This window comes from Anastrepha obliqua, chromosome 2, assembly GCF_027943255.1.
Source record: "Anastrepha obliqua isolate idAnaObli1 chromosome 2, idAnaObli1_1.0, whole genome shotgun sequence".
Lineage (NCBI taxonomy): Eukaryota > Metazoa > Arthropoda > Insecta > Diptera > Tephritidae > Anastrepha > Anastrepha obliqua.
In genome coordinates this window covers 31,498,281-31,570,369 of record NC_072893.1, presented here as the reverse complement: position 1 = coordinate 31,570,369, position 72,089 = coordinate 31,498,281, and positions in this window count along the sequence as shown.

The following is a 72,089-nucleotide window of genomic DNA, read 5'->3' as shown; positions in this document are numbered from 1 at the left end:
TTAAATTAATTTCTGTTAATATTACGAAATATTTTTTTAATATTTTTTGTAGCATAAATTAATTCAGAATCGATTTTTCAAGAAATTTTAGTTTAAAAATATTTTTATAATAATTTTTGTAGCATAAATTAATTCAGAATCGAAATTTGAAGAACTTTTAGTTGAAAAATACGCATCCCTGGAGTACGCCTTTTTCGGTTAGGATTCGTTCACTGACCATCCGCTCGTGAATAACTTTGCAGTTGGCGTCTGCATAGAGTGCTTTTACTAACCTTATTAGTTTTGATGGCACGCCTTTGCATCTCATCGCTACACAAATTGCAATCCGTTCTATGCGATCAAATGCTTTTTCGAAATCAATAAAAATACGGTAGAGAGGTAATGTTAAGTAATTTAAATTAATTTACTATAATTATTTTAATTTAATTTAAAATTAATTTAAAGTAAAACGCTGACAAATACCTTCTAAAACAGAGTTTAAATTAAAATAAAGATAAATAAATAATCGGCGCGTACACTTCTGTTAGGCCGAGTTCCTCCTCCTATTTGAGGCATGCGTCTTGATGTTGTTCCATAAATGGAGGGACCAACAGTTTTAAGAGGTCCCGGTGGTCTAGAATTAAAAAAAATCGATTTTAAGAATATACAGTCAAATTTTTGAAAGGATATTCCCAGTATATTCGAGTCTTCAGCTGTTTTAGCAGGTAGAGTCAGATTCGTCACGCGCCGGCATGAATGGTCGCATTATCCACTCTCAAAATTTTCAACTCATTTATCCCAAAACAACTTTTTCGGCCTGGTGTTGTTAGAAAAAAAAAAAAACTATTCAACCGAATCGTCTGATCACAACAATCAATGGCTATCGCCCGTACTCGATTTATATTATTATTTAAATTATTTCGTATTTTTTTATTTATTAAAAAACAGAACAAAAAACCGATTTTTAGAGTGTGAAATTCAAAACCGCGCCATTTTGTGAATTTTTATTTTTTATTCTAGTACGGGGCATAGCTATAGCCATAGTGATTGATATTTATTTTAGTTTTTGTGTTTCTGATAAAGAGAAGAGCCAAACTGGACAGCACCGTCCAGGTCCAATTTTTAGGAGGGTCAACTTCAGCGCCCTCTTTAAAATTATTAAAATTATTTTTTTTTTCATTTTTGTATGTAAAAGAACTTAAATATTTTATTATTATTTACATGAGATCTAAATACAAATAATTAATACACTAAAGATAAGCGCTGGCTACTAGGGTCTTCGGCTCATGCTACTACAAATTTAAAGGTATATACATATATTAAGTGTTATTACAACTATCTTACATCTACATAGTTTATTTTTGTATTTTGCTTAATGTATTTATATGTCTGAGATATTACACAGTGTTAAGAATTAGTTAATAGCACTGATGTTAGCAATGTTCGGTGCCTTCAGTCGGTTGGTCGGATTCATGTTATCAAATGTGATTTCCCTGTTTAGGTGTAGAGCAGGCCATTCGTCCAGTATATGAATTACAGACGGGTTGGCTGAATTACAATGTGAGCAGCTTGGTTTGTCGGAATTTTTCAGGAGGTGGGAGTGTGTTCTTAAGGTGTGGCCTATTCTAAGGCGCACGTACTTTTTAAGGACTTGAATAGAGCAATTTGGATAATTTGGCTTCATACCGGTGGGAACTTGATCTTTGTAGTGATGATGGTAGTTTGTCCACTCTCGAGCAATCGACGAGTTAACTTTTTTTTCACTAAGTTGCGTATGCCTGCTTTAGTGAAGAGCGGGTATAGTGTTTTTGGTTCCTTTCTGCTTCTTTGGTGCGTGCATCTGCAAATTCGTTGCCTTTTATACTAGCATGACCAGGCATCCACATGATTTTGATTGTGTTTCTAGGTTGGTGTAAAATTTCCTTTATACGATTGATCAACTCCGTATTATTGTTTGTGTTCAATAATGCGTCAATTGTCGGCTTACTATCGCTGCATATTATGTATGTACTTCTCTCTTGTTTGTGAGGCAAAAAGCAGTGCTTCATGTAGCGCAGTCGCTTCGAGAAGTTAAATAACAAGCCTAAAAAAATTTAAATATTTTTTTCATATTTTTATTGTAAATAAAAATTCCTGAAAATACCCAAAATTTACAAGCTCTAGACCACCGGGACGCCTTAAGACATATAACTAAGCATACAACCCAGACTAAAATTTAAGTCATATACGAAAATTGCTCTTTTAAAATATAATACAAGGCTTACAATTAGAAAATTAGTAAAATCTCAGAGCAAGAATATTTTTTTTTTGTTTTATTTACAAGAGAACCAACTATAAATAGTTGATACACTGAGATTATAAGCACTGGCTGCTAAGGCCTTCGGCTCATGTTATATAAAAAATTGGTTAACAAACTGATTCTATAATAAATACCTTATGTCTATGGAAATATATCTAAATATCTGTAATATTAAACAGTTTAAGAAATTTGTTAATGGCACTGATGTTTTCATAGGTGGTAGCTTTAAGAAGGTTGGATGGTTGAAGATTCCCTAATAAAATTTTTCTGAATTGGTCCAAGTCAGGACATTCATCTAGGATGTGAATAACAGTTAGGGAGCTTGAGCTTACACTGTGAGCAGTTCGGACTGTCGGAACCATTTAAAAGGTGGAAATGTGTTTTTAAAGTGTGGCCTATGCTAAGGCGAATAAACGTTCTTAAAACTCTGCAGAAACAATTTGGTGGGTAGTTAGGCTTCAAACCAATAGGGTTATGTTCTTTGGAATGGTGTTGGTAGTTTCTCCACTCTATATTATGTTTAGCAGCGAAGTATTTTGCCACATGCTTACGAATATCTCTCGTTTTAATATACGTAAACAGTTCCAGTGGTTTTCTGGCTGCTTCTTTAGCGCGCTCCCCTGCTAGGTGATTGCCTCGGATACCAGCGTGACCCGGAACCCACAACATTTTTATTGTGCTTTTGCAACGATATAAGGTATCGCGAATATTGTCTATGAGGATTGAATTATTTCTCGGGCTTAGGAGAGCCTCTATGGCCGATTTACTATTTGTGCAAATTATACATTTTTTATCTGATCGCGAGACGAAGGGAACCGCTTCATAAAGTGCCGCTGCCTCTGCTGTATGTATATAGAGTAGTACTGTGGCAAAGCGTCAACTTTTATGGTGGTATTCTGGTCGCTTGTGACTGCAAACGTGGTGTGGGTATCTGATTTGGAGTCGTCGGTATATATAAATTCCCACTCTGACTTATAAGGTTCAGCGCATTCGTTAAATATTTATATGTATTTGTTATTGTTAGTATTATTTTTTTGGTATTTCAACATATTGCATATAAATGAAGCCACAGAGAGTGAGACTGATGGTTGATGAGATGAGAGATGTTTGGTGAGCATTAAGCATTGCATGATCACTGACGGCTTTTTGTCAAATTTTGCTTTTGTCTTGCTGAGTTGATTAAGGCAAACATGTGTGTATTCCTGCTTTGGAGAATGGTTGGTATAAGCAACATAGTGTTGTGTAATATTCTGTCTTGAATGCTGGGCACGCCTGCTTCGGTTAGCACCACTTTGAGAGGTGAAGTGGGAAAGGCTCGAATGCTTCTTCTAACTGCTGTGTGATAAGGAGTTTGGATCAGTGCAAGATGTTTCTTAGCGCAGTGTAGTAGATCGCCAGTCCAAAGTCAATCTTTGATAACATCAGTCGGTGCCTTTGTTTTATTTACAAGCGTCGACATATGAATATAACTGTATTTAGATGTAATGTACTTTACAATGTTAAGTCTGGATATTAAACTAATTCTTATGTATTTACAGTGGCCCTTGTAAGTTAATTTTTTATCAAAAATTAGACCAAGTATTCTAAGCGTGTTAGTATGAGGTATTTGGGTGTTAGATATTAAATTATGAAAATTTTACAATTTTAGTCGATCTTAATTGGAACTTAAATTAACTTCACTTTGGAATAAAAGCTACTCATTTAACGCACAAATTTTCATAAAAATGAATAGCATGAAAGTCATCACGTCTTTTAAACAACATACAAGCAAAAAGCTGTCAAAGCAGCTTGTGGCATTGCGCTTTTATGAAGCAAAATTCGATTAAAAAATTGATTTATTTTATTTATAAAATCCTGCTGCAACTTCAGAAAAAAAAATCTTATTTTCCAAGACTTCATCTCTTCACTTCTTCAACCAATCATACGACTATCGCTCCTAAGCGCATAATTCATTTAGGCAATAATTAACGTCCCATTGCAGTGGCAATGGCTAAAAGAAATAATAACAACAAAATATGTTTAAGAGCAGTTATTTTCTAATAATACTAAGCATTCGAAAAATTGTGTAAAGTGTTGGCCATACACACACGCACACACGTAGAAACATGCATACATAACTCCACACAGGCCTAGCACAAAGGTTCCAACCACAAAGCTGGCAGTTGTTCGTTGATGGGCAGTTGAAACGCTTTTGCTAAAAAAATTGTACAATAAAATTGACTGGCAGTAGGGAAATTCATAATTTTTATTTTTATTTTAAAGGCAAACGATGCAATGAAATGTTGAAGCAATAGGAGGCAGTAAGCCGCAAGGAGCCAAACAGACATCAAACAGCCCATTTGCAGTTGGGAAATTTTTGCACAGATTTTGTTAGCTGATTTTTTTCTCATTTTTAACTTTTTGTGGTGCCATAAAATGGCTACTGTTTTTTGTGTTCAACACTTATAGTGACAGTCACAATTTCAGCTGCCAGCTACACTGAGATCTGGACATTTTAACTGCCGCAAAGAGTGGTGGTGGTGATGGTGGTAGTGGGGACTGACTGACTGGTTGGTTGGCTGGCTTGACTTGACTTGATTCACGCCTAAAATGCCAGAAAAGTCATTAGGATGTTAGACATGACTGTGAGTGTGAGTGGTGAAGCGGGCAATGAGCGAAAAGTAAACTGAAAAAGACTACACGTGCAAGAAAAGGGAGGCACGCGGGCGGCCAGTGAGGCAGTGAGTCAAGTTTCTGTTAACTCCAGCTTTTCTGCGGCTCTAAACTATATGTTTCTTTGATTTTTTTCGTTTGTTATTTTGTTACTGCCTGTGAAAAAGTGTATTGTATGTACTTGCAAAGGATTGCGAAATTTCAAATTCAACAAAAAAAATTGCTTAAAAAGACACAAATGGGCTCTGTACCTCGCATATCCTTCAAGCTGTTCACATCCGCGCGGTTCACTTACAAAGTGTTGGCTGTTTCTTTTTTTTTTTTTTCGTTTTTTAGTTGATACTAAAAATTATTGTTATTGTTATCTTGTTGGCATTGTTTTCGTGCCGTGGTTAAACATTTTTTGATTTATGGCCGCCGTTGCAGCCGCAGCCACCACCAACTCTACCTCTGTCAGTCATGCGCGGCACTGATTTGTGTGGTGCGCTGTCACGGCTACCGATAACCCAACTATTGACTACTCACCGCAACTGTCTAGTGGGATGTCGTTCCAACACACAGCCAAGCGTTTGACGTAAATCGCTAAAAATGCTGACTGAAATCATCACCAACGCGCCCACAAAGATTTAAGCAGAGGTATGCCGTCGGGCCGACGCTTTGCCACTACGGCTGCATGTAAGTATTTGCTGCTAACTATTTACGACCGCCCTGCTCCATGCTGCTCTATGATTGCCTGTGTTTGTGTCAGCGTTTCGGAAAATTTATGGAAAGTTGTAAATTTTCGTCCGTCACAATTGCCGCGTGAGTTGGCAATTTCGCGAATACACGTCAACGTCAACGGCAATGGAAACGGCAACGGCAATGGCAATGGTATTTGTTGTGCGCTTCTTTGCCTTTGTTTGCTTACAGGTGTTGCAGAGAATAAAAAATAAAGCAATGCCAAACAAAAAAGGATTACTGCAATGGCCTGCGAGATTGGCTCATTGTAGCTGTAATTTAAAATGGCAATTAAAATGTGCGACCTTTACAATCGTTGCGCCTTTGTGCGGCTGTCGAAGTGTCGACGTGGTAGCGTGGTTGTGGCGGTGGCAACGCGCAAGCATGCCACTGTGTCCAGCGCACTGTCGCTACCGTGAAACAGCGGCATGATTGATTAGTGGCAATAAAAAATAGAAGAGCCACACCGTCGGCAATGCAGTTGGGAGGCAATGCATAGAAGGACATGGAGCTAAACTGTTGTCAGAGAATAGTAGGGGCGTTTGTGTGTTGATGACGCGAGCGGCTTGAGATTTATGATGCTGCTAACTAAGTTTTCTTTGTTAGATTGGAATTTAAGGAAAGCAATAGAAAGTTAAGAGAGGATACTTATTAATTCTACGAGGGTTTATTTGATGATTAAATACGGTAGTGCTATTTTAAAACTGTAAACTATTGAAACATTACACAAGGTGAAGTCCAAAATAAACAAGACTGGCGCACAAAATCAGTGATAACCGAAAACTCCAGTTTCTCCCTGGCGCTGATCATCACAAGTCCTTGGAGATTCATCTAAAATCAATCGGACAAGAGAAATTAGTTTTATTATTAGATAATCTTGTGCCTGATCGAAGCTTTTTTTCAAAATTATCAATATGGCGGTCTTATGAAATATTTTTCAGATTTTCGAGAAAAAACCGACAATTAATTGTTTAAAAAAATCTATACTTCGATCAGGCTCGAGTTTTTTATCTTTTTCAAAAGCAGTCTCCATTTTATTGAAATCTAACAAGCGGTTTTTAATTTAAATTGATCGCCAGTTCAAAAAACATAGTTTTGAGAAAAACGCACTTAAAATTTTGCGAACGCTCCGGAGCGCCCGACCGCCTTTTGTTAATTCGTGAATAATTCGAAAAGGATTTGTCGGATTCACTTCAAATTTTCACACAATATTTCTAAGATATTACACATTAAAAAAATGCTGAAAAAATACAGTTTTTTTTGAAAATTCTGACTAACCCTAACCCCTTAATAAATGCGTAGTTGATCCTGAGTATTCTAAGATTGCGTCAAGGAAGAACCCTTTGGGATTCATTAAGGAGTCTGCAGGCGACTTAACTGAGGAATTTTATTTTATTAATACAAAAAGTATTTAAACTATTTATTTATTTTAGTTGCTACAAAAAAATTAAAGGATTTGCTTGAAAGCTTTAGAATTCTGCAAAACAGCATTCGATTGGGTTTAAGGAAGCGCAAGGCCATATTTTTATCCGGTTCTTCCCACAAACTTTGGTATACAGCCCATATTTCATTATTTATTGTACTTTGTCACTATTAAATATCATTTTTACTGCTAATGTGTGCTGACAACAATAATAAAAATAGCAAACGAAGCAAAATAAGCACCGCACTGGCTATCTACATATATTTTTAGGTTTATAGCCCATTGAGTCGTCAATGTTGGGTGATAATTCTTTTATATACTTTATGTTGTTTTTAATTCACTCTACGCTTTATTATCTTTGACGATGAATAAGTTTCAGATATTTGCAAGTTTTTTTTTAATTTTGAATTTTAATTTGTTTAATTGTGATTGCGCTTCAGAGTCATGGTTGATGAATTGAAATATATATGTACATATATAAATATAAGATATATCGGCCGCCGTAGCCGAATGGGTTGGTGCGAGACTACCATTTGGAATTCAGAGAGAACGTAGATTCGAATCTCGGTGAAACACCAAAATGAAAAAAAAAAAGTGTTTTCTATATAGTAGCGGTCGCCCCCCGGCAGGCAATGGTAAGCCTCCGAGTGTATTTCTGCCATCAAAAAGCTCCTCAAAAATATCTGCCGTTCGGATGCGGCTTGAAACTTTAGGTCTCTCCATTTGTGGCGCAACATCAAGACGCATGCCACATATAGGAGGAGGAGTTCGGCCAAACTACCAAAATGGGTTTACGCGTCAATTATATATATATACAGGTATATATAAATGGCTTGGTAACTTGGATACTTCCGCACCTCTTGAGCGAATGCCCCGCACTTCGATGAACGGAGTTTATTCGATCCAGAACTTAGATCTGCGCAGTTTAGGCACAGACTCATTGATTAGATTGGTTAAAAAGGCAGGATGATCTAAGGTTATGTTGCGATATGACTTAGAAAAGTTTGCTGATCACCGAATTAAATCTTTTTAAAGAGCAGTTCAACTAAGCTGCCCTAATATGAGCTACCGCAATGAGTCATTATATGCGTATATGATATCCTTTAACTCCGGGTGGAGCGTGGGGCCAAAATGGATCATTAGCTTTACCTTAAAACTCGATTAACAGATATATGTACTCGTCTATTGAATAATTTAGCCAACAAAAAATATTGTCAAACCGAACTTCTGTCACAAATTCTGTAGTGAAACATTTTCGACAGGGTGTTGCGCACACGCGTATCTAAAATGGGTGAAGTTACAGCATGTGGCAAGCATGCTCGCCTGCTTATCAGTGCAAAAATAAAAAATATGTATGGACGTGTATGCGAATGTGAGCGAAAATAAGTTATGTGCAACTAAATAAAATAACACTGGATTTTATGTTGCAGCTTTGAGTGTGACTTTGAATTCTCATTAGTCAGTCATTTGAGAAGTTTGTCAAGAAGGTAAAAAGCAAAAGTGCGCAATACCACTGGTTCGAGGTGACTGAAGGAAAAGCGCTAAGTAGGTGAATATTTTTGAATATATTTTTAAATATTTTTAATACGAACCGATAAACTGTCTAAGTATGTGAGCTGAAAGTAACGAAAACAAAAACAAAAACAAAACAACAAAAATTACAAAATTTCAAAGTTTGCTCCTGGTTCACTATCGCCAAGGAAATGGGCGACTCAGCGGCTTCATGATGATGGCAGTCATTCGTATTCACTTTCGGCCACTTGGACCCCTTTGGGTAGCATGCGCTTCTTGAGCTGACCTTCCGTTGGCTTGCATAAGCACCTAAGCACCAACTCAAACCGTTCAGCCAACTAACCACTGACAACCAACCAACCACAACAGAGCGTTCGATCCACAAAGTGGTTCCAGAGCATGCCGGACCGCACCGGACCGGACAGTGTTGACCATATTTTATTTTATATGGCGGTTTTACGAGACTTTTTGTTGTAATGCGTTTTTATGATTGCTGTTTTTGCTGTTGTTTTTGTTTTTGCGGTGTTAGCCACAACATAAAACTTTATTTGGCCTTTTCACTGAGAGCATTTATTTATTTATTCACACACACTCACTCACACACACACGCTCATAAATGTTCTCATACATATGGGGATGTAATGTAAGCAAATACAATAACTGTTGGCTTGCTGCTGATGGCTAAGGGCCAGTTGTTGTTGTTGTCATCGTAACTGCATACGGACGTACACACATCTCGGAGTTGTGTTGAACGATATTTTATTTTTATGACGTGATTCTTTGCTGCTCGAATGTTGTTGTTGTTTTTATTTCTTGCTTTTGCTGCTGTGGATATAAATTTCAATGCTATTTTCGGTGCGAAGTTATGTACGGCAATAAATTTGATACACTTTGCGGTAAAAGGGGCCGCACTAGAGCAAGCGCACACCACCACACTGGACACCCATACTTACATACGTTTGTTTGTATGTATATGCTTATGAAGTTTGGTGTATTGTAGTTGTATTTATTTTTAAGTGCTGGTGTTTGTCGGTTTAGTAATGCGATATTTCAAAAAATGATAAAAATCATCATCACAATAAAGTAAAGAGTTGAAATGTTGCATAAAAGCCTCTGACTCTTTTTCGGCCAAAGGAAATACTGCCATGGCAGCGTGCTTTAGCGGCCATAGGATTTATGTAAGTTAATCTGCGCATGAATTTGTGGGAAAATTGAAATTTTTTTGAGCCAAGGCATGAAACTGAAAATTTACGAGATTTATTCTAGCAAGCCGGTGAAGTCGGAGCGGCGGTAGAGTATTTCGGAATTCCACTTGATTTGAAAAGCTTAAAGCACAGCAAAGAGGCTGACAGATGTATAAAAAGTAAAAATGTTAAGTTAAAATGTACACTTGAAAGTAGACGATGCCACGCCCATTTCCAAAACTTGTATTGTAACCTTTACTTATATACATAATTGGCGCGTACACCCTGTGTGGGTCCTTGACCGAGCTCTTCCTCCTATTTGTGGTGTGCGTCTTGATGTTATTCCACAAATGGAGGGACTTACAGTTTCAAGCCGACTCCGAACGGCATATATTTTTATGAAGAGCTTTTTTATGGCAGAAATGCACCGGAGATTTGCTATTACCTGCGGAAGGGCGACCGCTATTAGAAAAAACTTTTTCTTCATTTTGGTGTTTCACCGAGATTCGAACCTACGTTGTCTCCGTGAATTCCGAATGGTTATCACGCAGCAACCCAGTCGACTACGTATTTCTCAGGCTTCTTGCACAACGTATTTCTTAGGAAAACACAGAAAATATGGAGCTCCATGTGATATTTCTTAAACCCTTTGGTCCCAGTACAATGGACGGAGGACTCAGAAAATCCTACGAACTACACGCCACTCAATTTCAAAACTCGTAGCTGTGTTTCCCAGTCATTGAACGATTGGCACACACGCCATTGGCAAACTTACAATTTATTTTCCACGGCCGAAGTTGTGGGGACCTTTCAGAGAGGGAATCTGTTGAGCACATTCTCTGTAAATGTGTCGCTTTGGCAGCCAAACGATTACGGTCACTGGGAGCTTATTTCTTCGACTGCCTGGGACAGTGCGCCAATCTAAATCCCATCAACCTTCTCTGTTACATCAACAGCTCTGACTGGCTGCACATATCTGCCTGTTGGAGTTCTCAAAACTACGCCTTAATGCTACTTGGGGAGTCCCAAAGTGGTACTTCAACCTACCTACAATAACTTTGAGTTTTTGCCAAATCAAAAAAAAGAATATTATGTCACAGGTTGGCGTGGTTGTTGACAGACTTCGCTCATTTCAATTGCGAATTTATTTTGGCAAAGAGTAAAAAGCGGGCTAAGTTTTACTGAATATAAAAAATGTTACTTCTGTTATGCGTTGGGCTAAAAGTCTGCTGAACAGTAATAACAATTTCAATTTCTCGGGGCGTAGACCTGATTTTTGTAAAATTTCAATAACTCTAAATATTTTTTTCTAATTTTTTAAATTTGTTTATATTTTTATTTAAAACTTTTTTTTTTTTAATTATTGAAATTTTATAAATTAGTTTTATTTTTTAATATTTTTTTATTTATTCATTTTTTAAATTATTAAAATTATATAAATAAATTTTATTTTGTAATATTTTTTTTTCATTTTTTAAATTATTAAAATTTTATAAATTAATTGTATTTTTTAATATTTTATTTTTTATTTTTTTTTAATTTTTAAGCTATTAAAATTTGAAAAATGTATTTTGTTTTTTAATAGTTTTTATTTGTTTTTTTTTCAATTTTAAATTATTAAAATTTTATAAATTAATTTCATTTTTGATTTTTTTTCATTTTTTAAATTATTAAAATTTAATAAATTAATCTTGATTTTTAATAGTTTTTATTTATTTTTTTCATATTTTAAATTATTAAAATTTTATAAATTAATTTAATTTTTTTGATAAATAAATTTTGTTTTTTAATAATTTTTATTTATTTTTTCATTTTTTAAATTATTAAAATTTTGTAAATTAATTTTGTTTTGTAATATTTTTTTATTGTTTTATTTTTTAATTTTTCAGTTTTTAAAATTGTATGAATTAGTTCTAATGTGTAATATTTTTTTTATTTGTTTTAAATTATTAAAATTTTATAAATTAATTATATTTTTTAATATTTTTTTTATTTTTTTGTTTCATGTTTTAAATTATTAAAATTTTATAAATTAATTTTATTATATTATGTAATGTTTTTTTATTTTTTTTTAATTTTTAAAATTTTATTTTTTTATTTTGTAATATTTTTTTTAATTAAAAGTTGAAATCTCATCACAACTCTCTAAAATAGCCGCTGGCACAGTTAAATTGTATACAGAAAATGATCACTTGAAGCATTGCTAAGCAGGCATGAACATACCCAATCGCGAAATAATGCTTTTAGGCTAAGAAGCACCGAGACCTCATTCCCTCATTCATTTCTATTTTGCTATTAGACGAAAAAGATGAAGTAAAAAATTGTTTAGCTCTTTTTTTATTACTTTTCAGCTTCACTATTTCTTTTAGAACTTGCATTAAATGCGGCCTCTAAGATGATTCCCACTATTGTTCGAATTTCGATTCGCATAAAAACCTTGTTTTATACTTAAAATTCTTTTGCGTAAAACTTCCTAATCCATATCACATCGATTTGTATTCGCAATTGACTACCCGTTCTGCTAAGGGCAACAGTTGAAATATGACCAAATTCCAATTTCTGCAAAAACTTCCGCAAAACTTGCTCAAAACTTTAAATTTCAAGCTTAAACAGAAATTTCTGCATATCCAGTACCATTCACTTAATCCCGCATATCGCTCGCCCTCTTTGCAACTCCAACCACCAAACGAGCTAGAAAACGGCTAAAGCGCATTTCCTTCCATTTAGACTGCAAATAACTTCCACAAATCCGACAAAGTTTTGCACGACACCCAACACATGCACAATGGGCGCAACCACTACATACACACTTAACCACAAACGAGTGTGTGTTTGTAAAGCGGAAAAACTTGGCAGTTGGCACGTCGAAGAAAAAATGTCGACCAAACCCAACTACTAAGTCAACCAACAGCAGTCGAGTAGACAGTTACAACAAAATCAAAAAGAAAAAGGCAAAAGAAAAACTGCCACAGGAAATGCAGCACAGAAAAATTGTACAGCAATGGAATACGAATAAAAGAGGAAAAATCCCGTAATCGTGTCATATTTCAAAAACAGCAGAAAAGTTAAAATCCCAAAAGAAGAAGAAGAATAAGTAAAAAGTAGAAAGTTCGCAAAGCGACGGGCGACCATTTTGAAAATTAAATCCCCACAGTCAGGAACAAGCGCTCGCATACCAACACGTGACTTACCGCACAAACGGAAGTAAGTAAAGAGGAGGGATTAAGAGCGGGCGCGAAAGGTAAGAGGGCGCGCGAACAAAATACAATAAAATCCAGTGAGCTGGTGAGGTGATGGAGAAGGGGATTTAGACGTTGACACTGAAGTAGAAAATACCAAAATTCGGAAACAAGGTAGCGAGCGTTGGAGCAAAACGTAGGGGAGCGGCGGGAGAATGGGAATGGAATAAAAGCATCCAACCAAATCAAACCGCTGAAGCAACCCTGCAGAAGTAAACGAGCGGCAAGGGCATGCGGCTGGTTGGGTTGTCAATTTTTCTAGACCCGAACAAAAGTGGCGGCAATGGCAACCACGGCAGCAGCAACACCAATAATAACAACAATAGCGTGAATAATAAAATCAAACAACAACAAATATGTGCCACTACAAATGCACATACCTACATTTATTGAGCTGGCAAGCACAAAAGGACAAAGAACACATTGGGGTCGGTGAAAGGTTGGCGGATGGCGGATGGCGGCGGCGGCCTCTGAGTCGTTTCGAGAGGATATGGGGCGAACCGCTGTGAAACATTAAAATGGATGCTGCGCACACAACACAACGCCAGCCATGAAAATCCAAATCCAACTGTCGAAAACAGTGCAAATACCAATACATTGATAAATGCGCATATATACACGCACACACACATGCGAATTCTATGGAACAATGCCACAAAAACACTTGTAGCAGAAGGACCTTTTTGGGCGCTATTGCCACGAGGGATGCGCGTGTGATGGCGGCAAACATGAAGCTAAGGAGAGTGAGAGTGAGCAGCGGGTAGGTGAGAGAGATCGAGGGCGCAAGCTGTACTGCATACATTCAAACATAGGTGGGGCACACAACACAATGAAAGCACAACGAGTGACTGACGCGCATGGATAAGTTAAACCACTGGGGAGACGAAATATTGGCAGCTGCCACAGCTTGTCTGTGAGTGAGAATGTGCGAGCGTGGGCTCCTGTGTATGGGGGGAATTTCACTTTGTATTTTCTCGTTTTACTTGTATGGCTTTGTATTTCTTGCGATTGTACGCCATGTCGCGAAAAATAAGGTTATATACACAACGCAAGCGAAAAAAAAACATGAAGAAAAACTAGAAGATACAACACATTTTTCATATGTATGGCAGGCAAAAAATGCGAGGGGTCGGAATCAGCTAAAGGCACACAAAGAAAATAAAAAAATATGAAAAAATAATAAAATAAAAATGGCGTATGTTGCTAGTGGCATCAAGTTGCACATACCAGTCGCCTACACATACAAGCTTGCATATTTGCTCCTAAGGCTCGGAGGTGGCTACAGCATTGAAAAGGATGCGGAGTGTTTCAAATTTAATGCATAGAATTGTATGGAAAAATCGAAATCGATATTCATTTGCCACAAATTGAACAAACGAACATAGTCGAGCAGTAATATGTGGTTATATATGTGTGTGTGTATGTGTGGAATGGTCAAAATTGCCAGCAATGTTTGAACAGCAGCTAAATAATGGCGAGAACAAGGAAAAATATAAGAATTTGATTTAAAATATTTTTAAGTATTGTATGATCTCGTTCACAAAAAAGTCTTTAAAATGCCTTATATAGTAAAAGAAAATTTCCATAAATAGATTTTATTTAGAGCGCACTGAAAATTTACTTAAATATAAAAATTTACGAATTCATGAGTATTTGAGCGCCTGATGCTTTTGCCGGAGTTTCTATACCTGCTCCACTTTAAAGCGTATTTAAGAAATTCTTTGATGAAACGGCTAGTGCTAGTTGATTTAGTCAATTTGTACATTACCATTCAGCATTTGAACAACTTCTTCTTAATTTTTATTGCAAAATATAAAGAACCGATCGAGTGACAGTGGCTAAGAGGTTTTCCTCGAGGTATCACTGGAAGGATTTTTTCGGTTTTTGTTTTTTTTGCAGCACTTTGAAGCCAAACCTATTTTAGCTAATAAAGCATCTAATTTGTTGTTGTATGACAAATAAATGAACTTCAAAAATAACCAGATTCAGAAAAGAAATTTTTAAACCGCGCAGGTGTACAAACCCCGTAGCTTTGAAAATTTTCTTTCTGATCGACTTGATATTTGGCACAACGTTCTTGAAATGACTATTATTTATTTAGAAAATAGCATAATGTGATCTAAAAACTTCAATACCTTGCACTCTATTTTCTAATCAAAAAATATTCGTAATACTTTACGCATTAAACCGCCAGCAATGCCAATACGGCGCGTACCGTAGCCAAATCGGTTGGTGCGATTCGATAGTGTGGTGGCTCAAAATTCCAGGCATGAAACATCAAATATTTAAACTTTTTTTTTTCTAAAAGTGGTTGCCCCACGGCATACCTCCGAGTGTATTTTTGCCATGAAAAAGCACCTAATAAAAAACACCTGCCATTTGGAGGCAGCATAAAACTGTAGGTCTGTCCACTTGTGGACATAAGTACAATACCTCTTTTTGAAATGAAACTTTTTAGGCGTCGATGGACGAGCGAGAGTGGAGAGTAAAATTTCAAGGTCATGCAACGTTTTTGTGCCGTTGCTGCGGTCCTGGAATCGCTGCGCTTGTGCGGGTGATAAACGCTCGAAGTAGTGCCCGTTGTTGCTACGGTTTGTATCCGGCGTTTACCTACACCGGTCGACCCTTCTCCGTTGTTTGAAAATTTTATCTATTTTGTATTCTCTGCAAATGTTGTCAATTTATTTAGATATATATTCTTTCTCTCTCTCATTTTCTCTCGGGTCCCTCCCTCTTTCTTTGTCTGCCTTGAAAGTTTCACTTCCGTACTACACTACACGCACTTTTTTCTTTATAAATAATACTCCAAAATCGGTATCATTTGGTAGATAAAAGTATCCAGAATATTAAAATTTATGGTCGATCATTTCAACGTCGTTACTGGGAGGCTGAAAAATTTAAAGCCACATTAAAGGCATATTTAAATTTCTGTTTTGTTCAGTGCACAAATTATGTCGCACAATTTTGATATAAATAGTAGTATGGAGAGGTATCTATGTGAGGAAAGTGGACTTGCACCATTTAAATTAAATGTGTAACTTCATTAACTACGAAAATTTGTAATCATAAAAACAATGAAAATTTTTACAAATTTTTTTTTTGATAAAAAAAATCCTTAAAAACAAGGTTCATAGTAAAATGCATGCATTTTTTCATTAACTAATTTTTTTGTAAAAATGGACTTATACCACTTTCAAAGAAAACGGCTTGTTTCATCTAACACCACTCTCTCCCTCGTATACCGCACGAGGCGGGGTCCATTTTCGCCGAGTACGCGACAGTTTCGGGCAGCAAGTCGTGTTGGTACTTTTATATACAAGGTGAAGTCCAAAATAAACACGACTGGCGTCATAAAAATGTTTTTGGCAGCGTCATTTCTTTCTAAGAGTTTGTACATTGGAAGTCACATCCCTAGCTGACTTCTAGAGAAAGCTTGGTGACATTCGGTTCAGTGGAAACGAAGTTATTGCGTCTAAAGTGTCAGTATGTCTGTGTCATCGGTACAAAAATGAGTTTCGAACAAAGAGCTAATATCAATTTTTTTTTAAATCGGTAAAACGTTTACCGAAATATTTGAATTGATGAAACAAGTTTATGGCGATGATTGTCTATCTCGTGCCAGAATTCATGAGTGGTTTACAAGTTTCAGAGATGGTTGTGAGAACATAACTGGCAATGAAAATACGGGCCGCCCAAAATCAGTAATCAGAGAAAACTCCTTCGAAATTGTTTGTAAATTTATCAAAAATTAACCGAATTCATCGTTCAAATTCACGGAATCGAAGTTGAATATCTCCAAATCATTCATTTATCACATTTTAACTGTTCATTTGGGCTTATGAAAGGTCTGTGCACGTTTCAATCCGCACAAGTTAACTGAGGTCCAAAAGTTGCTCAGAATTCAACATTCGAAAGACTTCAATAAAGAGGTGAGAAAAGACGAGAACTTCCTTTACAATATTGTAACTGGTGAAGAAATGTGGAGTTTCCAACATGTACATGAAACTAAGAGTCAAACTGCCGAGTGGAAGGCCCCAGATGAGCCCCCACCTAAAAAATCGCGTTTGGAAAAGTCAAAAATCAAGTCGATGCTCATTTGTTTTTACTATTCCACGGAAATTGCCCACAAGGAGTTCGTGCCAACGGGCCAAACCGTCAATGCAATTTTCTATCTTAGCGTTTTGAAGCATTTATTGCATCGCATTCGTCAAATTCGCACTGAATACAGCGAAGGAGGAAGCTGCCTCTTATTGCATGATAATCCACCATCTCATCGATCCCCACTTGTCTCTGATTTTTTGACTAGAAATCTCACTTTAACCATCAATGACTCACCGGATTCGCCTGATATAACTCCCTGTGACTTCTACCTATTTGGAAAATTGTATTTGGCCATGGAAGGAAAGCGTTTTGCGTCTGTAGAGGCCATCCAAAAGGCTTGTACCGCCACCCTGAAAGACATTCCAGTCAATGACCTGACACACTCCTTCGAAAAGCTTTTAGATCGCGCAAAACAGTGCATCGAGGTCAGAGAGCACTATTTTAAATAAATAAACTCGAAGTTATCAGAACAAATTTCCTGTTGTTTCAATTTTAGCTAAGTCTTGTTTATTTTAAACTTCACCTTGTAAATCTGTTGATAGCCCGGATATGTTGGAAGAAACTTATTTTTGCCGCATGAAGTGTGGTTTATTTAAATTTTCACTAATTTTATGATAGGAGGATATGCGGTGAATGCTTACTATTTTATATCTTCATAACTTTCTAAGTCACTATGGAAAACTTCTACGAAATGCATAATAACTAGAGACAAAATACTCGGTGTACTGCTTGAAAACAACCCGAAAGCGGATATCGCATCGAAGTGCCTCGAAAGTAAAGACGTGCATTTTAAACTCTTACCTAAATAAAGTGCATTGGGAACATAGGTACATATATTGGAAAATATTTATTATTAAGAAATGTGCGAATATATTCGAAGTTATTGTGTTTGCGAAAATTCGCAAATAATAATTCATTACACCGATGGTATAACTTTACGACCAGCGCACATTGTAAGCCACAATAGGATTTTTGGTTTTTGTATCTGCACATTTCGTCCCTTACATTCTTTTCTTCGCTTTCTTTTGTGTTATCCGCTTTCTGCTCAGTTGTGTTTTTTTTTTCATGCAACACAGTAAAGACGCCATAAATAAAAATATCTGTAATAGAGTTTCTTTACTTTTTCTTCTGCCCTTACCGACTTAGCGCCGTTTGGTGGCCTTTGTGATGTGGATATGATTGGGTAAAACGAATGCATGCATGTATTACGCTTTTATGTACGGTGAAGTATGAAAAAAGGCCACCCACACGCTTTCGCCAAAGCTTTGTGCTCTGTGCCCTGAATTATTATTTATTATCTGCTGCTGAGATGCTCTCAATATTTTTGCTGCTCTATGGATGTGTAGATAAGTGCATGTGTGTTATGTATGTGCATGTAAACGCAATAAACTATGTATATGTGTGTGTGCGCATGGATGTGGGTTTGCTTCGCTTACTCAATATTGGGACACAGCGATTTTTGGACGAGATTATTCTGACACATGATTTTTTTGTTTTTTTTGCTTCTTTCGGTACTTTTGGTGCTATTCCACTGAATATAATTTGGTTTTTTTTTTTTTTGTGAGTACACTTGTTTTTCTATTTATTTCCAAATGCAGAATCTATTTTATTTTTTATTTTTTATTTTTGTATTTTACTTAGTTTCATGTAATATTTATTTTTCTGAATATTGTTCTAGCCACTGCATTTCTTCTGACTACGGTCGTTGCCTACTCTGCCTCATTTCGAGACTTTACTGCGTTCTAAGCAATCCAAAGCAGGAATTGCATGCTCCTATATTTGTGCATTTCACTCCATATTTCCATATTTCCATATTGCCATATTTTATAATTTTATTATTATTGTCATTGTTAGTTTGCTGTTGGTCTTTGCACATTTTTCTACTCCTCCGGTTCTTCGTCCTCTCTCGAGCATTTATGCAGATTTTTGACTCTGTATTTTCGGTGCCTCAGAACTGGCTTGGCTTTTTAGGTCGTTGAATGACTGTCAAATGTGCTGTATGCAGTTCTGTTTTCCTAAGTACATGTAAATATAGGCGTATATATATGTATACAGTGCCTAACAAAAATGATTATGCAACCATTTCAGTTCAAAATATATGAATAAAAAAAAATTTCTTTAAATATTCTACTTTTGCTAGCTTCATATATTATATGTAGGAAGATAATTTCACACACAGAATCTATTTTATTTTTTATTTTTTATTTTTGTATTTTACTTAGTTTCATGTAATATTTATTTTTCTGAATATTGTTCTAGCCACTGCATTTCTTCTGACTACGGTCGTTGCCTACTCTGCCTCATTTCGAGACTTTACTGCGTTCTAAGCAATCCAAAGCAGGAATTGCATGCTCCTATATTTGTGCATTTCACTCCATATTTCCATATTTCCATATTGCCATATTTTATAATTTTATTATTATTGTCATTGTTAGTTTGCTGTTGGTCTTTGCACATTTTTCTACTCCTCCGGTTCTTCGTCCTCTCTCGAGCATTTATGCAGATTTTTGACTCTGTATTTTCGGTGCCTCAGAACTGGCTTGGCTTTTTAGGTCGTTGAATGACTGTCAAATGTGCTGTATGCAGTTCTGTTTTCCTAAGTACATGTAAATATAGGCGTATATATATAGTATGTATACAGTGCCTAACAAAAATGATTATGCCACTATCTCAGTTTAAAATTTATGTTCTTGGGTATGAATAAAAAGAATGCTCTTTAAATATTATATTTTTGCTAGCTTCATGTATTATAGACCCAACAAAAAGAGGAAGTTAATATCACGCAATAATAATTACACAGCACGTAACGAAACAAAAAAGTCCAAATTTATATAAAGGGTGATCAAATTAGTACCTCCAATTTTTCGAAAAGGATTTGTTTGACAGATCAAGCGCGACTACTGGCAAACTAAATACATTCTTATTTATAGTATTCATTGACATTTCACCATGGACATTTCACGCCTCGTACAAATACGAAAAACGACGCTCTGTGAGAAGTGTTCACCGCGCGCTCAGGCCAAATTATGATGATGAGCGATGAAGCCCATTTTTGGCTTAAGTTACTAGTCTGGTCAAATACCCATTTTTTATAGATATTTTTTTGAATTTTTTTTTTAGAAATTAAAATGCGATCGTTTTGATTGTATAGCATGTTATTATTGACATCAAATAGTATCCAAAACCATTTTTTTTTTTTGACTTTTTTTTTCTATGATAGTAGGGTGGCACCAAAGTAAGCGTCCTAAAAAAAGACAGGATTTTGGCTCTTCAGGATATTTGAAACGAAAAAGTTAAACTGATGATTTTTCTATAGGCTTGTCATTCTGAAAGGTGCTACAATGGGAATTTTTTTTTGAAAAATAACAAAATGTGGAACTTTGGAAACATACCATTTTTTGACAAGCCGCAAGCTACACAAAAATAATGAAAATTGCCCAAGCAATTAGAAGTTTCGTGGTTTTAGTTCAATTCAAAGTCTGATACCTCTAATTTAATCTCGCTTTATATATATACAAGGTGAAGTCCAAAACAAACAAGACTCAGCTAACGACAGGAGCTTTGTTCTGAGAACTTCGATTTTATTTATTCAAAATAGTCCCCTCTTGCCTCGATACACTGTTTTGCGCGATCTAAAAGCTTTTCGAAAGAGTGTTTCAGGTCATTGACCGGAACGTCCTTCAGGATGTCAGTACAAGCCTTGTGGATGGCCTCTACGGACTCAAAACGTTTTCCTTTCATGGCCAAATGCAATTTTCCGAATAGGTAGATGTCACGGGGAGCCATATCGGGCGCGAATACGGCGAGTGATTGATGGTTAAATGCAATTTCAAGTAAAAAAAATCAGACAAAAGAGTGAATCGATGAGATGATGCACTGTCATGCAATAATAGGCAGCTTCCTCCTTCATGGTATTCAGGGCGAATTCGACGAATGCGATGCAATAAATGCTTCAAAGCGCCAAGATAGAAAATTGCATTGACGGTTTGGCCCGTTGGCACGAACTCCTTGTGGACAATTCCCTTGGAATAGTAAAAACAAATGAGCATCGACTGGACTTTTAACTTCTCCAAACGCGATTTTTTGGGTTCGTCTGGAGTCTTCCATTGGGCACTTGGACTCTTAGTTTCAGGTTCATGTTGGAAACACCACGTTTCATCACCAGTTACATTGTTGTAAAGGAAGTTCTCGTCTTTTCTTACCTCTTTAATGAGGTCTTTCGAATATTGAGTTCTGAATAATTTTTGGTCCTTCTATGAGGCCAATCTTGTATATTTCGGACTTCACCTTGAATATGATTTGCGCTTATTGGGTATTTGGGCGTATTCTTCCTCCTATATGTGGAGTTTTATGCCACCTCCGAATGGTAAATGATTTTTTTAAGAGATTTCTCATGGCAGAAACACACTCGGAGGTTTGCCATTGTCTGCCGAGGGGCGACCGCTATTAGAAAAAACTTTTCTTCATTTTGGTGTTTCATGAACGGAGATTTGAAACTACGCACTCCCGAATGGTAGCCACTCACCAACCTATTCGGCTGCGGCGGCCAAATGTTGTTCATACAACAGCAAAAACTATACAACGCAAAGTTCCAAACTTTGTAAAAAAAATGTTTAAATTTCATCAAAACTTTTGAATCATTTTGATTTTTGCCTACTTTTTTGTTAGCAGTGCTAAGCTTTTTCTGCCATAAAATATAGTAAAAATCGAGCTTGTACGTAGTCGCAAAATCCTTTATCTGGACCACTCTGTTTAACGTTCAATTAATTAAAAAAAACCAAAATATTTTTTATGTGTTGAGACTGCACTTTCGCACTGTTTATGCTCACATCCAACTCCATTCATAGTCATCTGAGCTCAATCGATTCATTTTAATCTCATCCGGTCATAACACCTTTCCCGAGTCTTCTATGTTTCAGAAAAAGCGGTTGGAGTTTCTTTTTAAAAAGCCTACGTTTCTGTGTGTGCCTGTTTGCTGACACAAACATTAAGAACACAGTCCATAACAAAGCATTTGGTGCATGCTCACTTTTGTGAGTAACTGTAACTGTATGTATTAAATGTATATTGACAGTACTAAACATAGGCGCACATTCCAGTTAAGAGGTGTATATGCAAATTCTCGCATATCCTGCCCTTTCATCTCAGCAAACGTTTGCTGCTCACGTATGTGAATATGCGTGAATGTGTGTGACAGCGCATTTTACTACATAACGTCCAAATCCTTTTTCCCAAAATGTATGCAAAATATTGAATGTTTTTACATAGATTTGTTATTTGCGATAACGTGGAATATTTTTGAAATAAATATTTCAGTTTTGCATTTACGTATAATTTTGCATAAATGCAGTTAGGAAGTGGATATGCGTCTGTGCGAGGATATGTGGGGGAGCATGACTGCGGGGTGCTTTAGTTTTAGGATTTATATATATATCCACATATTTATAGAGCAGTCAACTGTGGCTTTGTTATTTCCAAATGGATTTAAATGTTTCTGTTTTTGATGCTGTTGGTTGGTTGTATTTTTTAGATAAATCATTGCATTCGGGTTTCTGTGAAATTCAACTGTTCGGTGTAGATTAGAATGCCTCTGCTGCATTAAATTTGTGAATGAATTCGACAAAAATTGTTAATTTAAAATAGTTTTCCTTTCCATTACGTGTATACATATGTACCTATGTATGTGTGTGTATATGTTAAGAGTTAGCAAAGCAAATTTTTTGTAGCTACGAAAGCTGAGAAAAAAATTCATGTAAATCACCTCAACGAGTAAGTGTTTAGAAAGTCCTTTGTAGGACTTTTAAGCCAATCCACTCAATATGAAATTTGTATTTACATTGGCTGAACTGACATACATTTAAAACTGCTTGACGTGCCAGCAACATAAAAAGGTTGCAACCTGAAATTTGGAGAAAGCGACAAAAATTCAGCTTCGTTGTGCGCCGAATTAAATTTCTCATGAATATAAAATTTTGCTTGGAGAAGGATGAGGGATTTTTATTTACGTGGAACTACCTGGAACTTAATACTAAGCTTATTTGAAATCGGTTCATTAACATTTGAGGCACCACCGGATAGAAAAATCAATCGGAAAGAAAGTGCCATTGAGCTCGTCGAAACTCGGGCCCAAGTGTTACGCGTCAACCCGTGGTAAACAGATCAGAATAATGTAAACTACTTTGTAACAGCAATTATGAGACTCGTGACTAATTCTGGTGGCGCAGAGATAGAAACTTACATTCAATCAGGACCCAGGCTCGTGATGTTTATGTTTGATCCGACTATCTGTACACGTCCTCGGCTCATGATATTTAGGTTTGGTCTGACAATCTATTCACGAGCCTGGCTCATCATATTCATGTTTAGACCAAAATTTTCATTACGAGTCAGACTAGTTAAAGCAAGGCAGGGGGTCAAGTATGAAGAAAATTAAGTTCCTCGCTAAGCAAGAGAAACACCAAAAATCATTATGAAAGACGGGCGAAAAAAGATCTTTATGTGTCCATAGTATAATAATCTACACGTAAGAGTCCATTCGCCTATTCTATTAAGGTGACATCCTCAAGCATTGTTCAATAAATTGAAAAATTTGTTCTGAATGAACCATATTTGAAAAGAAGAACTGGCATTTGAAAAGAAGAATTTGGCAGAACTGGTTGGAATATCATATGCGGTAAATATGGTTAATTTACAAAGGTGGCGCAAAATTAATCACTCTGTCGGAAAATTTATAATTTTTGCAAAAGGCATCATACGTCAATCATAGCAGACACTTGCAAACCAGGCAGCCGCAGTATACAAAAAAATAAGAAATGGTGCGCGTAAAACGCAAAATAAAGATTACGATTTAGTAAAAAAGCTGTTCAGCAAAGTGATAAGAAAAGTTTTCTCTAATAGCGAGAGGCGCCTCGGCAGGCAATGGCAAATCTTCGAGTGTATTTATGCCATAAAAAAGCTCCTCAAAAAAATCATTTACCTTTCGGAGATGGCATAAAACTGCTGGTCCCTCCATTTGTGGAACAGCATCAAGACGCGCACCACAAAAAGGAAGAGGAGCCTAAAACTGTTTGAGTAGGCTGCATGGCTGCACAATAGATCTCTTCAGGTCGCAGTGCACAAACAGCCAATCAATAATAATAAGACAGCTACAATTTTTTGAGGCATGTCTTTGTTGGTGGGCTATAAAAACAGGTGTCATTATTTCAAGATATACTAACTATTTTATATTAAAAAAAAAAAATAACATTAATTTGAAATTCAAAATACGGGGCCTATTATTAAAATTGGTCAAAAATGTTGATCCTGTAGCCATTTTTGATCAAAATTTGTCAAAAAATCAGCACTGTACATTGGTCTTTTACTTTTTTTGCGCTATCGAGCCATGCTGACTGAATTTTTCTTTTCAATTTCCAAAAATTAAACAGCTAAACATCGATGGCATTTGGTTCCAACATGACGGCACAACTTGCCTTACAACGCGCTTAAGGGGGAACACCACTGTGAACGCGTGAAAATTAAGTGATTTTCATGCATTTTTTTTTTATTTACCATTTATTCACCTATACTGACACAAATTTTTATTAAAAAATATTAATAATTGTTATTAATATAATGCAATGACGTCATAAAAAACGTGCACCCTGGTGGACTGTATCGTGTCATTGCATTAATATTAATAACAATTGTAATTTTTAATATTTTTTAATAAAAAATTGTGTCAGTATAGTTGAATACACTATACCTATGTTGTGAAAAATCATCTGAAAGCAAAAACCAAAAAAATTCTTAATCTACAATATTTAACAATGGCTATCGTCGTACGTGGAGGTTTTTTTTTTTTGAGAAAATGGGTCTGTGTCTTTACCCTTTTTTTTTGTTTTCGAAAAGCTTGAAAAAATATTATTTTGGGAGTTTTTAAAAAGCTATGTACTGTAGCCAATACACGTACAAAAATAAAAAAAAAAAACAGAATCGGTTCAGGAAAGTCGTTTTGAGAAAAACGCGTTTAAAATTTTCATTGGCTGTTGTAACTCACTGACTGCACTTATTGTATTGGGTATAACTTCGTCAATTTTCAAGATTTTAAGTTAAATTTTTTTTATATATTATATACTTTAAGAAAATGTAAAAACAAAAAAATCGATTTTTTTGAAAAATCACAGTGGTGTTCCCCCTTAACAATGGATGGATGGATGAATGGCCATGCAACATGTGGTCGCGATCGACGTATGCCGGACATCAAACAAAAAAAAAAAAAAAATAAATGCCATAAAATTATCTACCAGCTTATAATAAAAATATACATTCCCTCAATGTTTCTTTTCGTGCCCCTAAAAACACCCGATACATAGACATAAGGGACTATTTTAGTGTGCCTCTGCACTGCTGTTATTTATTCCATCGCGTGAAAATTAGCTTAACGGGTACTCTTCTATTAAAAATCAATACAAAGCCTGCATCGGAGTAGCGGCCATAAAGGTTTGCCTGGATAAACTTGGCTGCGAATTACGAATGGCGTAACTTATAGCCTTTTCTAGGTGCTCGGTAAATAGAGCGCATAAATTCATAATAAAAATCGCACAAACTGCAACAACAATAAGCAAAGTAATAAAGAGAAACTACAACTACAACGACACAACTAAAATGGTCACCGACATGGACTTGAGTCATAACTGTGTTGCTGATGTCAATTATTCTTCTACGCAGTAACACTTTTCAGTGATTTTTGTTGAAGCGACAAGTGCAGCATGACGACCATGCGCAATGCCGTTGCTGGATCAGGTTTCAGGCGCATATAAAAATTTTATGGCGGAAAGAAGTTTAGAACGCACTCGACGCGGTTATCAATGTGTCATAGTAAGGCGGAAAAAAAGTATAATATCGAGCAGAAACGAAGAAAATACTAGCGATGAAAACAACAACTAGCGACCGCCAGTGAAAATAGTCACCAAAAAGGCTACAAAATCCAGAAATGACAAAACGGAATGCCAAAAGTTGCCTAGAAAAGTGTAAAAGAAGTAGAGCCAACGTAGCAAGCGGCGATAAAACTCAACGCAACGGTCATTAGAACAGCAACAAAAATAAGTGCACTGGTTGTGTGTGTGTGTGCGCGTCACCTCCGACCAAAATAAGCAGTTGCAAGCGCGCGCATGCGTTGCACATAAACCGCAGTTTTATCGCTTTTTTGCGAGCATTTGTCAGCGATTAGAGTTCGAATATTTGTTGTTGTTGCTATTGTTGATGTAGTTATTGTTAAAGGTGTTTAAAGCTCAGGAGGTGCCTGTGTTGTAAAATCGTCTGCGGTCTCACGAATAATTGGTGACCAAATACTGGCAAACTGACTGACTGCCTGGTTGCCTGACTGAGTGTCTGCCAACTGCTGCATAGGCCTGCACTTAAAAGTTAGTCAAGCGTAGCAAAGTACGTAGAAACAACAGCAATGCTGGCTATAACAATAAAAATTAAACTTCGGAAAACTGGTAGAAACTAGTCGGAAAAACACATAATTTTTCAAGTATAGTATAAAAGTTCACGACAGCAAAAGTCGTATATGTCAAGCGCAACATTTAAAATTAGAAGTTAACTGCACGAAATAAATCATCTTGATGGCTAAGTCAAATACTCTGAATGAATAAATACGATTTCTGATTGTGAATAGGAAGAATTTGTTTCATAAACAACAAGAAAACACATAAAACAAAAAAAAAAAAAACAAATAAATAAAAAAAAACACAAAAGTGTTGTAGATAAGTGCCGTAATAAACATCACATTCGAGACCATGAAAAACTGAAAAAATATCTAATAATCAATCAAAAGTGTCTGTAGCGACAACAAAGCTGCGCCCATGGCCTCTGACAACCCTGCAACCACTTCAAAGCTATTTGAGTCCTGCGAATTATGACTGAACTATGTCCGTAGACATAGTATTTTGATGCTAACATGGGACATGAGACGTCCGACTCTTTAGCAAGGATAGGCTCTGAGTCCAACTTTTTTGGACCGGAGCCCGTTCTACCACTCCCTTCTGCAGCCTGCAAAGCCACGGTTAGCAAACGGGATACTCTAACCCACAACCGAGCTTGACAGGCTGAGAGAGGCTGCAGATGGGCAAAACTGATGTTACCTACCACGTCCGAACGACTGTCGCAGGTCCTCCTGTCAGTAAGCAGAAGGACTCAGAAAGTTCTTTGGACTCCTCGCCATGCAATTTCCAAACTCGTAACTATGTTTACCGGTCACTGGACGATCGGCACACACGCGGAAAAGCTAGGGTTTCGTTTTAACTCCTATTGCAGAAACGGAGGTAACCTTTCAGAGAAGGAGACTGCAAAGCATTTTCTTTGTGAATGTCCGGGTTTGACAGCTAGACGACTTAGGTCACTGAGAGCTCCTTTCTTTGACAGCCTGGAGCAGTGCGCCAACCTAAATTCAATCAATCTCCTCCATTACATCAACAGCTCAGCCTGGCTGTAGATATCTGCCTATTGGAGGTCTCATAATGGTATAAGAACGGCGCTTTAGTGCTACTTGAGAAGTGTCAGACCGGCACTTCAACCATTTCAACTACCTACCTACCTAAGCAGCTAAGAGTACAGTCCCTTAGGCAGCCGGTCAGACTGATGACGAGCCACCTTCTATGGGCGAAGCACATGGAAAAGGTAGGCATCTCAGACAGTGCAGTCTGCCCAGCATGTGGAGAGAAGGATGATACGATGGACCTCTTCCTTACGTCTGCTTGGCCTTCGCTTGAATCAAGCTTGACGTAGATATCGATCACTACAGCCTATGGTGAGAAGAAGGAAGCACACATCTCTAGAGGCGCTCCCTTTAGTTTATTTAGTGATAATTTCATTTCTTTAAAGTAAGACAAATAGATAATAGGTCTTCCTTCCCGCTCCGTCTTCTTCTTGATTGGCGCGACAATCGCTAAAGAGAGTTTGGTCGAATTTAACAAAGCGCGCCAGTCGTTTCTTTCTCGTGCTAATTGGTGTCAATTCGACACACTAATTTCACATTGACGAACACGTATGGACGCTTCTTAAATGCTTTCGAAAGAAAAATTCTTCGCACGACCTATGGTCCAATTTGCGCGAACGATGCACACCAAATAAGATGGGCCACGAGTTGTACGCCGATATTGACGTAGTGAAGCGCATTAAAATTCAGCAGCTAAGCTGGCTAGGTAATGTTGAACGAATGGACAATGTACGATGGAACTCGCATAAAAGGACGTTCCCATCTACATTTGAAGGACCAAGTCGACGACGACTTGACTGTCCCTGGTGTTTTTAACTGGCGCCAACGCGCGCAATGAAGAGCCAATTGGTGCAACATTTTGAGACCAGTAAAGCCAACCGACCATCGGTTGTAGTTACTAGCTAAGTATAGTATGTAGTAGGTATTATTCTTTCTTTGCTACCTACAACAAGTATCGCATCCAATACCTGCAGATCTGGAGCATAAGCAGCGGAGGCATGTGCCGCATTCGCTAATCGACTCTCACTCCTGCTCTCAGAGCGTAATGCCCGCTCTTTACCCCCTTGAAGAAGGCCACCTGTTCTTTAAAAGCATCTCCATTTGTCTTCTTCTCCTTAATTGGTGCGATGACCACTTACGCGATTTTGACCGAGTTTAACAAAGCGCGCCAGTCGCTTCTTTCTCGTGCTAACCGGCGCCAGTACACACTTCGCCTGAAGTAGAAACAGGTTGACCTAAAATGCCAATAAAAACTGAAAGCGGCGATTTGTTGTCCATTAATAGTACATTAAAAATCCGCTTGAATTAAAATCCTAGCTGATCCTTTTTTCGAGATAAGTGGATTTTAGCATTTTCGAAAATTTTTTCATAATTAAGCGATAATGTATCTTGGCGGTGCTATTATTTAAGCGTGCAAGTGTATGTGTTTGTGTGTGTGTCCATATACATACGTGATAAAGCACTAAACTCGCTATTTCGATTAATCAAATAAAATTAGTTTAAAAAATCACGGCTATGCAGCGCATTGTATACCGGGCACTCCGGCAACAGAAAATAGAAGCCTATTCTTTTCATAGCTGCTCATTTTCATTTGTACCTTGTTCATCAGTAACAAGTAATCTCTTCAGAAATTTCGTTATTTATGGTCTGCGAGATCATGGAAAAAAATATTCTTTCAACTCACTTAGATCATAAATGCGATCACGAAGAAAATAGGTTGAAATTATGTGCAACATGGGGTAAAAAAATCGTTTTTGGCAACCGTCAAAGATCAGAATTTTTAATTACTGAAAATCTTGCTGGTTTAATTAAAAAGCATGTCAACGATAATTTTGACGAGTCCGATTCTAAATTTCCTATTAGCATTTGTAGTACTTGTCGAAAAACTGTAATTGAACGAGAGAAGGGTAATGCAAAGAGGCCACTTCCAACAATGCCTAACTACGAGGACATGAAGTTAGCAAAAGAAACCAGTACGCACTTTTCATACTATAATAGATGAAAGTTGTGGTCTTTATGGAGCTGCTTCAATTGCTCAACTTCCCTCTACAAGTGGACACAGTACTGCTGAAAAGAGAACGTCCATGAACATTTGCAGTAAATGTTTTCAAAAAATTAGCAAAGGTGTACGTCATTCTTGTGGCGCAGGTCCTGCTTTATCTCGTGCTCGTGAAAACGCCTTGAGTTTAGTAGAAAAACTACCAGAAAAGCAACAAAACCAAGTAGTAACATCGATTTTACGAAAAAGGTCCGAAGCAAGTACGAACGATGGTGATATTTTATTAAATACAACAGGGTCTAAAATGAGGGTAACTTTGAATAAAAAAATTGAAAACGAATTTGTTTTTAATACTGAAGGGTTAGACACATTCCAATCGACTACTCAAAATCAAATGAATAAAATGACCAATTTCATTAGAAGTTTTGCTGGAAGAAAATCTATTCCAAAAAACTATAAACAACACATGCGTGAAAAATCGAATTTATTGGAAGATATTTATAAAGAAGTTATTTGCACTTTTGAATCCAAAGAAGGTATGGTTAATAGACCTGTTGTATATGCTAAAGCATCAAATCTTATTAACGCAATCTTTGACCATCGGGATATTAAAGAAATCCAAAACGCTAAAATAAAATTGTTGGCAGATGGGGGTCAAGGCTTTTTTAAATTATGTATAACAGTTTTAACAGAAGGAGAAGAATGTGATTCGAATTTCAATGAAAGTAAAAGATCTCGATACTCCACTGGTGGGAGTATATCCAAAAAACAGAATTTAAATAGCGTTTACAGATTAATTATATTATCAATTGTTCCTCAAATTAAGGAAACTTACGAAAATGTTAAGACCTTATTTGAATTGACAAAAGTCAACGAGATACCCTTTAAACTCAGCTCTGACTTAAAACTTATACTAATTATGAATGGACAGCAAACTGCAACAGCAACGTATCCTTGCCCTTACCGTTTCATCACTTTGAGTGAACTGCAAAGTTTTGGAAAATTGCGTGGTGGTGCCGATAAAGAAGAATTGATGGAATTTGACTTAGATAATAAAATTTTGAAAACATTCAAAAATTTAAATGATGATTACAATAAATTTAAATGTTTTGGCAAAGATAAAAAGTATGCTAAGGAGTGCCACAGTACAATAAATATGCCTCTCTTTTTTTATGAAAAAGAATCGGAGAATGAAGATGTCCTTATTGATGAAGAAGAAGAGGACATCAACATGTACGTTCTTCAGAAATGTGTTTTGCCTGAACTTCATCTTTTACAAGGATTTACAAACCACCTATTTTGGAACGGCATAGTCCCTGCTGCGGCCGCCGTAGCCGAATGGGTTGGTGCGTGATTACCATTCGGAATTCACAGAGAGGTCGTTAGTTCGAATCTCGGTGAAAGCAAAATTAATAAAAACATTTTTCTAATAGCGGTCGCCCCTCGGCAGGCAATGGCAAACCTCCGAGTGTATTTCTGCCATGAAAAAGCTCCTCATAAAAATATCTGCCGTTCGGAATCGGCTTGAAACTGTAGGTCCCTCCATTTGTGGAACAACATCAAGACGCACACCACAAATAGGAGGAGGAGCTCGGCCAAACACCTAACAGAAGTGTACGCGCCAATTATTTATTTTTTTTTTTATTTATAGTCCCTGCTGTAGGGCGTGAAAAGGCTCTGCTTTGGCCATCAAAATTGAAGTTAGTAGCAAAAAATTATCAGGGTGAAATTTTCGAGGGTAATGCCTGCCGAAAACTTCTGCAAGAATCGGATAAACTTCTTGATCCTGAAATTTGCGAGCATGTTGGTCGTTTGAAATTACAGCCATACGTCGCTGCTTTTAGGACAATGAATAAAATTGTACATGACTGTTTCTCCACGCATCGTGCAAATATTACCGATTTAGATGAGAACTTAAAACAACTTCGCAAAGATCTAGAAAGTACAGGAACATCTCAGACTCTAAAACTGCATATTATTCTTGATCACTTGAAAGATGGTATGTCATTATTAAACAACGATGGTCTGGGTTTGTGGTCAGAACAGGCTGGTGAATCTGTTCACAGAGAGTTTTTAAAATTTTGGGAAAGATTCAAAATAAATTTAATAAATGATTCTTCATATTCCAGCCGTTTAAAAGCGGTTGTTACTTTTTCTTCACAGCATTTATAGAAACATGCCCAAGTTATTATTAATTTCATTCCTACATTAATTTTATAGTGAGAAGTTAGTAATTTTGAAGTGGATTAGGCCTACAGGGGATACTACATAAAAAAAAAAACGCGCCAGGATATTATCTCGTTAGATGGTGAGGAAAGATATCGCTTAATTATGAAAAAATTTTCGAAAATGCTAAAATCCACTTATCTCGAAAAAAGGATCAGCTAGGATTTTAATTCAAGCGGATTTTTAATGTACTATTAATGGACAACAAATCGCCGCTTTCAGTTTTTATTGGCATTTTAGGTCAACCTGTTTCTACTTCAGGCGAAGTGTGAGTAAGACACACCAAGTGAAGCCAAGTCCTTCTCCACCTGATCTTTCAAACGCAGAGGAGTTCTTCCTCTTCCTCTGCTACCACCAGCTGGTACCACATCGAATACTTTCAAAGCCGGATCATTTGTATCCATTCGGACGACATGACTCAGCCAACGTAGCCACTTTATTCGCTGCGCTATACATATATACGTCGTCCTAAAGCTGATACAGCTCATCGTTCCATCGCCTGCGATAATCGCTGTCGCCAACGTGCAAAGGTCCGAAAATCTTGCGCAGAATCTTTCTCTCAATCACTTCAAGGGACCCCTCATCGGATATTGTCATCGTCCAGGCTTTTGCGCCATCTGATAGGACGGTAAGGATGAGATCCTTGTAGAGGGTTAGTTTTGTTCGGCGAGAGAAGACTTTACTTCTCAGTTGCCTACTTAGTCCAGAGTAGTACTTGTTGGCAAGAGCGGCTCTCCATTGGATTTTAAGGCTGGCCAATATTAGCGGTGTTAATGCTGGCTCTTAGATGAATGAAGTCTCTTACAACTTCGAAATCATAACTGTCAACAGTGAGGTGGGTGCCGATACGCGAGTGCGTTGACTGTTTGTTTGATGACAAGAAGAACTTCGTTTTGTCCTCGTTCACCACCAAACCCATTCGCTTTGCCTCTTCATCCAGTTTGGAGAAGGCAGAACTAACAGTGTGGTTGTTAAGGCCGTCTCCATTTATAATACGCTAAAATTGTCCGGCTGATGGTTTGATTTTCAAATCAGCAAATATACTCCACCCAGCAACTACATATGTATATACATTTTTCGTAACTAGTTTTTAACTACTTTATAACTGGATAGATAGAGGGGAGCTCTCTTTAAAATGAATCATACTAAGTTATGAAGAACCAGAGTAGTGTCTGAACACCTAGGACACCATGGACTTAAAAACTACCAACTCGCTACTTATGAAATCGAGCCAGACTGAACCAATATTGCCGGTAGATCATTGCTTCAACATCTAACTTTAAACCAAATTGTTGATTTCCCTCTTGACACACACATTCAAACAGGCATAAGTAAATGCAGCAAAAAGCTAAAGCAACCACTAAAACAACACCTTAAAAATGTGCCAAAGTGACAATCAAATAAACACAAAGCCGAAAACGAAAAGTGATATCTCGCAAGGCAAGCCATGGTAAGACCACTTGAATGACTCAGAGTGACAAGCAGCGCCTATCTGCAAAACATACACAAGAGCAGCATTTTGTCGATGAGGAGAGTGTTGCAAAATACGCACATATACTCACATAATGCGTAAGTGTATGCATATACATACATACATACATACATACATACATACATACATACTTATGCTTGAAATATACTCAAGTGTGATTCTTGCGAACGTTGCAACCATCGTCATGCCATTGTTGGCTTATCGTTGACGACGCCGCTGCCGCTTGTCACTGCCGCCACACAAACAGCTTATGCATGCACGGTTCAGTGCGCCTTTTCGACGTCGGTTGACGCCATGTTGCATGCGTGTCACTCACTGATAAGCCGATTGTTGCGCGTGCAACAAAACGCATTGCCGTCAGCTGCACCAAAGTGCTGCAACAGTAGACTTTAAGTAGCTCAGTGAAATTTTTTTGTCGTGATTTCGCATTAATATTTTTTTTTTTTTTCGTTTTTTATTTTTGGTCGAAATGCAGTTTCCCATAGCTGCCAACTTTAAAAACGGGCATGTTGAAAGTTTTAAAAGCAAATAACGGTGTAGTTTTGGAGCGTACGAACATCTGTGTGAATTGCCAAATTTTTGTGCACTCTGCAGTTCATTATTTTTGTTAAAAACAAAAATGTTAGAGAAACAATTGTAGAGGAATTAACTTTTTATTTACTTTCCAATATTTCGTAAATATTTTTACAGCCGACGCGCGAAGTTGCTGCAATTTTCTCATCGCTGTATGTTCTATGTATATTTGTTTAAGTATGCATACATATGTACATATGCCCATGCATGTACATGAATGCACACATACATACATACGTACATTTTGCGTTCGAGCTGCCATAGTTTTTATTTGCTAACGCCTTTGGCGCTCAGCAACCGTCCGCAGCAGTGCGAACCCATTTGCAAGGGTTTCATGGAATACTACAAAAAAGGGAGGCCATACACGCGTGTTTTTGTGGCTTTCGCCATTACCTTTGCTATTTATTGTTTCTCATTGTTGTCTTCTTTTTTTTTTTGGTGTTGAATTGTAACGAAAATAAATAGGGTACGCGTCGAAATGAAAGAAAAACACAAACAAGAAAAAGAGTAACAAAAAGAAAAGGAAATTTGTTGCTACAATAAAATTCTGCGCATAAAAGTTTACAATGCCAGGGGTAGATTTTTTTGTATATTTTGATGCAAACAAGTTAAAAAATATAAATAAAATATTGTGTATTTATGTAAAAATAAAAATTTTAAATAAAAATTAAAAGTTTGTTTAAAGATAAACTTTTAAGAGTAAAGCGAATTTATCAGGTGTACAACTAACTATAAAACCAGATTTACAAAAAGAAATTTGTAAATTTTTTAATGCCCAGCCAACGGAGTATTTTTCTCACATTTTCGTTGTAATCAACTATGTGAAAAGATTTTTAGAGGTGTGCTCTTAGCAGACCGTTATTCGGCTTTTAGCGAATTTGACGAAATCAGCTGATGGACTGGCGTCATTTGTGTTGTGTTTACAACAAAACTGAGATTGTGTCGGTGGTCGTTGCCCTACAAGACAGCTGACTATCATATAAGCACTCATATTATCATCATCACTATCCTCATCCAACTACACATTTTTGTTGTAGCCATGGGAAAGTTCTGATAGTTTCCCCTTGTCGGTGTGATATTTTATCTCTCTTTTACCTACAACAATTTCTTATAACTGAAAAATATATCTACTATGCTCTAAACTACTCATTTTCGTCATCAAAAATTAATCAGCACAAACACCTCAATAACTCCTCATTTTCGTTAAAAAGTAATCAGACTGAGGAGTTTCGTCAAATTGTTTTATTTAGAAATTATAAAATTTATATTTTACGGAGATCCAAACTAACGAATTCTCTTTTAACCAGGCATCTACTCATTCGGCTATGGCGACCTTACAACAACAATAGCCAAATTTCACACTAGAACTCTTTTCAGAGCAGCCACATTATAAGCATACAAATGAGTTGCCTTGGCGTTTAAAGTACAGTAGATATATTTTTGCACTTATATGAAATGGCTATTGGTAAAGGGAGATAGTATTCACACAGAACAGGGGAAAAGAATATCAACTGAAATATTTGATTCCCCCATTAAAAAAATGTTGTACATATATGCTATTCTGATAATGCGCATGTATTAGAGACTAATAAAATATTGTAAATGTGTTGGAATTTTTGTCAAAAGTGCTCAGCACTGTCTTGTAGAGTGCCATCTGAACTATGACTGATTGGACGAGTGTGTGAATACATGTGAAATGATAGTGCAGAAATCGGCTGAATCTCCCAAATGACGTGGCAAAGTCATGATCAAAAGATTATTAGAGGTGTACAACCTAGCAGACCGCTATTCGGATATGAGTGAATTTGACAGATATGCCGACGTCATTCGTTTTGTGTTTCACAAAATTTAGCTTTAGTTTAGTGAAACACAAAACGAATAACGTAGCTAAGCTAAAGCTAAATTTTGTGAATCACAAATCGAATGAAGTAAAATCCAAAGTTCCCTTCAACATTTTTTCACCAACGAGCAAACCTGGTATCTATCGTCCTTGGTGGCAGCCTCACAATTTTCTTTTCCATCATAGTTAAAGAGCAAATGGTAAATCGATCATGCTTGTTAATCAGCTGGATACAAGTGGGGTAAATCAGCCGTTTATGGCAGTCTTTATAGTACCAGCTAAGTGATTCCATGAGGGAAAGAGTGAGAAGGAAGGCACGCTTTGCATTTTTTTGATATTCTTAAAGTTTATGGCGCCATTCGATTCACTGCTTTCGATTTTGTTGGCTTGCAACACCTGACTTTGGTGTCGGGTCATAAGAGAACAGACGGAAACCGCATGCAGGCGAGCATCTAAGGAAAGATTCTTCCTAAAAAAAACTAGCACACCTTTCAACACAATAACTGAGCCTTAGCAAATTCGCTAGTTTGTAAGATACTGCCCGAAACTGGACCTGAAGAGTACACGAGACACTTGAGAACACTGTACACTTGAGAAAAATGCTCTCATCGTAGTGTTGCTTAACCTTCGGTAGACACACTGGCGTGTGAGTCACTTTGCCAATTGTTTCAGGAGTTGTGGTTTTGTAGTTTGTTTATTTCTTACATCGCAAAATCACTTATTTCATCGTCCAAATCAGATACAAATTCTTCCATCTCGCTTTCTTTTAGAGGCCGACTTCTAACCCACATTGCCATTATTGCTCTAAATGAAAAAAGTTGGATTAAAAAAGATAAAAATCCACCTTTGACGCAACTCAACTAAATATGTGTACATGGTCCGGCACTCGAAGTTTAACCAATTAAAAACGCCTTAAATTGGAAAATTACTTTTATACAATTGGAAAATTACTTTTATACAATTCAAAGTAAAAAATTTGGGAAAATAATACAAAATTAAGAATCAATTTACTTTTGCTCGATATGACCACATTTTGCCTTCACCATGGCCTTGAGACAGTCCAGAAACGAATCGCAAGCTGCCCGAATGTGACTTGCAGGTATTTTGGTCTACTCTCAGACAATGTCTTTTTTCAACATCTCGAGACTGGTGAATGTTTTAGTTCGGACTTTGCTCTCCGAAATGGCCCAAGGAAAATAATCCATCGAACTCGCGCCTGATGATTTGAGAGTCATTGTGTGGACGTTTTGAAGTTCGGAACGTTGTGTTTAGAGCATTCATGGTTCACTCGCGCTTTGTGAGACGGTGCCGAGTTCTGTTGAAACGTCCATGGTCTGCCACCAAAATGTTTGTCTGCTTGTCTGTCCACGGCTTCAAAGCAACCTCCAGTACACTTTTCCTATAATATTTCGCTTTTACCTTGACGCCAGGCTCGATGAAAACGATTGGAGAGCGCCCATCTGCGGTTACAGCGGCCCAAACACTTACCTGCGGCAGGTGCTGACTCCTGGTGGTCAGTCGATTACTCAAATTCTCGTATGAATAGTTGGTCAAATAAACCCTATAGTTTTGAAGCTTACGAATTGCTTAATTTCAAAAATTTTCTCATCAGAAATCACAATGTTTGGAAATTGATCGCTTTCGGCCAAGCGAAGCAACTCCTTCGCTCTCTCAAGTTTGATTTGTTGGTGCTTTGGTGTGAGATCATGCGCCTTTTAGATGTTGACTGGCTTGCCTTTGAGATCATTGTTCAGTATGCTGCGGATGTTACGGTAAGATGTTTCCAGTTCTTTCGCCATTTGATTGGCACTTCGACGGGGATTTCGCTCAAGTCGCTTCTTCACTTTTTGAACCATTTCACGTGACGTTGCAGTCTTTTGATGACCACCTGTATGACGTTTTGTGATGCTACCAGTATCATAGTAACGAGTAATGGTGTGATAACCAATCACTTTATTTACTTTAAGATGCTCGAGCTCACGAACAATCCCTCGTTGTCATTTTCCAGCCAAATAGAATGCAATCACACATTTACCTTTGAAATCCATTACTGATTTTCTTTTCTCGCGTTTACTCTCGGCAAAATGCTTCCACGCGCTTGCAAACAAGACTCTGGACTGTCGTTTAGTCAACTCACAGACTGCTGATGTTCGTGTATCAGCAGCGAGCTGTGTGTAGTTGGTTATACTTCGAGTGCCGGACTCTGCATTATTATTATTATTATTATTATTATTATTAGGCTACTGCGCACTGAGACAAAAATAGGTATATTGTGCAAAACCTGCTGAGGTACCCCATACTTTGAGGTTTTTTAAAAAAGTTTAGCGCATTCTGCGGTTTTTTGTACCATAATTTATTTAGAGGCACGTCAGTACCACCAATGTGGTGTAGCCGTTTTCAGCCTAGCACAGGACATTTACAAAGCATGTGTTCTGAACTTTCGGCATCCATTTCACAGAATCGGCAGATTATGGTTTCAGAGATACCAATTTTGTTTAAGTGGTATCTCAGGCTACAGTGGCCTGTAAAGTAACAAGTTAGCCGATTACTCTGAGTCTACTCAGAGTCTCAAGTCTACTCTGCCTTTTCTGTAACTGCCTCGCACAACAAACCTTCGCGTATATTTTTACCATGAAAAAGCTCCGCATAAAAAACTGTCTGCTATTCATAGACGGAGAGATGGAGAAGAACTCGACCAAACATCCAACAAAGGTTGTATGCGCCAATTTTATATACATATGTACCTATATACAAACATCAGGTGGCGGACAGTGAATTAAATACACTGCAACAAGGATCCGTTCCCATCTAACCCTTGTGCTTGGCAGCCATACATTCTCACCTATCCGTACTTATTTATGCCTACATACATACATTTGTGTGCTCATATACTTGTACACAAAAGCACAAAAAGGCAAAGCATAGCAAAAACCGTTGGTTGTATTTCTTTTATAAAAATTAAAGAGTGATGAAAAATCTACTAATACATACATATGTAAACATCTAAAATTTTTGCTGATCCTCTTCATGCTTCCATGCGCCTTTTTCAACTTATGTGTCAACAAACAAAAAAACAAAAATTGGCATTATTTTCTTTAGCGCTTAAGCAGCAAATTTTTGGAAAGATATCAATTTCAAAGGCAAAATCTATCTCAGCCCACTGTTACCTACTAAATACATAAATATAATCGGGCAAATACAATAATATTTAGACGAGTGCGCGCTATAGCGGAAAAGAATACACACACACATACACAAGTACAATGTGGTATGACTACTCATGCACACCCGTCAGGAAAAAATCTGCCGGTGAACAGAAATATAAATTTTTTCTAGATCATTTTCTAATCACTGTTTGTAAAGGATAAGGGCATGAGAGCGCTACTACTCACGGTTTCAAAATCATCTTCACGACTGCAATAGATTTTCCTGCAAGGTTCATGCCGGCTGCAAAGTAGGTTTACTGAGCCGTTATCATAACAACAGAAATTGTTTCAAATGCCAATCAAAGTAATCGCCAACACCAAACGCGCGGAAAAGAGCAACAAACTGAGGTGCGCGATTTCCATTGCCTGGCTGTCTGTGGAAGGCGAGTGTTTTGAGATGGACTGGAGCGGTAAGCATCGCTTGGGGTTGCTACACTCGCAATAAGGAAGAAAACTGAATAGCTGCTAGCCTTAATGGTGCACTCACACATAGCTACACATTTTAAAATAGAAATAAAAAATAAAACCTTAAATCCATTGTTGTTGCCCCGCTCTGTGTGGCAGCAACACGTATTGATTTCAGAGCATTTTTTCAAAATGTTTTTGAATACCGCTGCGCCACTAACAGTCAGCCACTCATCAGTCCTTATAACAAACGTTATTGTTCTTATTTGGCGAAATGCGGTTTTTGTTGTTGCTACTACCGCTGCATTCGCCCGCTCCCATTTTGTGGGTATTTTATTATTGTCAGTTTATTACTACTTTGATATCTTTTTGTTATTTAATATTTTGTAATCTCCTGTTCACTTTTTTGATTTTTTGCTGTTGCTGTTGCTGCTGCTTCTGTTTCACTGCAGCTTTGCAACATTGTTTGCACGTTATCTGTCAGTTGGCATTTGGCACGGCCCGCTGCTGTCGTCACAGCATTTTTTGTTTCTTATTTTCGCTCGACTACAAGCCGCAGCCATTTTTGCAACCCATTCGCACATACATACATACACACGATGATTTTCTTTAGATAAATACAAAAAAAGCAAAAACAATAGTAATTGAATACGGAAGCAGTAGCGCGGCTTTTCATACAAGAGTAACCAAGTATTGCACAACTAAAGCAAAACCGGGTTGATTGATAAATTGTTGTGCTTAAAAATTCGCACAGGATTGATTTTATTTAATGTAGTGCTGATAATACAGATTATTTTTTTTAATTTTTTTTAATTTTATTAATTGAGCTTATACACTGTTAATAACTATCTGCATGCCGCTATCTCATGCAGCACTAGCATCAGAGGCTATCAGTTGTCCGGCAAGTATGAATGGTTTTAAAGGTCGGCGTCTTTTAGGAATCCATACATTGTTCTTATGTTTTTTTCAGATGGGTTCATAAGTAGTGCGGTGGGGTCAGTTCCAGCGAAATTCTGTTGTCTTTTGGCATCGAGTCCTGGGCAGAAAGCAATTAGATGAAGAACGCTTGTTGGGGCATTACAGAAGGAACATTGGTTGGACCGGCCCCTTTCGAGGAGATGAGCATGTGTGAGTATGGTGTGTGCGATTCGGAGTCGTATAAAAGGTGTGAGCATGTTTGTTGGTATGGGTGAAGGGTAGTGAGGTTTGGTCCGGGTTGGGTTGATTCTGGACTAATGATGGTTGTAATCTATCCAGTCAAGAGCCAGCTTGGTGCGTCTTTTTTGGTTAACTAGGCGATGAAGAGGCTGGATGTGACTGTCGGGATGAAAGTGGTGTCTTTGGCCATTTTGTCTGCGTAGGTATTACAGTCGATGCCGGTGTGGTTTGGTACCCACATTATCTTTATCTTATTTGTGTAGGAGATGAGATTGCCTCTAATGCAGCTGGTGATATTATTGGTGTTATTGCATTGATTGATGGCGTGAAAGCAGGCTTGGCTATCGGAACAAATTATGTATTTTCCTGTATTTTTAGTAGCGTGTTGGACAGCGTGCAATATTGCAGTAGCTTCCGCTGTAAAGATGAAGCAGTAGGGGAAAAATTGGCCGTATGAAATTGGTTCATCACAGATTAAAAAAATAAGTTTTATGGTTGAATGCTTTGTTTTTAATCGATTTTAAATTTTATGTATTGAGTTTGGAATATTAATTTTTTTAATTTAACTTAATATTTATTTTTTGAAGAACGAATTTGAATTTTTAAACTTTTAATTTTCTACTCTAACGCTCAACGCTGTGCTGGATGTGGTAGATTAAATTAGATTAGATTTGTGGGTGGCTGGACAAGTCCAAGCACTCAGTCAGGAGGCCATTGAACTACATATACCCAGATAGATTTCAGTAGAAAAAATAGAGTGATAGAAAAGATAAAATGTGTGTGGTAAAACGGAAAAAATTGTTGTATTTCACTCTTTCACAAATCACATTGATGAATCTAAGGGGATGAAATCCGGAAGAGGAAGAGTATGAACTAAAGGGTTTTCCAATAACAGGTGTTATTTTCGAATGGATTGCGCTATCGAGAGATGATTAACGATTTTTTACGGCCGGAGTTGGATGGTATTGATCTGGATTTTCAGCAAGACGTGCCACACAAGCAATGAAACCATTGATCTATTACGGGAAAAGTTTCTCGACGAGGTGATCTCAATTGGCCACCAAGATCTTGTGATTGCGAAACTTGTGACTTTTTTCTTTGGGGCCACGTGAAAAAGAAGATCTACGCCAACAGCCCAGCCTCAAAGATGGAATTCGTGAGGCTATCGAGGACATAGGGCAGCCACTTTGCAAATCGGTTATGGAAAATTTCGTGAAAAGGATATTGTCCTGTAAGCGTGGTCGTGGTGGTCATTTGCCTGATGCTATTTTCCACTATTAACGGCGTGACTTCCTCTTTACAATGAGATCAACATCCGATCATTTATATTAAAAAATAGCATTTTTCTTTGAACATCAAAATAACACCTCTTATTGGAAAACCCTTTATATCCATGCTCAATATATAACAATATAACTCAATCTCCTAAGTCTGATTCTGCAAAACGCCGGACAGCTACAGAGAAAATGCTCTGCAGTGTCGTCTTCCTGCTGAATGTGGTATCCCTGAACATCGAATCAGATTGAGGGGTTCGGGCCATAAGTTTAACTTAGGCTACAGACACTCTAGTGTTTTTAAAAACTTTGCTTTCATCCCCATGGTGCTTGATCAACCTGGCTCGGTTCGCGTGGCACCTTTTTCCATACATATTCCCTCAAGGGAGGAGTGGGCATTTTTGCAACAATTGGCGACAGGACATGAAAAACATGTTTACGGATGGCTCGAAGTTGGACGGAAAAGTTGGTGGGGAAGTAGAAGAGCACCCAAAGCTCAAGCCCAAATTTAGGCTTCCGGACTACTAACTTCTGTAATTAATGTAAAGGACGTTTATATCTACTCTGACAGCCAAGCGACAATTAGGGTCTTGGGCTCGTTGTTGGTGTGTTCAAAATTAGCCGGGGAATGCCTGACTTCTCTCTCGATAACACCTGAATACTTCAATATTAAGCTCATTTGGGTTTCCGGTTTCAGCGGAATGTAGGGAAACTGCTGGAATGATGAGCTGAGTAGGCAGGGAACCCTGAGTTGGTAGGTAGGTAGGCAAGCTGTCGCAACGACACACTTAGACCTTTCGCAGGTCCATTGTGATACCACTGGAGCTTATCCTTACCCTATGGGTTCCTTTGCAAACCATCCGGTAGATTTAATAAACGAGCAATGCTTCGCTAGTTTTAGATATGCTATGTCCGCTATATCAGTTAGATACGCTTTCCCACACCTCTTCTTCTGTATTAAGACAGTTTCTACAGAAATCGAGCTACCGGAGTCCTAACCTTCTAGCCTAGCTGACTATTAAATAATGACCAGTTAATACCCTTATCATTTTTCTTATAGCTTCTCTGTTAAATCTTAACAAGCTTTTTGATCGACTGCTGCTCCATTTCGGCCATGTCTGTTTGCTTAGTTTGCATGTTGTGAGGTTAGGCCAAACTGTATTTACCGTATTGATGGTTTCTCTACCTATAAGTAGTTTACAAGTGGCTATAGGCGTAGGTATCAGTGACTTATCCACGTGGAGGTCGAACGTTCTACCGGTTCGAGCAAGTTCATCTGCCTTGCAGTTCCCTACTATATTCCTGTGATCTGGCACCCAAATAAGGTGTACTTTGTAGTATTTAGAAGTTTAAAACTTCTATGACTGTTTTTGGACAGTGTGTTTTAGATTCTAGCCCTTTTTTTGCTGCTTGACTGTCCGAGTATATGAAGACTTCATTTGTGGATAATACTCTCGTTTTATTACCGTAACTCCCTCTTTTATGGCAGTGGCCTCCGCCTGAAATACACTGCAATGATCGAGTAGGCGAAATGATTGGCTAACTCCTAGAGTTTATCGGAGTAAACCCCTCCACCTACTCTGTTGTCTAGTTTTGAGTCATCTGTGTAGATGTTTACATCTTTTTCCTTAACAATAAGTCCATTATCCCATTCCTCTTTGGAAGGAAATACTGTGACGAATTATTTATATAAGTTGATATCCTTGGCCTTACAGAAATCCGTTGTAACTGGAATGCAGGGGAATTTTTGAATTTAAATTTTTTGAATGTTTGAATGTTAAGTTTTACATATCTTGCTTTTAATTTTGAGTTTTGAAATTTATAATGTGAGTTATAAAGCTTGAATTTCTTGGTTTTGAATATGATTCTGAGTTTCAAAATTTCGTTTTTTAACTTTGGTTTTCAACAAAAATTCATTGAAAAGTATTAACGGTATTTTTGACCAGAGACCTGCCGAAGTAAACCCATTAAAAGCTTGAACCTTCCAAGTTTTTACTTTCAATTTAAAATTATTGCAATATTTAAGATGTATTATTTTGGAGTATTTACATTACCGACCGCTCACCGCTGGAAATATTTTTGGATCAACAATGACATTTTACTAAAACGTGCAAATTCTTTACCACAAGTCTATGCGGTATTTTTTACTGTCGGTCGACTCGCCAGCCCACGCCAAAAGTCGCAAGGAGAATGCTCAAAAATAATCCACGCCACCTAGGGTATGCTTAGAATTTTGTCAAAGACTATAAAGCTGAGTTAAAGCATGGAGAAGACACGCGTCACCGCGTTTCCCACGCACACAAGCAGTGCCTGATAATGGTTTGAAATAAAAAAGACAAAAAAGCGAATGTATACTACACACGAGTTGACATATGGACATAATTTTAAATATTTTATGAGCACCAGCGCCATGTAATAAGTAAATAAATTCGTTGGATTTGCGAAGGGGTTGTGACAAGCTGTTTGCTCTGCGCTTCATCAACACACGCGGCTGCTGTGGTTACAGTGCGCGCCAACCTGCGAGTACACGCCTTGAGATACGCGTGGTGCACTGTACAAGTCGACTGAATGTATGATGAGGTAATAACAACGATGCTGTGCGGCAGGTTTGTAAAAGCAATTGCGGTATTTTCAGTTGTCTTTTTTTTTCAACAAACAGTTTGTAGTCTTCAACAAACAGCCTCTCGTTGGAGAAACCTCTTTTGTATTTCTATTTCGTTTTTTTGTTTTTCCTACTTGCAACTTTTATTTCTCACTTTCATTTATCACAGCAATCATTTGCTGCTGTTATTTGTTGCTGCGCCTGCTTCACTGGCATCGCCAAGTCATAAACTTGTGAATAATTAAAATACGCGCGCGCGCGCGCTTTATTTCACAATAAAAAAGAAATCAGCGCCACAAATTATTGTAATGAAAAGGCGAATAAAAAGCCATAAACCAAGGCCCATAAGAAGTGGGATGTGTGATGTAGTGGAGCATCAGTAAAAGTGGCAAGCTGAAGAAGGGCAGCGGCCGGCTAAATGGACTTAAGTCAACTGAGAATTACGGCGCTTACTATTTTGGTGAATTTGCCGTCTGTGCGTGAAGTGAAAGAGGAAGAGGAACGTTTTAAGCTTTTTGACGCACCGCCAAGCAACTTCTTCAGCGGCAATAACTTTTGATAGCGCGCGCACACGCACACACACACACAGTGAACCAATTGCGAATCAAGAATTACGAATTACGGTGGCAATTTGCAACTTTATGACTTTTTCATATGATTTGCATGAGTTTAGAATGGCTTTAGCCACTGCCAAGCCGCCTTGGCCTGGGAGCCTTAAATTATTCATTCACGCAAACGATTTTACATCGCTACGAATTTAGTGCAGATAACTGCACTTGGGCAACTTTACGACCGCCGTGGTTACATACGTACGTATGTGTATGTGTGTACCTACCTACCTATCTATAGGCGCTAGCACTGGATAAGCCGTCTAGCACTTCTACAATAGATTTTTAAGCGCTAATCCACAGTTAAGCGTGCGCGCGCTGTTAAAAGGCCCGCAATTTAAGGCAGAAGTAGAATAAAAAATGAGGTTACAGGATTACAACAATGTGGGAATTGCTGCAAAATACCCGCCGTACAATATTTTGTGGTATAAAGAGGGATGAAGTGGAGCGCGTGTGCACAATTTTGGCAGCTTAATTCATCTCAAAGGCGATCTTCAATTTCTGCGCTTGGATTATTGGCTATTTTATTTGGGTTTTTATATAATATATTACATTTTTCGATAGCATTAATTGGTTTATAACGGCTTCTGTTTACGACTTATCGCTGGGCTGGATGTTTTGCACTGCCAAAATAAGTCTGTAGAAAAACTCATCAAAAATACACTACCTTCAAATTAGCACACAAAAATCTGTTAACGCTTCAACTGCTAATTTTTCACGTATTTCTTTGGGTTTCTGTTTTTGTTTTTGCTGTTGCTGTTGCTACTTTTGTTTTGCTTTGGCTTTTCATTTGTGTTGATCATTGATTTTCGGCGGTACATCTGCGCGGCATTCACAACGAATTCGCTGCTTTTGTTGCATTACACTTTGGCGATTCGTACATTGAAAACTCTGCTGTTGGAATAAAATTTGTATTAAGTTAATTCGTTTTGGCAAAATTATGTTCGCACCGCAACCCAGCTAAGCTGTTAAGTTAATGCGGAAATTATGAGATTATCAGCAAAGTTCGATGAATCGTGGCGCATGTAAATTGTTGTATATCTATGGGAGATAGAAATAGAAGCAGTAAGACGAATGTGAAAAAAAAGGTGAACAAAACAGAGTTGCTGCTTTAAAACCAGATTTCCTATTTTATAAAGTTTTTTTTTCAAAACGCATTTCTTTCTTCGATGGTATTCTTTGTAAATTTGGACCTCATTTGTTGTAATCAATTTGTGTTTTCGACCTTTTTCATTACAGTTACGGGTGTGCGAGTTTATTCTCCGAATGTGCCCATTTTTAATATCAAGTATCGGCGGCCGCCGCCGTAACCGAATGGATAGAAATGGATTTTGTTTTAAAGTGGTCACCCCTCGGCAGGCAATGGGAAACCTTCAAATTCATTTTTGTCATGAAAAATCTCCTCAAATAAACCATCTGCCGTACAGCCAACACAAGGTGTAAGCGCCAGTTATATACACATTCTGTCAAAAAGTACCGGGAATTGTTCAATAAAACGCAAACTAATGATTAGTCATTAAAATTTATTTTGTCGCCTTCAAAGTAGGCTCCATTCGAAGCATAAGCCAACTATTAATCCAGTCACCTTTTAAACGCGTTTGAAGAGATCTTCTTCAGCTCCTTCAGCGAATTCTCCTTCAGCGAATTCTCTCTATCGACTCGAAGCGGCGTCCCCGGAGTGGCAATTTAAGTTTTGGGAAAAAGAAAAGGTCACAAGGGGATAAATCCGGTGAATACGAGGGTTGTTCGTTGATATTTGCCAAGGTTTTGGTCAAAAAAATGTTCACAATATGAGGCCGGTTATAACTTGGAATTCATAGTCACTAAACCAAGCGGAACAGTGGGCAGCGAAACTCAAGCCCCATAAAGCGTGCATTGGCATACGATTTTTACGAAATCAAGAACTGCTGATATTGGAGGAACCCATGCAATACTTAAACTATAGGCTGCCGTTGCATACTTGAAGGTTCGTTGAAAGCATTTCTTACATATTCTGGCGTGCGTCTTGACGTTATCTCTCACTTGAGAGGCTTTCAGTTTTTAGCCGCTTTCATAAGAACATAAGTTCGGCCTTCTACCATCATAGAAATTTGCAGCCATACAATCTTGTGTCGCCATCGCTTTGTGTGAAGGAGCAGAGTCTTGCTGTGTAAGATGTACAGGCTGTCACCACATACAACACTATCTATCCAGGGTTTCACTACTGTCTCTAGAACCTCGATATATGCAGCAGAATTTTCACTGGAAATCCTTGAGCAAAGAATTGCGGTGGTTCTTTGTTGCACACAACACCTAAAACCATAACAGAGGCTAGAAGCTTCGTGTGCATGAGAACAGAAACCTCTGTTTGACTAGAACATAGATGCCGTAATTCTGGTTATTTATGCGGTTGAGCTTGGTCGAAATTTTTGTCGTCAGAAAAAAAAACTACAACATCTTAGGCGCTTCAAGGTGTTTAATTTTGTTTTTTAGACGTTAAGAACGGATAACTCGCTGTTCTCGTGTTTGCTCCGACATAAACTGTCTTCTGCTTATAACGTGGGATTTATACCGGAGATCTTCATGGACAACTCGACGAATAAGACTCTCACAAACATTAGAGGGAGCCCACAAGGGCCCTCATTGATTTTGAAGGGTTCTCGTCCTTGCACTTGTTGAAAACATTCTTCACATCGGACAGTGTCAGAACGTTCCGCTTCCTTTCTGATGTTTCCAATTCACGGCGAACCTTATAGACGAATGAACAGGCGCCCTTAAAAAAATTATAGATTTCTAAATCTGGTAGCGGCAGGCTAATCATCTACCCTGCCAGAAAGCAAAATAGATGAATGAAACCAACGCAAGACTGAGTCTTGTCGAGGCCCTATGCTGCTGAGTGGAGTGAACAAGAAAAAAAAAAAACGAAAAAAAAAACAGATCTTGCAGCGACAACTGCATGCCTCGTAATTTCTTGAGCTAAGTTGTAGTCCTCCATGTTTAACTGCAAAAGAGCCAAAAGAAAAATGATGACTTCGGGATGCCCTCAACTACCGCATGCACCCTGAGTAGGACCGCTAGAACTCTGAGCCTGCTGCCGGTATATCACGCACAAACACGTTCGGTTGCGTCGATGCCTTAATCCAAGCGAAAATCGCGACACACCTTCCGCCAACAGGATCTGTTTGAGCTGCTACCCCGCTTTGGCAGGACAATACAAAGCTGCCACACAAAAAATTTACCTATGTGCACATGTGACGAAAGTATTTTGCAAAATTTTAGTGGATTAGTAAGCAATATTCTGCTAAGAGTTTCCAGATTAGCTTCTTCTAAGCCATTTTCATAAAACCTCAAATATTTTCTAACATTTTCAGCACAGCAAAGGTATACTTAGTATGAAGGAGTAGAGGGTTTATGTAAATAACAGCAGATAACTAAGTAAATCTATATGCATACACACACATATACACACATCTGCGAACTCATGCACTCAGAGCAATGAACAAATTTCCAGCTTAGGAAACGTCCCACCAACTCTGCACTCATAATACTTTATTGGTGCATTGTTGTTGGTGTTGCCGCACCAACCGCCGCCTTTGTTAGAGGATTAAAAATTTACTTAAATCCTATCTTTGTACTGTGCAGCATACCAGCAAAGCTGCACATAAGAAACAACAACAAACACATCAGCAAAATCAACTCAACTGATATAATCCAGTTGTCTGCCTGTAATGGGGTATGTGTGGGTGCAATTTGTAAATCCCAGCTTAACAAATGATCAGCAATTGATCTCGTTCATATGATCGGCATTGGGATCAGCAAATGGATGGCTCACTTCTACCGGCAGCAGCAATGCAGAGCAGGAAACTCACTTTATCCAAAATCGCTAGTGTTCAATGCGTAGGTAGGAAGGTGAGTTCAGTGAGGTTTAGTAGGCTGTAGTCGTTGCAAGAAGATGCCACGAGGGAATAGTGCGTGCGTGTGTGTGTTTAAGTGCAGGCGCTGCATTTGACATGCGACAACAGTATGACAGCTCAAAAATTTATCACTAATCGTATGCGAGATTTCTGCGACAAAAGGAGAACGACAAAAAGCGTAGAAAAATAAACATTTGCGATAGCAATAATTACAATAACAACCACAAAATTTTTGTATAATAACAAATGCAACAACAAAGTGAGTTACATTAGTGGTAAAATTCAGCAACAACCAACGCGAAGCCACACGCAGTCAATGCTTAGGAGCTCTGCCTCTGCCTTTGCTTCGACAACTGGGTAAAATCGAAGTAGTTACATCTATAGGCATTCATTCACAAAGCAATTTGTGTGCATGTGTGCACTTCCAGTGTCACCTTAATCCCAATTGAAAAAGTCAACAAAACGAATAATTTTAATCTCGATCACAGATACCCTGAAAGGTAAACAAAACAGAAGACTCGGTGCTGGTCGCAAAGAGTGAGTTGAACTCAGTTACTTTGGATTTAGATTTATTTGAGTCAGCTAAACTTCAAAGTATTTAAACTTTGCATGCAATACGAGGGCTGCTATTTATATTTCTGGCCTAGCAATGGAAGAATTAGCATTGATAGAGGAAAGTTTTTATTGATTATTTCGAAATATTTGCTATGTTAATCAATACACTTTTGAAGAAATTTTCGAAAAACTTTTAGGTTCGGTTAAGAGACCAGCCAGCCAGAAAGGCACTGAACTAGAACCGGCAAGGGAACAGAGGTCGCTGTCGACTTGGCCGACACTTGGAGAAGGTCAATGCTGCGTGAACTAGCAGATGCCGACATCTCATGGGACGGTGCAAATACAACAGTACATAGCAGTGTACGATGGAAGAGTCTTGTCGAGATCCTATGCTCCCGAGAGGAGTCAACAATGAAAAAAACAAAAAAAGTAGGTTAAAATGGTTCCCCAAAGAGAGGATACACTTGGAAGAAGAAATGAAATTCAGCCTTTGTGATGACATAGCTAAGGAAGTAATGTGCAGGAAGAATGATAGGACGAAAGGAGAGAGAGGCGGCGTTCAATATATGAAGTGCACCTGATTTTTAGTATCAAGGCTTGCTATATCAGTAGGCGTAATAAAGAAGTGAGAGCCAAGATGCCTAAATCATAGCCCGGCGAGAGCACGGCAGCTAAGAAGAAGGTGCTGAGATAATTTCACCTCATTCTCTATACAGCTGACGCAAGAATACCTCGAGGTAATTCCAAGTCAGCATGCATACCTCGGAGAAAGCGTCTTGTAAGAACACCCTCGTGATTCGAGAGCTGATATTTTATCAACTTCAGAAGTTCTCTCGAGCGCCTCCGATGCACACGTGACCAGAAGAATTTCGCGACCTTACAAGTTTGTGTACTTAACCAGCGCTCGCTAAGTTGGTGCGAACGCATATTTCCCGGAGCAGACCGCACTTGGTCAAGGGGATCCCAATACTCTCGTTTCGCGTTGCAATAGCCTCACAGGTCCCTTGTCTTACCAGCTGAACCGCCTCACAGTTTACTGCAATATCGTTGAGACCCAAAGGAACCCAAGTGAGCCGTATTTCAAAAAAATCGGATGTAATCGAAAGTGAAGCCAGGCATTCTCTTACGAGTTTCGAATGCACCATCACTGAGCCGAGGGCCCTAATTGCCGCTTGGCTATCGCAGTAAATATTTCCTTCCTTGACAGTTAATACGCTGGTGAGTAGCCAATCAGTTGCCTTTTTGATTGCGGCTTCCTCTGCTTGGAATAAACTGAAGTGGCTCGGTAACCTAAATTTGAGCCTGAGCTCGATAACCTAAATTTGATAGAGCTCATCGCAGAATACTTCTCCACTAAACCTTTCTTCCAAATTGGAGCCACCCGTAAACGAGTACACCAGGCCCTGTCTCCAAGTGTAGCCTCCATCCACCCCTCTCTTGATGGAATGTGAGTGGAGAATGTTCCGCTTGGATAAAACGAGGGTGTACAGTGATACGTCGACAAGGGCATGAACCCAAAGTTTCTAAGGATACTTGAGTGTACGTAAGTGAGTGAGGTCGAGCCTACAGCCCGAACCTCTCAGTCTGATTGGGGTACCTGCAGCGGCAGTTTTGTCTTCGATGTCTACAGGTACCGCACTCAACATTGAGTTAAGCGCTCGATTAGGAATAGTTCGAAGCGCCCAACTGGTATTATGAAACCAAAGTACAACTCTAGGCGACCACAAGGTGATAATGCAAAATCTTATTGATGCTCGTCGAACTAAGGTCGAAGGATGCCTCATTCTCAATGATATGCTTCAATCTCTATGACATGACGCTCTTGTTCAACCAATTCGCACACAACCTCAATATTTTTTGACTGGCTCTGCCACTGATTTCGACTTTCCTGGAATGCGTTGAACCCGAGAAATTTCATTTTATTTATTTTTTACTAAAACGATGCTGAGAGTGGTGCTTGTTCACCGTATAATAATTTTAGTTCAACGATGCATTCCACTTCGGAAATTGTGAAAAACAATCACATGAAAATGTTTACGGTTTAATTCAGTTTTTTCCCCGCAATGAACTTTTAGAGCCACTGTAAACATCACTAATATGGTCCACACACCAAAATGTTCCGAATGCGTTTGTGGCAAATTATGTTAAACTTTTCAAGAGAAACATCAAATGGCGCCTGACCACGCTAGAAATATAAATAGCAGCCCTCGTGCAATGCATGCAGTATATTGGTATGCATGCAATCGCCGGCAGCAACAACAATATCAACATTTTACAAGCAAATAAATGCGGGTATACAACAAAGTCATTGCGGTTGTGTGGTCCGCCGCCAATTGTCCTGTGAGCTCTCCTCAAAACATGAACAAATGTAGAACACGCTCACATATATGCATGCATGCATACATGCAAACGTATGATACATTCAGATATTCAAATTCAAAAAGAATTTTTTTGTCAAATACAGGCATACAAACCCTCTGCAGCAGCGCAATTTTTTCAAAAAGATCAATGGCGGATTTACAAATTGCTTTATGAGGTTTTTCCCCCTTCTGTGCCATTCTCTGGTAGGTATGCTTAGTTAGCGGTCGTCGGCCAACAGGATTTGCATACACACTCATGGAAATTTTGAAAAGCGAACATTTCAATGGCTTGCGGATTATGGAAATCCTAGAGTCAACCGTCAGCCGCAGCGGCTAAATGTAAAGTAGTGAGCGCATGAATTGGAAAGCAAGCAGTGGAAGAAGTAGCAAAGGGCTTTGAAGGACTTTGGAAGTGAAATGTGAGTTTTAGAGAATATGAAAAACATAGAGTTCAAGTAGTTCCATAGAAACTCATTGAGAGGTGTCAAGTCCCATGATTGCGACGATCAACTGAAGAAATCTCATACGCCTTGAGATGATTCAGTTGTGAAATTTTTCCTTAACAAATCTCAGCTTCGCGTCACATGTAGAGCCCACTTGGTGGATTCACAGTTTGCCTAGATCGATGTTGTCGAACTGTGACTACAGAAAGTCGATTAAAATTGATTCATACCGAGATCTATTGGCAGGAACGGTGTCCTCTTCAACATTTCTTTTCCACAAATCTCACTAAACAGTAAAAAAGCTCGATGCTTGGATGTCACACCAATTAACACCAAAAAACATGATGAATCAAATTTCCATCTGCAAACTCTCGACCAAACGGAATGAAATCGACCCATTTCTTAAACGCATGTTGGCTGGGGATGAGAAGTGGGTCACATACGAAAATCGTTTAACCACGTTTTGCGTTTATGTAGCAGCTCAAACGGTGGCCAAACCAAGACTAACAGCCAGAAAAGTTCTACTATATATTTGATGAAACTTGAAAGAAATCAAAGAATTCAAACACTAAATTCAAATCTCTACTGTCAACAATTGGACCATTTGAAGCTAGCGATTGACCAGAAACGGCCCGAATTACCCAACAGAAGAGAGGTTGTGTTCCTTCAGGACAGCGCAAGACCACACACGTCTGTAGTAAATGGCCAAAAGCTCTGGTGTGAAGTTTTCGTGCATCCACCATACAGTTCGGAACCGGCATCAAGCTATTACTATCTTTTTTTCTCATTGTAAAACTTCCTGAGTGATAAGATTTTAGTATCAAGGGAGATTGCGAAAATCGATTATTCGAGTTTTTCGATCGGCGTTCTCATTTCCTTGTATGTTTGCAGGTCCAGGGATCCGCATAAGTTTCGTGTGCAGGTGACATTTTTTAACCGCTTCGAATACCGATTTGCTATCAGATAATTTGTACATATAACTTATTTTCCTCATGCCTCATGTTATGGCGTAGATTTAATGCACAGAGTACAACTTTAGCCTCTGCATCAAAAATTGATCCAGAGAGGCGATCAGTATACCATTAGAAATTGTGGTGGAATTTTCATCTATACAATGCGAAAGTGACATTTTTTCTTTGGATTTGGATGCGGCCGTGTCTATAAAACTCCAATTTTTATTTTTAAAAGGTTATATTGCTGTCAAAAAGTGTTAGCCGTAGTACAATGCAGTTGTTTCTTGGTTTTTTTAAGGGTGGTTAAATTTCAAGGGCTGATACTGAATGTGAACCACACCTAAACGTCAACGACACCGTTGGACTTCTTTCTTTGGGGTTATTTGAAAGAAAAGGTGTACATCGATAAGCCAGCAATAATTCAAGAGCTAAATAATGAGATAATTCGGCTCATTAATGGCATAGAACCTCAATTATGCCTCAGCGTCATCGAAAATTTGGACCATCGGATGGAGGTTTGCCGCCGAGGCCGCGGCGGTTATTTGGTCAATATTTTATTCCACTCGCAATTGAACTATACCAATATTATCATAATAAAGAAAAATGACAATAATTTCCTAAAAAAATTATATTTTATTCAAAATCAATACCGGCCCTTAAAACTTAATCACCCTTTTGATAAGGAACTATTTGCATTTGGTGGTCTTTGGAGGTGTGCCGCCGAAGCCGCGGCGGCCATTTGGGCAATATTTTATTCCATACGTAATTGAGCTATACCAATATTATCATAATAAAGTGAAATAATAATAATTTCTTATAAACATTTTATTTTATTCAATATCAATACCGGCCCTTAGAACTTAACCACCCCGTTTAGCTTAGTCAAAACGTTGATGAATGAGCTATCAGTTAGTTCCCTGGCTGAGTGAATCTGAATCTTTTTAACTGATTTTTAGTAAGATGAATTTCGAACTGTCTTACAGTGGATATGAGAATGGAAATTGCTGAAGTTTTTTCATGCGACTGGTTCTCGTTTTAGTAGTGGTGACCGAGTTATATAGACGACTTGTGGAGATGAAAGAAAATAACATCCATAGTACTTAAGGAAATATTAAACTCTAATGGAACCTGGTAGTAATTAAGAATAATTTCTAAACTAAACTGAATACTCCAATAAGATTTCACAAATGTTACACAACCATGCATTAGCCCTAGTGAGCTGTGTGTGCACATGTTTTTGCATACATCCACACATATTCTCTCCTTGAAGTTGCATATTACGCACTTGCAGATTTGTATGTATGTACATATTTGTACATTTCCCCTGCGACAGGTCTATTTGTTATTGTATCTATTGGTAAACACAAGAAAGACGCGTGAACGTGCACGTGAGTGGGTGTGTCAGCGTGATAACTAAATTAACAATGCTTCACAAGTATCGTGCACTCGAACCCTGTTTCCTTCATACGCAACTCTACGCCATTCCACAAGGACTCAAATGAAGGGAAAAATTAATGTGGAACTAAAATGATGAAACGCATAAAATGCAACTAATAAAATGCAAAATTGACTGAACATAGGCAAGCGAGAAAAAATAGGCAAGCGAGCACACATACATGCGCACAAAATCCAAGCGAAGGTGGCATAAACGTGTACATACGAAGATGCAGCGATGGAAGAGGAGGCGGCGCAAAATGAACCAGCACAAAAATACCAGAGCAATTCGAAACGCTCGAAGGCATTGCGGCGTTCACGCCATGTACACATACAGGGTGGTCCATAGAGCGTTTTGTTTTTAGTTATATGTTATTTTAAAAGTGGCTGGCGTTTGGCGCTGGAAATATCGACGCAAATCGTGGATAAATGTTTTTGGCTTTCTGTCGAGATTTCCAGCGGGAAAGGCCTACCACATACAGCCAGAAATCTGACACTGCATGTGCGAAACGAAGCCTTACGCTGAGAAATATTGGAAACTTATTTCCAAAGTCATGGTTCTCTAGCGATCAAATTCATATTTTCCACAGAATCACATCGTCATCTTGGCGGTTATGTTAACCAGCAAAACTTCCGCATCTGGGGATTAGAAAATCCGCACGTGATCACCGGGAAGCCAATGCATGCACAGAAAGTGACGGTTTGCTGCGGATTTCAGGCGCATTTTTTTCAACATTCTGCTTGAAGTGCCATTACACTGAATAGTGAGCGCCACAGAGGGCCAACAGAGAAACAATATTGTGTGGCCGGAAATTGAAAATATGGTCTTAGACGATTTTATGTTTCAGCAGAATGGTGTGCCATGCCACCATCGATCTTTTGCGCACCATTTTGGATAATGGGGAAATCAGCCGTCTCGACAATTGAAATTAACTACCTCAGAGCTGCGATTTGACGTCGTTAGACTCTTTTTCGGTAGTGCCCTGAAGAACTGATGTTATGCAGTTGACGGTTCAGGCCCATGGCATGAATATGGAGTAAGCTATTCATGCAATAGAGCCAGATACCAGCTCCAAGATCATGACAAACTTGATTAACACGCAGCCCCATGAATGAATTAGTGTTCCATAGATAATGGGAATGTTTGCTCTCCGAATTTTTCTTTGCGTTCTAGAAAAGAAATCACTATATGCACCACCCTATACATATGAAACAAACATATGCACATTCATAGGTAAAAAGGTAGGCATGTAAGTATCATTGCGGAAAATTCTTCAGTTACACTAAGCGATTTGTTTAACACTTGAACGAGCAGCAGTCGAGTATGCCAGTGTGCCAGGCCGAATGAAGGGAGCACTGGTGGAGGAAGAGTAGCAGCAGTGAATTGTAAAAGGTGCAGGAAACAACATAATAAAGTTTCCGCAAGTCTATGAAGTTCGTTCAGAAGCAGCGCAATAACTCTGCCGACACTGACATTTGCGCTATTTGTTTTTGTTTTATTTGAGATGAGTGGGTTTGCAATAGTGACAAATGATGTCTAGTAACGCTGTTTATGCGCGTGTGAGAGTTGTTTTAATAATAATGCGCTTCATCTAAGGGTTTGGCATAGTTTATGTTTCGCAAATTTTCCAAATCAGTTTTTTGGAATTAATGCGTCCGCGTATTTTCTACAATTTAAATGAGTAAATTGTGCACCTACAGGAATGCAAAAAATTTATTACAACTATTCAAATTGGGAATAGCCTTTGAAAAATCGCAGAGCATAACTGGTACACTGGAAACGGCTACACAAAAGATCCCTTGTTTTTTGATATCAACCGCCTAGCGCTTAAAAACCAAATCCACTTCAGACTCCCAAACGAAGGCTAAGAGGAAGGTTATCCCTACTTCACTTCCAGCAGTCATAGGGAGCCATTTCTACTTTTTTCAATACTAATTCAGGTCCGGCCGGTAAAATATTTAGAGATATCTGAACATCCTCCGGAGAAATAATAGTTAAAGTTCTGTTACAGTCACCAAACTCATCCGGTGCAGATACGATTGTGAGCGGTAAATTAACCAGCAACCACCGTCGTCTACTGTGTTGAGTGGTGTGAGGTGTGACAATCTCTCCTCTTCTCCTAGGGAGATACCCTTCTCGTGACAACTTTCTGCATTAAACTGTCGCGAAGTCCCAGAACGGCAACCATCAAAAATACGTATTCTATTCACCCCATATTTGCAGCCAGCTTCATGCTATAGGCTTGTCTTCTTGTGACTCTACGTCAAGTGAAACGTCATTACGAGCCAAGGACTCAAGTGTCTGTGGTTGGCGTCGGCCCATCAATTTCGGCCGGCTTCCACTGCACTGCTGATAATGATGACCAATAAATTTTGCTTCAGTACCTATTCTGCTGTGAGTAGACGAATTAAGACCAAATAAAAGTTCTTTCTCAGAGCTCGGCGGCAATCTGATTTCCTGCAATCCCGCTTTGAATAGTTTTTTAACAAGTGCTACAATGTTTTTCTTCTTAAAAGCTGAAGAGTGTCAAAATATTCCTTACTAGCTTTGAAGCCTACCCCGGAAATATTTCAGGGATATCGTTGAAAGTCTTAAATACCAGGCTCGGTAGCGGCATTAAATGTGTTGCAGCTGAACTTGACCGCAGTGCCTTTTATGCTGAACTAATAGTTATTAAAGAAGCAGCTTTGTGAGTCAAGAACTAACCCGGGTTAGCACAACTGGGTGCTATTTACTCTGACAGTGAAACTGCTATAAAATCTCTGCAGTGCAAAAATACTTCCTCCAAAGTACCAATTGAACGTAGAACCGGCTAAACTGAGCCCCATAAAAGTCGTTTAGGTCCCCTAGATCCCTAGTGCGCAAACGTGCAAAGTCAGGAGCTCTTTCTAGCCACGGGTAGATCGGAGCCGGTCTTCGCGAACTTCTAAGGCTAACAAAGTCGCAGATCTCGAATTTGGAGGGTATCCTTACCGGACATTGTCCGTTAGGTATCCATGCGGGCAGACTTGTGATTGCTTCGTTCCCACGACAGGGGAACACAACCGGAACGACCCGGATTTATATCCGGCCAAGGACTGTGACTTCAGCAGCATTCCCCGTATATGTATGGGGAATATTTATGCTGCTACAACAACAACAATAACACTTGGGATTGCTTCAAGTTGTTTCTGCAGAAGCTGTCTGGAGGATGACGGTAAAGCTTTAGATATCTGGGCTCTCCCTCGTCTCGCTACACCTGTCGGGTTTAAATATCACACACCTGGTGGATTTCATCACTAACTTGAACTATTTAACGCAAACATAATTCCCCGCATACTTTTTCCACTACCCCTCAAGCAAGCCCCTTCCCGGGAAAAAGATGTCCTCCATATTATTCTTAAGTCATTTTTGTGTTTCTTTTTTCCAATTTCGTTTCAAAACCTTCAGCTGCGCCAAATTAGCTTGTTGTATTTATAAACAGTGTTTGCATTTCGGCCACCGATATGGGCGATTTGTAAAATAAACAAGCTTCGTCTTAGGCTTGCGTGTTTGGAGCACATTTACAACACTTTTGTCGGCTGTCTTTGCATTGAAATGTGTCTAAGACAATGTTGAATAGCGAACACGTGTGAACTGGCAAACAGGACGACAAACTAGTTGTGTTTTGCTAGTCAGAATTATAAAAATACTTAAGGAAGCAAAAACACAATAGTAATGACTTGGGTAATTTAATGGGCTTGTGAATGGCGGAAAGCAAATGGTTGGTTGGGCGCGTGGGTGTGTGTGCTAGTGCTAGCCAGCTGGCATGTGAACTACAACACATTTGTAAATAATAGATAAATAAGCATGAAATATTGCTACTGAGACGATGTTTTCAAGGAAGATTTAAAGAGTGGTGAAAAAATTGCCTTTTAAGGGTTTTTTCTTTTTAATATCAAAAGTTGAGGGTTCTTTTCACATGCAGCAATTTAAAAAGACGACCTTGCCGCATGTGATATGTGGCATGTTTTTAGCGGTTGGATTCATGAAAATGTTGATATAGAGTTCCTTCAAGTGAAGTTTCTTCGGTCCTTTTTCATTTTTATTATAAAAAAATATAAATTTAAAAAAACTTATTTGGCGAAAAAGTTAAATATTTAATAAATCTGACATTTATTCAGTGCTGAAAACTTTAATATAGAAATATTTAGGTGATATTTATTTAACGTTCAAAATTTGGATACAGAACTTTTTAAAGTAAAATATCTTCGGTTCTCTTCAACAACTTTATAGATTTATTTTTATTATAAAAAAATATGCATTTAAAAGAAACTATTTCGGGGAAAAAATTAAATATTTTAGAACTTTGATATTGAAAATTTGGATAGTTTTTTAAGTGAAATATCTTCGGTTCTTTTTCACATCTTTATAATTTTATTTTTATTATAATATAAAAAAATATACCTACATTAAAAAAATTATTTGGCGTAAAATTTAAATATTTAATAATCTGATATTTATTCGAGGTTTAAAGTTGGATATAGAATTTTTTAAAGTCAAATTTCTCCAGTTCTTTTTTATTTACTTTCATTTCTTCATAAATTTATTTGTGTTAGAATGAAATATAAATTTAAAAAGATATTATTTTGGGAAGAAATTAAATATTTTTGCTAAACATTTGGGCAAAACAATTATTTTTATTATCATTTTTGAAAAACCTATTTCTCCCATTCAAATTTTTTTCCTAACATCTCTTGTTTATTAATAGCTGAGACTATGCTGAGTAATACTTCCTGATTGGAATCTCACAACTTGTTGTTTTCTTATCCGAAGATTTATTCTCATTTTCATTAGAGCAGCGCCACTCTAGAAGCCTTAAATGCTAAGTATACAATTATAAAAGGGTGTTTTTTTTTTAGAGGTTAGGTTTTCAAGATGAAATAAAACGTATATAATTTAATGTTATGGCCAAGAATTTAGCTTTATTATAAAGATAAGGGTTTGCCATTATGTTTTAAAAATGATTTCGGGCATGTGGCCGCCGCGGCTGGCTCGAATGAATTCCAGCCGAGAGGCCCAATTTTCGACCACTTTTTGCAGCAATTGGGGACGTATGTCAGCAATAACGCGCCGAATATTCTCTTCCAAGACGTCAATCGTCTCGGACTAATCTGCGTAGACAAACGACTTCACATAGCCCCACAAGAAATAGTCCAGCGGTGTTATATCGCACGATCTTGGAGGCCACGCCACAGGTCCACGGCGCGAGATAATGCGCTCACCAAAAGTTTCCTTCAATAAATCGATTGTTGCGTTGGCTGTATGGCATGTAGCGCCGTCTTGTTGGAACCAAAGGTCGTCCACATCAACATCGTCCAATTCAGGCACGAAAAAGTCATTAATCATGGCTCTATAGCGCTCTCCATTGACTGTAACATTATGGCCGGCTTCATTTTTAAAGAAATATGGTGACTTTTTGAGGATGTAACGGCGTCTCAGCAATGGCTTGTGGATTATGTTCACTCCAAATGCGACAATTTTGCTTATTGACATACCCATTCAACCTCCTCTTCCCAAGTGAGCTTCATCGCTGAACAAAATTTTCTTGTGATGCGTCGCGCGAACCGAACCATTATTTTCGTAATAAATTTGCACGATTTGCAAACGTTGTTCAGGTGTAAGTCTATTCACTATGAAATGGCAAACCAAACTGAGCATAAATCAAGTGACAGCTGTCAAAAAGACCATCTACGAAAAAAGTAGTGCCAACTTGAAAACCTAACCTCTAAAAAAAACACCCTTTACAAGGCTATAGATAAATAGATTTTCTTCGAGGTTTACACTTCGACCCCATGGTCTGTTGTGCAGTCTGCTTATCACAGTACCTCATCCAGACCCAGTTCCCTTATTAAACTCAAGATAGAGCTGGGTTGAATTGAGCGTATTTGGCTTTTTTCTGGCTGCAGTTGAACGAGGTGTCTCAATCTTCTCCGCACTATAACGCTGCATTATAAAGGGTTTTCCTATAACAGGTGTTACAGGTGAATGGATTGCGCTATCGAGAGATGATTAACGATTTTTTATGGCCGGAATTGGATGCTATTGAAACCATTGATATTTTACGGGAAAAGTTTCCGGACCGTGTTATCTCTCGAAGATGTGATCACAATTGGCCACCGAGATCTTGTGATTTAACACCTTGTGACTTTTTTCTTTAGGGCCACGTGAAAGAGAAGGTCTACGCCAACAGCCCATGGTCGATTCAAGAACTCAAAGATGGAATTCGTGAGGCTATCGAGAATAGATTATCCTGTAAGCGTGCTCGTGGTGATCATTTATTTCCACTATCAACGGCATAACTTCCTCTTTATAATGAAATAAACATTTATATTAAACAACATTTATATTAAAAAATAGCATTTTTCTTTGACTACCAAAATAACCCCTCCTTTTGGAAAACTCTTTATATAATAATTTGAGTTCTGTGCAGCTGTTATCCATTTTTATTCTAGCTTTTGGTTATTTATATTTTTAGTATCTGCAAATTCACGGTAAGCATCTGATTTTTGTTCGATTTTTAATCAGTTCAAGCCAGATTTAGCGCAATTGAATTTCAAATTCAGTTCGCTTCCAGTTGATTTCTATTAGTTGAGTTTTGTGTAAGTTCTAAATTCTAAGTTCGATTCAAAATTTCAATTTCAATTCTGTTCACTTCTGTTAATTCCAATCCATTTTAGTTCAAGTTTAGTTAGAGGCACTTTTAGCGAGAGATTTAAATGTCTGTTCATTTTAAATAAATTTCATTTTGACTAGAATACTCGCAGCTTAGTTAACTCAGTTCAGGCAAAAAGCTCTCCAAGGAAATGAAAAACATTGAAAATATTATTGCATTTTTATATTTAAAGCTGCATTCTTCTCGTATTGTTTATTCTTTAAACTTAAAGTACGCCTCACCAGAATAAACAACTTTAATTTTTTTCCTTTTGTCACTCAACTTTTCCCCCTCAATACCCCACCTTCCCGCAACTCTTCGCTTGCATTGCTGTTCGTGTGCAACCAAGTAGAACTAAATTTTTGCAGACTATCGGTGACTGGCATTTTGCTTTCCGTTTCTGTTTGCTCCAGCGTTTTACTTCCCTCGCGTTGGGGGCGTTCGTTTTGTGGCAAACTCGTATCTGGTGCATTTTAGAGTAGTCGTTAGTCTTGCCACATGCAACTGTCCCAAAAGCGTTCGCGCGCGCCGTGCAACCCAACCAACGCGTGGCACAGTCAATGTTGCATGCCACATATCACTACAAGTATGTAATAGATTTCTTGGTGCTAGCAATTCGAACAGAGTTTTCCAGCTTTTCGATAGTTGCCTGCAGCAACAGCGATTTGCAATTTAGCGGGCCTTTGTCACTGTACAATCGAAAGTTCGGCATGACAACTGCATGTGAATTTGTGCTTATGAGTGTGTGAGTGTGTGAGGGTGAGAGTTAGTGTGTGTGCATGCATTCGAAACCTGAATTTTGTTGTGTAATTTTGTTGTCTGCATTTGACATTTAAATGTTTGAAATGAGGATTTTTCCACTCCCCTCTAGCCATCACTTTTCCGCTCAAAGCTTTGGTAAATGTTAGCTGTTCTATGGAGGGAAAAAGACTAGCGGAAGGTGTAGGTACTGAATCAAAGCTGAACATTGATTTTAAAGGGAGAAGAGTGTGAGCGAATGTTTGCTGTATTTGAGGGAGAAATAGTTTTTGATTGATATTGAAAATATGCACATATTTTTTAGTTTAAAGAATTTTTTTTTTTTTTGGAAATTTTTTTTTTTAATTTTTTTTGAAATTTTTTTTTTGTGTAAAATTATATGTGATTCATAACCTTTTGATGATTAAAAGTAATCCTCTTCACAATTTTTACTACCGGAATATAAACACCTCAACCTCATTACTTCTCGACTGGCTCATCACTTTCATAGGCGCGCTCTTGCGTGAACTTTGGCTGCAAGTGCTTTCCCACGCACTTAAGCTCTAATTCGAGTTTCGTATGCACGCAGCTGGTGCGCGAACTTCGTGCGGCACTTGCCACAAAATGCATTTTGCAGCTTTGCAGATTTCAATTAACATACGCAAATCGCGACTGTCAGGCAGGCCACAAAAATGAAGAAAAAAAAAAAAAAAAACAAATAATACAAATAAAGACTCTTACAACAGCAACAAAAGCGCTACGCATCGAAACAAAAACAAAAAACAAATGCAAGGTGCAGCAGACTGGCACATGCTGCTTGCCGTAAGTTGAAATCCTCGATTATACCCACTGGCCGGTATTAACCTAATTTCCACAGCCACAGCGGCTGCCAAATGCACCAAATGCAGACAAGATATGTACGCCAAACTGACGGACAGTCGGTGAAAGAGCGCAAAAATCTGTTTGCAACTTCGAAAAACGAAGCTGCAGCATCCATCCATACCAGAGTATCCATTCGCAATGCGCGCATTCACGTGGAAAATCCGCTGATCTGTTCCACATCCATGCCCATGACACAAACGACTAGGATGAGGCATTCATACCTCGTGATGAACACAAAACGAGGAAGAAGCATGGCATAAGGCTTATAATAGTATTTCATGTAGAAGCCCCAAGTGGCAGGTCGAAGGCGCTGAAAGCATTGTAGCTGCCATAGGCAAGCATGCAGGCTCAAGCCTCAAGACAGCTGGTGGCGCGGCTAAGAGACACACCACTGCAGTGTCTGCGCGTCTTTAATAGTTTCCCATAAAATCGAATTGAGCGCTGCTCTACACAGAAACACACACACACACAGCCACAGCCACAGTACGCACATGCTTCGAAGGATATTCCCGAGTGTAAGTGCTTGTGTGCTTCTCGCTTAGCCTCAGCTGTGACTGCGCCGTCTGCTGGCGGTTAACGCGTTTAGACGATTTTTCTGCATCGTGTAGCATATGATGCAAAACTAATTCGAAATTAATGTGCGTCAAAGAGGGAAATACTTAAAAAAAAATCATGTATGTGTATTGTGTGTAATTTTACGTCCCACAGACCATCCAACCACCCGTGTGGCAAGTGTTGAGAAGTGAGGGCAGCAAGTAAGCAGTTGGTAGTTGAAAGTGAATGGGCGCAGGAAGCTGTGGCTGATGCAAAAAAAAAAAAAAAACACAGTTGTGCCAAAGGCCAAGTGCAGGCAAATAGTGACGGGTGGGTAAACATCAAAACACAACACCAGCCAAAGCAGCAACTACAACAACAATAACAGTCGCAAATGAAAACAACAAACGCTCAAGAACAACCACCAAGCAACCAGTTAAACACTACCTACGATAAACTCTCCAACCAGGCACAGAAACCCAAACAAACAAAAGTGAAACACCACAAAATTTCAACTCACTCGGGCTGTCACTCAACGCAAACACTTTGTGCTTTGTTATGTTTTGGATGAGTTGATGGGCATTCGCGGGTAGTAGTGGGGGTGGTATCTGGGTGGAAGCTCCCCGCACGCACGGTTAAATTGTGTTTACCAACGAAATAGATAGGCGGAAAACACAGCAACAACAATAACACCACCACCCATAGTACCAGCACCATTTCCGTTTCGGCAAATAAGTCGCGTTTGTTGTTCAAGGCCTCTCTGGAGTACCGCGCGGCACTTGTTCAAGTGCCAACTGGTGACTCTGCAAGTGAAGATGTGTACGGGCGCGTCCGATAACAACTACTCACATTAAGTATGTAGTGTAATGGGTAGATAGACAGCATATCTTCACACATCACCACCTACGTTGGTTAGCATTTGGAAAGTCATAGGACACTGATCGCCAATACTAGGCTGTAGAGCAATGTAACAGGAAAATAAAAGGGCAGGCACACGTCAACATCCACTTCTTATGCTGCTCATATTTATGATTGCCCCTTCATAACAATATAATATAATATCATAAAAAATATACAATAATTTATATAAAATGTTTTGCCTTTCATCTAGGATGGTGCATTTTTTTCCTTGATCACTGGGCTAGGGTGCATTGGGTCTCGACAAGACTCTTCCATCGTACACGATTTTGGGCTGTTGTATGCTAGCTCGCTCACCATTGGCGTTCTCTAAGTATTCTTCGGCCGACCGCGACCTCTGCTCGTTTGCGCTTTCGAGTCAAGTGCCATTCGCGTGATGCTATCTGGTGGTTTTCTAAGCGTGGGACCTAACCATCACCACTTTCTGCGTTTGATTTGCCACAGGATGGACTTCTCATTCGTTGATGACCCCAGTGCGTCGTTACTGATGCTGTTCGGCCAGCTGGCATTCGTAGGCTCTGTGTGACGGTGTTAGAGACCAGCCGTGTTTCACTTCCGTACAGAAATACCGACTTCGCACTTGAGCTGAATATTCGCAGCTTAGAGCGCCTGAAGATTTGCGAACTCTGCTATACGGTATGCATTCGCCTGAACACCGATATTGTTTTATTTAGCCTGAAGTTGAGATCTTCATGTGCTCCGCCATTTGCCGTGATAGTCCAGCCGAGATAGCAGAAGCTTTCGACAAATTCCACGTGGCAAGAGTCAACCATTGTGGAGCTTGCTTTGTTGTGGTTGGCTCTCGTGGCTTTAGTCTTAGTGATGTTGATCTCCAGTCCGACAATGCGTGCCAGCGTGACTAGTCTATCCGCCTTCACTAGCATGTCAGAGAGTTTGTGAAGGAGGAGGCAGATGTCATCGGCGAAGTCTAGGTCCTCATGATGTCTGGTGAAACTCCATATGACGCTTCTATTGTGCAGGTTTAATTGGCCCAAGATGTCGTCTAGGACGGGAGCGAAGAGGCAGGACGACAGGGGACAACCTTGCCTTACGCCTGCGTTGGTTGTAAATGGGTCGCTGATATTGTAATTGTGAAGCACTGCCCGGAGTTCTCATAAAGGGCTCTGATGGGTTGGATTTCCTTATCGATAACTCCATTTCTACTCATAGCCAGCTGTATTGCGTCTCGTTTAATGTGTGCCTTCTTAAAGTCAACGAACTGCACGTAAAGCATGGAGCACCACTCAACTGATTCTTCTACATACTATGATTCGAAAGGTTTTGTCTTGGTCAACAGAGTTTCGGTGGGGGTGCAATGTAGCTTGCTTGTCTCTTAAAGACCATTCTTGGTGCATAGGCAATCGTTAACGTCGATTTTACTTACTTGGTGACTTTTGGATATGAACGTAATTTTCTTCCAAATTGATTTTTATTAATCTGCTTCGCAGTCAATTACTTTGCTATAGATCTCACAACCTCTTCACGAGAACCTAACTTCAGCCACTCATTTCCTTCTTATTACTTGTATTTCATATGATATTACCGGCACCCACCGGGGAATGAGTAATTCGAAGTCAAGGAAAAGGTTCACATCGCACAAAATGCGGCGTAGGACGATGACTACAGGAATCATAACTTTTCTGCAAAGCATCTAAGAAATATGCAGCATAACTTTTCAGAGAACGGGAAGAATTCCACTTTGTCGCGGCGAGTTAATGGTAAAAAGGCAATCAAAGAGGTTCAGAGTGGCTTCTTAGCAACTTCTAAACTTAAGGGGAGAATCTAAGAACTCCCGCGCTTCAACTTTCAGACTACATAGTTAAATTTGCAAATGAACTTTTTAAACTGTCCCACAATACGCATAAACATATGTCAATGCCCAACACTGAAATGTTAACCTCGAAAATTATAGTCTAAGTCACAATGTAATGCGTAAATGTTGTCCCAAGAGCGAGAATACATAAAAATGCAAATGCCAAGTGGCAAAGTGACAAAATAACAGAATGACAAAGTGAAGCACTGCGCGTCTCGGTAGAGTAACTAAATCAAAGAAAATCGAAAATAACACAAATAAAAGGAGCCAAAGGGAAAAGGCTTCTTCGCAACACATAGGCACCCAACTAAAAACTAAATATTGCTTGTTGTTGCTAAGTGCACGTTTGACAGACACACACACAAATCAAAAGCTTTTGCATGACTATTAATCCTGAACGGAATGGCATGGCAAACCAATGACATTTCTTCTCATTAGTCGCCAGCAAAGTTCAAATACTTGTAGCGAATTCGGTTGAAACGCTTGGATTTCAGCTGTGTATAATTGAAACTTAGCTTGACCAAATCAATAGGTGAACGTTGGCTACAGCAGGCCCATCGCCAACTGTTTAACGCTGTTCTTAAGGGGGCCCGGTGGTTTAGAGCGCGAAAATTTAGGGAATTTTGAGGAACTTTTTTACAATACAAAAATAAAAACATCCTTTTTTAGGATTTGTATTAACTGCTTTAACACACAAAAATTAAAAAAAAAAGTTATTCAAATAAAATTAAAAAAAAATTCAAATAAAATTAAAAAAAAAATTGTTTATTTAATTTTTAAATTTTTTTTTATTAAAAAAAAAAAATTTTAATATTATTTTTGTAATGTTTAAAAAAAAGTTGTTTGTAAAATTAAAAAAAAAGTTGTTTATTTAATTTTTAAATTTTTTTTTATTAAAAAAAAAAATTTTTTTAATATTATTTTTGTAATTTTTAAATTTTTTTTTTAATTTTTTATTTTAATAAACATTTTTTTTATTTTAATAGTTTTAAAAATGGCTCTCGAAAAATTGGACTGTGTTGTCCAATTTGGCTCTTCTATTTATCTGAAACATAAAAATAAAAAAAAAATTATTAATCAGTATGACTGTAGCTTTGTGGAATAAAACAAACAAAAATTCACAAAATGGCGCGGTTTTGAATTTGACACTCTAAAAATAGGTTTTTTCAGTTTTTTAATAAAAACAAAAACGAAATAATTGAGATAATATGTTGTGAACAACATATTACAGTTTCAGAATATTCGGTCGAATAGTTTCTTTTTGTTTTTGTTTTTTTGACAACACCAGGCCGAAAAAAGTCGTTTCGAGATAAATGAGTTTAAAGTTAAGCGACCAGGATAAAGAATAAGCGACCATTGACGAAACTGAATCTACCTGCTAAAACGGCTGTAAAATCGAAAATATTGGAAGTATCTTTCCAAAAATTTTACAGTATATTCTTAAAAGCTTATACTTTTGAAATATTAGAAAAAACAAAAATCGATTTTTTGAAAATTCTAGACCACCGGGACCCCTTAAGCTTTTGTTAGTTAGTAATCGTGCATTACTGAGCTAATGTTTGTTGTTATGTAATTATTCCCTCTCTTGCCATTTGGTAACGCTAGGATTTGTGAAAATTTCCCTAACCAATTGCGTTATCGATTAGAAGTACACAAATCTTTACACATTTGCCAAGTTGTACACCACCTCCGGGCACGTCAATAGCTATTATTGTTGCTAGTCAAACGCCAAATTTACAAGAACTACAAAACAAATCTATGCGCAAAACTTTAAGTCAATAGTCTCATATGTATGTATTTATTTACTTATTTGTAAGCACAGATATGTGCATAAGTATGTGATACCGAGTCCTTGTGGTTGTTGGCTTAATGGCGTGCGGCCGTCTGCGTTGCTTTTGAGTGCGACACTTCACTTTAAGTGTTTTTAGTGTAATTTTGGTGTAAGTATAATAAATATTTGCAAATATTTGAAGTCATTATTGCAGAATAATACAGCCAATTACTCTCTGGCCTCAGGTATATTTCTTGACAATTGAAGGCAAACGTCTGTAACCGCAGGTTTTAAAAGAGGCAACAAAGATGCTGTCCGCAATTATAGGCCGATCACAAAACTATTTTCAGTTTCCAAATTATTTGAGATTGTTGCAAATTGTAAATTGTCCTTTGCCGTTAAAATCCTAATTTCTACAAGCCAACATGGATTTGTCACCAATCACTCAACAGTCGCAAATCTGGCTATTTTCAGCGATTTCTGCTTCTCTGCTTTTGACAATTAGTCTGAGATGGATACCATCTACACTGGCTTCTCGAAAGCTTTTAACAAGGTATTACATCGTTTGCTTCTACTGAAATTTACCTCTTTTACTTTTCATTTAACATTCTTGTCCTAGATTAAGTCATACCTAACTGATCGGTTCCCGGCCACTTTGGAGTGTAGGGAAATGAAAGAGCGGCTGGATGTGCGAGGAACGTCTCTGATCTTGCTCTTTAGCGTGTGGTAGAGGACATAAGCATCCATCTAAGCGAACTGTGCACTGTGATTGAATTAAGCGTAATCGCGGATATCAATAGAAGGATGGTCTCTGACTACTAACTGCAGGGCTTCCAAAGCGCTCTGACCAAAACTGAAACAAAATGTCTGCTTGGATTCCACAGATCAACTACCAGCGTCCTCACAGGTGTTATAATGGATCACTGCACTATTGCCACCCTAGCCAGTAGAATGGATGCACCTAACAATGATTTCTACAGGAGTTGTGGAGACGAAGAGGAAATTGTGTCGGTGCAACATCTCCTCTGTGAATTTCCTGCCCAGAAGCCGTGCCAAATATCTTGGCGATTATTTCTTTGCAAAATGTCTCACTGCTGGGACTAGTTACCTTCTTAAAATGTTATAAGTGTTTCAAATAACGTAGATAGGGGATGGAACTCCAATACAGGTATCACAATGGGTCTTAAGGTCATCTGATAGACGCTGATTTGTAGATGTAACGTTGTTTCAACACTATTCATCACATGCTCAGGTGCCACCGGAAGTAGCATCCTGGGTTCCCTATTTCTGGATCTTTTCATTACTCTTGCCTCAAATTGGCCAATTTCTTGCTTTACGCTGATGACCCTAAAATATTTGAAGCCATCACAGATTTAGGCGACTCAGCAAACTTGCAATTCGAACCCAAAAATCAGTTAACACTTAATATCAATAAATCCTTCATGTAACTTGAAAAGGGTGATCAATTTAGAGGCATCGGAATTCAACGAAAATTCAAATTTTTATTTATTATTTTTGTGTAGAACCATTCATGACATTTTTTAAAGATAATCCATCTCAAATGTTGACCGCAACTGCGCCGCAATTCGGGCATCCGTAAACACCAATTTTGCATGACTCGCTTGAGGACTTCGGCCGGTATCTGGTGAATAACTTTAGTAATGTTGGATTCCAATGACTTAATCGAAGCTGGTTTATTCACAAAGCATTTAGCCTTTACATACCCCCTCAAATAAAAGTCCAGAGTATCACACCTCTAGTGGTCAATCCACTAGTCCCAGACGCGAGATAAATCGCTCACCGAAATGCAGTAAATCCATTGTTCCGCTGATTATATGGCAAGTAACGCCGTCTTGTTGAACGCCGGCATGAAAAAGTCGACTATTAAGGCGCGTTAGAGTTCACTATTCACTATTACATTGGCGCCAGCCTCGTCTTTAAAGAAATAGTATGGGCCGATAATTCCTCCAGCCTATAGGTCGCACCAAACACTTGTTTTCAATGGATGTAATGGCAGTTCTTGAATGACTTCGGGTTGTTCTCCTGCCCAAAAATGGGTCTTATCGCTGAACACTATAAGTTGGCCTGAGCGCGCGATGAATACTTTTCACAGAACGTCAATTTTCGTAATACAATTGAACGATTTGTAAAAATTGTTGGTGCGTGAGTCTTTCCATGACGAAATGTGAATAAGTACTGAAAAAAGTTATGTATTTCGTTTGCCAGTAGTCACGCGTGATCTGTCAAAAACCCCCTATTGGGAAAAGTACCTCCAATCTGATCACCCTTTAGTAAGCATACCAAGACCTTGCACCATGCGTCGTTGCTCTTCACCATCAGTGGCACTAAACTATCTTCTATCGTTTTATTAAGCTTTCTCGCACGGAAACTAAGAAAAACACGTTTTCAGCACCTTTGTTGCACTGCTCGCCTCTTCATGCTCAAAGCGTTGAAGGTATTCTTTAAAACTACCATAACCACTAAGGATTTGAAAAAAAATGGTAATTCACTTCCCCATGTCTTCTCTCGAGCCATTCTTCTACACTGCGGATGAGGCGGTAGGTCCACCTGCCTTATGTTGAACTATCCCATCATGTTTGCCACTGGGCTACGCTGCGCAGATTTACCATTTTATATGTTCTCTGAGATCGCTTTGGTTTTGGTAGCGCTTTGTGATTTTAGCTGCACACATCTCCTGCGCGATCAGATCAGGTTGATATACGCCAGCTATGATAAACGCCTCGTCTTCTGAGACCGTTCTGAAGGCACAGCAGACCCTAGACGTGGAGTTAATAAAATAAGGTGGACTTTGGTACTTGTACACAGATATTTTCTATTAAAGCATGATTTACAAGTAATCTAGGCTGCACAAAGTGATCTTTGATTTGCTCTGGTACACTCCTTTTGGACTTGCGCTAGAAGAGTGATCTTCCCAGGTAATGGCGGATGGTTGCTTACAAAATAGACTGATATGAATTTTTTCCCACTTGAGTACTTGAGATTTTCTGCTACATCGTATAACACAGAAGTGGCCTAGAACTTTTTTTTTATTGACTGAAATGAGGGCTCTGGGTGTTTTATCCAAAAAGTGGGCACACTTGGACGAATCAGTCAAATTCACTCTCTATGATACTCTTGCAAAGCAAGTAAGGTGAAGAAAACCGATGGGAGGAAAGAGAGAGAGGGCGGGGTGAGGGTGAGAAGAAGAAGAAGATTGAATGTTTGTGGATCACGAATGATAACTGAGCTGCTGAATTTCATCAGATTTTTAATATCAGTGCCTGCTTTATCAGCAGGCGTGGTGAGAATCAAGATGAGCTATTCTGCTTTCCTTAGCTCAGAGCTAATTGAACACTGTGAGGAACGGGTAGTAGTGATAGGTAGGATGGGTACTGGCATTGTTGACTGAGGTCAGTAATTATTTGCAGCAAATACACACTGCTATTCAATTAATGAATTTTTGCTTGAGACACAGATATTTTGTCTTTATTTGCCCATCATTTCGCATCTCAATCCATTTTAGAGTTTCCCGTATTTCTCATTGCAGAGTTACGCTCTCCGACCATTACCCTTTGCGAGTCCCAATGAGTCTCTTCACTACCAGCGTAAGCTGTATAATCATCCACAGTGTGACTAAATTTTTATCTAAACGACCACGATAAATTCACATATCGTCCGCAATGCATCATCCTCCATACAAATTTACTACAGTTGTATGGTCTCTAATAGCTTTCCATGGCACAGACGCACCAGTTTCAAACTTCTATGCAAGTGCTTCTGTCACGTGTCCCTGCCTTTATCGTTGATGCTGCAGAGTTTCAAATATCTAAACTAAACTCTTCACAACCTTCTGATACCTTTGTTATTATTTACATTGTTGTTGTTTTGTTTGCACATCACAAGCACTAGAAAAATTTCTTAAGCGAAAAATAAGTGCATATTTGAGAGTTTGCCTTTGAAATTCAGTCGTGTCACAGTTTTTATGGGTTTTCGGAAAATTCAGTTTTTTCTTGTTGCTTTTGTTGGCTTATTTTTTTATTGTTACGTATTGTTGACGCTTATCTCAAGCAAACAATTGGGTATGTGAAACAGTGAAGTAGTCTGGGAAAAGTGTAGATCTGCAGAGGGTGGCTGCGAAGAGCCCAAAAAAGTTGC